Source organism: Carcharodon carcharias, chromosome 23 (assembly GCF_017639515.1).
Source record: "Carcharodon carcharias isolate sCarCar2 chromosome 23, sCarCar2.pri, whole genome shotgun sequence".
NCBI classification, from domain to species: Eukaryota; Metazoa; Chordata; class Chondrichthyes; order Lamniformes; family Lamnidae; genus Carcharodon; species Carcharodon carcharias.
In genome coordinates this window covers 6,512,116-6,584,204 of record NC_054489.1, presented here as the reverse complement: position 1 = coordinate 6,584,204, position 72,089 = coordinate 6,512,116, and the positions used below count along the sequence as shown (strand labels likewise).

Here is a 72,089-nt window from a genome sequence, read left to right as displayed (position 1 = left end):
TGGCCTACATGTGACTTCAGACCCACAGCAATGTGGTTGACTCTTAAATGCCCTCTGAAATGGCCTAGCAAGCCACTCCGTTCTCAAGGGAAATTGGGGATGGGCAATAAATACTGGCCTAGCCAGCGACTTCCCCATCCCATGAACGAATAAAAAACACAAATAATAAAATAAAAATAGAGGAACTCTGTTAAAGGTTAGAAGTAAATGGTTCAAGGGAAAAAGAAAGATGGTGGAGTCCTTGAAATTATACGGTTGGTCTCTCAGCGCTGATCTGTGAAACAATCAATGACTCTTGCACCGATTCTCAGGTGGACTCAAAGAACACTTGTAGGTATTCTATTCCAGCAAGTAGCTACTTAGGAGCAACTTATATTTACTTCTGGTTGTGCACTGGCTCTGGACTCCAAAAAAGCTGCTGTCTTCCTTTCACAAGCAGTTGGTCCTTTCTCTTCTTAAAGCAAAACCAAAACCAACTTTTAAACAGTTTTTCCAGGCAAAGTTTTTTTCAGAGCCACTAACTACCATGTGATGCCTCTTGTAAACAGCCCACCAGGGTCAAGAGGTTTCCAGCTTCTTTAAAATTGCGTAATTATCTTTTCTTGTAAAAGGATGTTTCTTCCAGGATTAGCAATCCAAGTCCTGCACTAACCCTTTAAGGGACAGTGCCTTTTAAAACACAAATTCTTCCAGAGTGCTCTTAGTCCTTGATGATGAACCATTTTCTGTGATGAAAGTGTGCATGTCAATAGTAATTGGGTCAGGGATAATGGAGGGAGGTTGACGGGTGACAGGGGGAGGACTGAAGGTGATGGAACATGTTCAAAAAGTCATGTGCACGATTTTTCCTATCGTTAGCTCAGAACGTAGTCCATGAGCCTAGAAGAGTGTTTGAAAGGAGGACCTAGAGGCAGTAAACACCACCTAGAATAGCAGGCAAAAAGAGGACTGAGTCCAATCCAGTCCAGTCTATGGCTCCAGAGCAGAGCAATCACATTCTGAGAGAACTCAAAGTGTGACAATGCAGGAAAACAGGTAAGTGATTGGTTGGTAAATATTTTGCTTATTTACCAGCAAAACTTGTGTAATTTATTAGTAATTGTAATGTTTTATTAGTTGTAGAAAGGTTTACCAGCAATAGTAAAGGTTATTGGGAGTAGCAGCGTTTATTAATTATAAATTAATTAATACTAAATTAATTAACACATAATAAAGATGGCTGGGCAGGTGATGTGTTGCAATTGCAGACAGTGGATGTTCTTGGAACACCAGGGTGATCCAGGGCAAATATGTCTTCAGGAAGTGTCTGTGGCTTGAGCTTCAGTTCAGAGTCATTGAGCTGGAGGCTGAGTTGCAGACATTGCGATACAACAGGGAAGGGGAAAGTTACCTGGACACTTTGTACACATCCCTTAGGATAGGGTCTTCTGATTTGGTCAGTGGTCAGGGACAGGAGTGTGTGACTGAGAGTCAAGTAGGTTTGGGGACTCAGAAGGGAGAGGTGGAGGAGTCTCAGCCTTTGCAATTGTCCAACAGGTTTGAGGTTCTTGCAGCCTGTATGGATGAACGTGATGGTTGCAGGGTGACCATGACACTATTGTACAGGAAGCCATTCAAGCAGGTGGAGTTAATAGGAATGGAGTGGTACTTGGGGACAGTATTGTAAGGTATTTTGATATCTTACGCTATAAGGCATTTTTAATATCCCTTTTTGTAAGTAAAATGTAACATAGTTATGGTGTGGACCAGCGTGTGAAGCTCACGGAATGGTAGGGACATGGAGTAACGAGGACATCAGGACAAAGGAAGAAGAATTCTGATCAAAGACGTCATCACTGAGGCTCATTTTGGATTTTTAAAACAATGAAGACAATTTAACTGAGCAGGACACACACGCACACATAGACATGTCAGGACATGTTATTATGTTGGTGGCCTAGACTAATTGCATCCAGACTCCAGACACTCTGTCTACAACAACTCTCATAGACAATGGCCTCTCTGTAAAAGCTTTCTTCATGCCTTATCAAGATGCAGATAGCTGGAATGTACCTGGAGACACCCCCTGTTGAGAGCAGGAAATGACCAATGCAGAGCCATAGCAGGATTGAAATCTAATTAAATGACCCAATTTGAGGTATTACCTCAAGGGATCAGGGTCAGAAAGGGGTATAAAGCCACGGCCCACAAAGACATTGTTGCTGCAGCCAGGGAACAGGACTTGATCAGTCACGAGAAGTAATGCGAAAGAATTCGTTCAGTGGACTGACCACCCAGGAACACGTTCCTGCCGGGTCTTACTAAGCAACTGATGTTGTAAGTGTACGCTACTGCTTAGTTGGTTAGTAAAGGCTTTCCAAATGAAGTGAAAATGGTATCCAAAGTTGTTTCGTGTCGTTGATACTTAGTACGGGGTCTGAACCTTAGAGGAAAGTGGGACGCCTGCTTAAGAGTCTTACAGTATAATCAGGGGGATAGACGCGGTTTTCTACAGCCGAGAGTGGGAGTCCAGGCAACTGTGTTGCCTGTCCGGTGCCAGGATTCGGGACATCAGCTCTTGGCTGGAGAGGAACTTGCAGTGCCTGAGGGAGGATCCAGTGGTCGTGGCCCACGCAGGTACCAACAACATGGGTAGAACTAGGAAAGAGGTTCTGCTGAGGGAGTATGTGCAGATAGGGGCTAAATTAAAAAGCAGAACCTCAAAGGTAATAATCTCTGGATTACTGCCTGATCCACAAGCAAATTGGCGTGGGGTAAATCAGATTAGAGAGTTAAGATTTGTGTGGGAGAAATGGGTTTCAATTCATGGGACACTGGCATCAGTACTGGAGAAAATGGCAACTGTACTGTTGGGACCGTCGGCACCTGAATCATGCTGAGACGAGTGTTCCTGAGAGTCATAGAAACAGAAAATAGAAGCAGTAGTAGCTCATTCAACCCTTCAAGCCTGCTCCACCATTCAATATGATTATGGCTGATCCTCTATCTCAACACCGTACTCCCACTCTCTCCCCATTCCCCTTGACATTTTTAGAGTCTAGAAATGTTTCTATTTCCTTCTTAAATATATTGAGTGACTTGGCCTCCACAGCCCTCTGTGGTATAGAATTCACCCTCTGAGTGAAGAAATTTCTCCTCATCTCAGTCCTAAATGGCCTATCCCGTATCCTGAGACTGTGACCCCTTGTTTTAGACCCCCCCAGCCAGAGGAAACATTATCACTGCATCCAGTCTGTTCAGCCCTATCATAATTTTATATGTTTCAATGAGATCTTCTCTCATTCTTCTAAACTCCAGTGAATACAGGCCTAGTCGACCCAATCTCTCCTCATACGATGGTCTGCAATCTCAGGAATCAGTCTGGTGAACCTTTGCTGTAGTCCCTCTGTGGCATCTATATCCATTCTTAGGGAACACACACTCACACACAGACATGTCAGGACATGTTATTATGTTGGTCGCCTAGACTAATTGCATCCAGACACTCTGTCCACAACAACTCTCATAGACAATGGCCTCTCTGTAAAAGCTTTCTTCATGCCTTATCAAGATGCAGATTGCTGGTATGTACAAAACTGTACACAATACTCTAGGTGTGGTCTCACCAAGGCCCTGTAAAGCTGCAGTAAGACATCCTTGCTCCTGTACGCAAGTCCTCTCACAATGAAGACCAACAAACCATTTGCCTTCTTAACTGCTTGCTGCACCTGCACGCTTGCTTTCAGTGATTGGTGTAAAAGGACACCCAGGTCTGTTTCTACATCAATGTTTCCAAATCTATCACCATTTAAATAATACTTTGCCATTCTTTTTTTCCTACCTAAGTAGATAATTTCACACTTATCCACATTATACTGCATCTGCCATGTATTTGCTCACTCACTCAACTTGTCTAAATCAACTTGAAGCCTTTTAACATCTTCCTCAGCACTCACACTCCCACCAAGTTTTATGCTGTCAGCAAATTTGGAAATATTACATTTGGTTCCCTCATCCAAATCATTGATAAATATTGTGAATAGGTGGGGCCCAAGCACTGATCCCTGCAGTACCCCACTTGTCACCACCTGCCAGTCTGAAAAAGACCCATTTATTCCTACTGTCTATTTCCTGTCTGCTAACCAGTTCTCAATCCATGCCAGAATATTATCCCCAATCCCATGTGCTTTAATTTTGCAAATAGCATGCGTAACAAAACAGATGAATTGTCAGCACAAATAGAAATAAATATGTATGATCTCATAGGTTGGAAAGAACTGTGCTAAACTTAAATAAGGGTAATTACAAAGAAATGAGGGCAGAGTTGGCTGGAGTGGACCGGGAAAGGAGTTTAGCAGAACAATGGTAGACGTTTAAGAAAATAGTTCATGATTCACAACAAATATATATCCCAGTGAGGAAGATGGATACTAGGAAGGGGGTAAACCAACCATGGTTAACCAAGGAAGTTGAGGATAGTGTCAAATTGAAAGAAAAAAAGTACAATGTGGCAAAGATTAGTGGTAAACTAGAGGATTGGGAAAGTTTTAAAAACCAACAAAAGTTGACCAGAAAAATAGAGAGAGAAAATAAACTTTGAGGGTAAATTAACAAGTAATATAAAAATGGACAGTAAGAGCTTCTTTAAATATATAAAAAGGAAGAGAGAGGCCAAAGTGAACATAGGCCCCTTAGAGAATGAGGCTGTGGAAATAATAATGAGGAACCAGGAAACAGTAGAGGAGTTGAATAAATACTTTGCATCAGTCTTCACGGTAGAGGACACTAACAGCATTCCAAAAATACTAAGTAATCAAGGGGCATGAGTTGGGGAGGAAATAAATACAATAACTATCACTAGAGAATAAGTATTAGGGAAACTGATGGGGCTAAAAGCCAATAGGTCCCCTGGACCTGATGGATTGCATCCTAGGATATTAAAGGAAGTAGCTACAGAGAAAGTGGATGCACTGGTAGTAATCTTCCAAGAATCCTTAGATTCTGGAAAAGTCCCAGAGGATTGGATAACTGCCAATGTAACACCCTTATTCAAAAAGGGAGGGAGACAAAAACAGGTAACTATAGGCCAGTTAGTTTAACATCCATCATTGGGAAAATGTTAGAGTCTATTATAAAGGATGTAATAGCAGAACACTTAGAAATATATAATATAATTAAACAGAGTCAGCATGGCTTCATGAAGGGGAAATCATGCCTGACAAATTTATTAGAATTCTTTGAGGAGGTAACAAGCAGGATAGATAAAGGGGAACCAGTGTATGTAATATGTTTGGATTTCAAAAAGGTGTTTGATAAGGTACCGCACATAAGCCCACTTAAAAAGATAAGTGCCCATGGTGTTGGGGGTAGTATATTCGCATGGATAGAGGATTGGCTAATTAATAGAAGACAGGGAATTGGGAAAAGGGGGTAATTTTCAGGATGGCAACCTGTAACAAGTGGAGTGCCACAGAGATCAGTGCTGGGGCCACAATTATTTACAATTTATACTAATGACTTGGATGAGGGAAGTGAATGTACTATCACCAAGTTTGCAGTATACACAAAAATAGGTGGAAAGGCAAGTGATGAGGATGACACAAAGAGCCTAAAGAGGGATATAGACAGGTTAAGTGAATGGGCAAAAACTTGGCAAATGGAATATAATGTGGGAAAATGTGAGGTTATGCACTTTGGCAGGAAGAATAGAGGAGCTGAATATTATTTAAATGGAGAAAGAATGCAGAAAGCTGCAGCACAGAGAGATTTGGGAGTCCTTGTGCATGAATCACAAAAAGCTAACATACAAGTTCAGCAGGTAATAGGGAAGGCAAATGGAATGTTGGCCTTTATTTCAAAGGGAAGTAAGTACAAAAATAGGGAAGTCTTGCTGAGACTATACAAGGCACTATTTAGACCACCTAAAATACAGTGAACAGTTTTGGTCCCCATATCTAAGGAAGGATATACAGGCATTGGAGGCAGTCCAAGGAAGACTCACTAGGTTGATCCTGGGTATGGAGGAATTTTTTTATGAGGGGAGATTAGTAGGTTGGGCCTGTACTCATTGGAGTTTAGAAGAAAGAGAGGCGGCCTTATGGAAACATAAAAGTTTCTTAGGGGACTTGACAGGGTGGATGCTGAGAGGCTGTCACCCCTTGTGGGAGAGTCTAGGACTAGAGGGCATAATCTCGGAGTAAGGGGTCGCCTATTTAAGACAGAGATGAGGAAGAATTTCTTCTCTCAGAGGGTGGTGAATCTGTGGAATTCTTTACCACAGAGGGATGTAGAGGCTGGGTCATTAAATATATTCAATGTTGAGATAGACAGATTTTTAATCAGTAATGGAATCAAGGGCTATGAGGAAAAGACAGGTAAGTTGACTGATGGAGCAGGCTTGATAGGCTGAATGGCCTACTTCAACTCCTACATCTTATGGTCAAAACCATGATAGAGACATGGCTGCAGGATGAAAAAGATTAGGACCTGGATATTCAAGGCTACATGAAATTTAGGAAGGACAGGAAGCTAATAAAAGGTGGAGGGGTAGCTCTGTTAATTAAGGATGACATTGGTACAATAGAGAGAGATTACCTCAGTTCTGGAGATCATGATATAGAATCAGTTTGGGTAGGGATGAAAAATAGTAAAGGTAAGAAGGCTCTTGTGGGTGTGGTTTATAGGTCCATTAACAGTAACCATACTGTAGGATGGGGCATAAAGTAAGAAATAATGAGGGCTTGTGAGAAACATACAGCAATAATCATGGGTGATTTTTGTCTACATATAGATTGGATAAATCACATTGGCAAAGGTAGCCTGGATGATGAATTGATAGAGCGTTTTTGGGATAGTTCCTTAGAGCAGCACATTTTAGCACCAACCAGAGAGCAGGCTATACTAGATCTGGTAATATGCAATGAGACAGGATTAATTAATGAGGAGAGACAGTAGTAATGTCACCAGATTAGTAATCCAAGGCTCAGGCTCATGGTCTGGGGACATGGTTTCAGATCTCACCATGGAAACTGGTGGAATTTAAATTCAATTTTCCTCATAGTGAAGGCATTCCTAGGTAGCAGCGATCATAATATGATTGAATTTAACATTCAGCTTGAGGGAGAAAGGAGTGGTCTATAACTAGTGTTTTAAATTTAAATAAGTCCATGTCCAAATGCAGCAAGACCTGGACAATATCCAGGCTTGGGCTGACAAGCAGCAAGTAACATTCATGCCAACAAGTGCCAGGCAATGACCATCTCTAACAAGAGAGAATCCAACCATCGTCCCTTGACATTCAATGGCATTACCGTCACTCAATTCCTCACTATCTACATCCTTGGGATTACCATTGACCATAAGCTGAACTGGACTAGCCACATAAATACTGTGGTTCCAAGAGCAGGTCAGAGGCTAGGAATCATGTGGCAAGTAACTCACCTCCTGACTCCCCAAAGCCTGTCCACCATCTACAAGGCACAAGTCAGGAGTGTGATGGAATATGCCCCACTTGCCTGGATGAGTGCAGATCCAATGACACTCAAGAAGCTCAACACCATCCAGGACAAAGCAACCTGATTGATTGGCACCCCATCCACAAACATTCACTCCCTCCACCACCGATGCACAGTAGGGTGTACCACCTACAAGATGCAGTGCAGGAACTCACCAGGGCTCTTTAGACAGCACCTTCCAAACCCACAACCGGTACCATCTAGAAGGAGAAGGGCAACAGATGCATGGGAACACCACCACCTGGATGCTCCTTTCCAACCACTCACCATCCTGACTTTGAAATATATCACCATTCCTTCACTGTAGCTGGGTCAAAATCCTGGAACTTTTTCCCTAACAGCACTGTGGGTGCACTTACACCACATGGACCACATGGTTCAATAAGGCAGCTCACCACCATCTTCACAAGTGCAATTAGGGCTGGGCAATAAATGCTGGCCTAGCCAGCAACACCCACATCCTGAGAATGAATTAAAAAAGGGTCAATAATGAGAGCTTGCAAACAGCTGGTTAAAGTGAACTGGGTATTGAGGTTAAGGGATAGGTCAGTGGAGGTGCAGTGGCAGACATTTAAGGAGATATTTCAGAATACTCAGAAAAGATACATTCCAGTGAGAAAGAAAGGCTCTGAGGGAAGGATACATCATCCTTGGCTAACTACAGAAGTTAAAGATAGTATCAAGTTGAAAGAAAAAGCATATAATTCCACAAAGATGAGTGACAGGACAGAAGATTGGACAGATTATAAAGAACAGCAAAGAATGGCTAAAAGATTATTTAGGAGGGAGAAAGCTCCCTAGAGAAAGCTAGCTAGAAATATAAAAACAGACAGTAAGAGTTTCCACAGGTATTTTAAAAGGAAAAGAGTAAGTAAAGTGAGCATTGGTCCTCTGGAGAGGGAGAATGGGGAATTACTAATGGAAAATAAGGAAATGGCAAATAAATTGAACAGATATTTTGTAACTGTCTTCACTGTAGAGGGGAATCAGGAGATGAAGGGAGGGAGGAACTTAAAACAATTACAGTCACCAGGGAAAGGGTACTGAAAAAAATATTAGACCTAAAAGCTAACAAGTCCCCAGGTCCTGATGGACTTCATCCTCAGGTCTTAAAAGAAGCGGCTGCTGAGGTAGTAGATACATTGGTTTTAATTTTCCAAAATTCCCTAGATTCTGGAAAGGTCCCATCAAATTGGAAACTAGCCTGAATGACTCCTCTATTCAAGGGGGGAAGGAGACAGAAGGCAGGAAATTACAGGACATTTAGTTTACCAACTGTCATATCAAAATTGATGGAATCTATTATTAAGGAGGTTATAGCGGGGCACTTAGAAAATCTCAATGCAGTCAAGCAGAGTCAATGTGGTTTTGTGAAAGGAAACTCATGTTAGACTAATTTATTGGAGTTCTTTGAGGAATTAACAAGCAATGTGGATAAAAGTTCCTTGGAGGAGGGATACAATGTGGCGCATAGTTTGACAATATCCATGATAGAGCAGACCATTGGCATCCTGAAGATGCACTCCCAATGCTTGGACTGCTCAGGTAGGACTCTGAAGTGCTTTCCAGAGAGGGTGTCCACATCACCGTGTTGTGTTGCGCCCTTCACAACCTGGTGCTTCAAAAAGGGTAGGTCTCTTACCAGAGGGAGATATAGAGGAAGCTGAGAAGTCCTCAAATGATGAAAACCTGGAAGGGCAGGAACCTGAAGAGGACGATGATGGGGAGCTTCTGAGTGAAGATGTGATCAAAGCCACAAAACGTGGAAGACATGCCAAACTCATAGCCAAACGGTTCCAGGAGGAGTAAAGTGCAGGCAAGGGGGCCCAAACTCATTTCTCCTGCCTCTGAGTGACAAGCCAGTGATCTGAAAGGCCTTTACAACCACTGACGTCAAGAGAAAGGTCAGCATTGGGCCTTGGACCTCCAACCCTCATGTTTCACCAGCCCCTAATCTTTGGAAGTGGAAGGCAGAAAGCCAGCACGAAGCCTGTGTCAAGTGGGCTTGATGCAGTCGTGGCCGCCTGAATAGGACACTTCTTGCCACCACAGAGATACACACATGGCTGGAGAGACCATTATGGCTGCAGGTCTTGTGCTTCAGCTCAAACAATGAAAACAGTTATTTGATGATGAGACAACATGAGTGGTAACCCTCCAATGCAATTCAGCACACATAGTCCATGGTGCCTTTCATGAATGTCATTTCCTAATGCAGTCACTTTCAATAAAGAGGTTGGCACATCTCCCTGACATAAGACAAGGAGCAAGTAACTAACATGAATCAGCTTGACATCACATGAATATAAGTCTCATAAAGGGAGGCAACTACAGTATGGGAGTTTGGGTCACTCTCGCAATAAGAAGCCACATAGATGCATATGCACAGCCTATTCAAATGATGCAACCATTGTCACGAACATCAAATATATTTACAAAGGTGCATGATATATATAGTGAGTGAACACCCATAACCCAAAAGTGAAATCAAGGTTCCTTAATCTTTCTAACCCTACCGCTACATCTTGGTGGATCACCGACATCCAGAGTAGAGGTGGATGTAGCCTGCTCATTGCTATGCCCCGTTGTCTTTGATGACTTTGGTGGGCATCTTCTGAAGGACAGTGGCCTGGAGGGCCCTGGCCTACTTTGGGTCTCCTTCTGTAAGACAGGTGCACTCTCCTCGGTGTGTGCAGCTGGAGGTGATGGGGTCACAGGCAGAGGGGATTGAGGTCAACTGAACACTCTCGGAGTCACCTGAGTGGATGGCCCGGGGTGTCCAGTTGATGGTTCTCCTTTCTCTGGGTGCCTGAGGGTGAGGTCAAGGTGCCCAGCTCTCCACTCGCCTAGCCACTGATGGATTCCACCAATGTCTATATCAATCGAATGAATGCCCAAGTGCAAATATGGCAGAACCTGCTGGACCAAGGTCTCCAAGGCGGCCGGCAACCCTTCCATGGAGACTCGAGGTGCTTGCATGTCAGAGCCACAACATCAGACAGAATGGGGATGGACTCCTCCATCCTTCCCCCTCGCCTGTTGACTGCCTCTTGCAACTCTGCCTGAGTTCTCTGTCTGCCTCCACCTATACCACTCGCTCGAATCACTCCCTTGGTAACGAGTTCCACAAGTTCACCATTCTTTGGGTAAAAAAGCTTCTTCTGAATTCCCAATAGATTTCTAGGTGATTATCTTATGTTGATGGCCTCTAGTAATTCTCTTCCCAACAAGAGGAAACATTCTCTTTGTATCTCCAGTTAGTTTGTGACGGCCACTTCCAGAGACTCATCACCTGACTCGGACTCAGCATGTGGCTGATCTCCAGCAGTCCTCTGAATGCCAGACACTGACTGTCACTGCAACCGACTGCTATCGAGACATGTTAGGGAGGTGTTCGCCAGCATATGACCCCAAGCCTAATCTAGATTCATGACCCACCGGGGTGTGTGTCACTGTACTGGTGGAGGGTGCAGGTGGGTGCTGTGATGGGTCTTCTTCAAATGGCTTCTCAGTATCCTTCTCTGAGGTGGATTGGGGGCTGGAGCTTATGTTGCCTGCGCTGGTCCATTTGGATCTGCTGCTGCCTGTAAGAGAGAGAAGATAGATTTAGTTCATGAGCAGGCTGAATGTAATATTGCATGTCACTCACTGTGAATGTCAGAATGCAGTCAACTCATTGACAGCTCATCCATACTGGTTTGCTGGGAGAGGCTGATCTCACCTTTCTCTGTCCTCCCCTGACAACCTGCAGTGGAGAACAAGAAGGATGGTTATGCACAATCCCTTTTCTCAACACTGTTTCAGGAGTTACTCGTGTGTGTTTATTTGTGAACAGTGGCTGCATGCATCCTCACTCGATGTCTGTGAGGCTCAATCCTCTCCAGCCATGCAGGCTAGGTCTCAGTCCTCCCCAGCAAGTTCAGTGGCCTCATCCTCAAAAGAGGTCAGGTTGCCACCTCCTCCATTCTTTGATTGCTCCTGCCGATTATGAGCACTTTTCTCCCACAGACAGACAAACAGAACAATTGAGGGTCATCCCAATGGGTGCATGACATTTTATGAGGAAACACGCCCATTGACAGCTCCTGAATGCTCCCCAGTAAGTATCTGACACACACACACTGTCCGGCAACTGGTATAACATTCACAGCATCAAACAAGTCCCACACATTCAGCGCACATGTCCCATCAGCTGCTAAGACTTCAAACCAAACCCCTGTTTGACATTCCTGTGCAATCGCACACTTATACTGTTTGATGCTCTTATGAACTTCACTCTGCAGTGACTACATGGTGCCGCTTACCCTGGCGGAGTGCAGCAAATCATTCATCCTCTTCCTGCACTGTAGCCGGGTTCTAGAGTGGGCCCCACGGCCAGAAGACATTTTGATATCTCTTGTATTTCTGTTACGCTGTAAGGCATTTTTAATATCCCTTGTATTTCTGTTTGTAAATAAAATGTAACCCAGTTGTGGTGTGGACCAACGTGTGGAGCTCACAAGATGGTAGGGACATGGAATGAAGAAGACATCGGGGTGAAGGGTGAAGAATTCTGATCAAAGACATCATTGCTGAGGGTCATATTGGACTTTTAAAAAATAATGACAGTTTAACTGATCGAGACACACACACATGCACAAGTATTCTGTCTACACCAAAGACATTGGCCTCTCTGGATACATGTAAGTGCCTTTCTTCATGTCTTATCAAGTTGCAGATTGCTGGTATTCACCTGGAACCACCCCCAGCAGAGAGCAGCAAATGACCATATGTAGGTGATCTTGCATTTCTTTTATTCATTCATGTGATGTGGGCTTTGCTGGCTGGGCCAGCATTTATTGCCCATCCCTGTCTGCCCTTGAGAAGGTGGTGGTGAGCTGCCTTCTTGAACCGCTGCAGCCCATGTGGTGTAGGTACACCCACAGTGCTGTTAGGAAGGGAGTTCCAGCATTTTGACCCAGTGTAGCCATGGTGTGATCGATAAGGCACTGAACCCCAATCAGATGAGCCAATTTGGGGTATTACTTTATATGTCAAGGGATCAGGATCAGAAAGGGGTATAAAGCCATAGCCCACAAGGACATTGTCACTGGGGTTTATGCTCCACTCAAGACTCTTCACTTCTGTCCTCATCTAAGCCCATTGATCACCTGGGAACCAGCTCCTGAATGGTCTTTCTAAGCAACTGGTATTGTAAGTATATAACTAAAGAGCAATTATGTAATTTAAGTAATATAAAAGCAATTGACATTTATCAAATTTGTTTTATGCTTCTACATGAAACAATTTAAAATATACAACAGGAAGGTGCCAGGTTCAGTTTACAATCTGCATTAAATTATCTGATATTAGACCAAATAATTACGATGGAGTAAAACATTTCACAGGAGCACATTGCTACAAGAATTGACATAGAGCCAAGGTGACCAAAAGCTTGGCTTCAGGAGGGTACATATTATGTAGTGGTTTAATGGAGGAGAGAGAACAAAAAGGCTGAGAGGGTTAGGGAGGAAATTCCAGAGCCAAAGGTCTAGGTCGAAGGCACAGTCGCCAATGCTATGGCGATAAATTCATAAGGGGTTAGAGTTGGAGGAATGCAGAGGTAAGGGTTGTAAAGGTGGAGTAGGTTACAGAGGTAGGGAGAGGCATGACTATGAAGGGAATTAAGCAGGAGAATTAGAATTTTAGATCAAGCTGTTAGTATACAGGGAGCCAATGTATAAGCCAGTGAGCACTGGGGTGAATGGAGCTTGGCCCTGACATGAAGGTATAGAGTCAGATTCCGGACATATGCAAGCTGTGCCCCAGATCATACCCCAGACTAAGCCCTGATGAAGTACCAGGCTAAACTACAGATGATAATAACTGGAAGGTTCCAGTGCACATCTCCACTTTTAACTAGAATATGTGGCACAGAAACAGGTCACTCGGCCCAATCAATCCATTCTGGCATTTATGCTCCACTCAAGCCTCTTCATTTCTTTACTCATCCAAACCTATCAGTGTATCCTGTATTCCCTTCTCCCTCATATGCTTGTCTAGCTTCCCCTTAAGGGTATCTACGCCATTCGCTTGAACCACTCTGAGTTCCACATGTTCACCATTCTTTGGGTAAAGAAGTTTCTTCTGAATTCCCAATGGATTTCTGGGTGACTATCTTATATTGATGGCCTTGAAAGGTCCGAGGAACACTCTGGTACAAAATTTCAACACTCGGAGTCCAGATGCAACATTCAAGTGGTTCCTTTATTATGCATGGGGGGAGCAAACGCTGGGCACTCCAGGCGCTTCTCTACTGAGGTTTCAAATGAGCAGAGTTTATATATCTTTTACTACCAGTTACAACTTAATGGTATTTGTTAGACAAAGGTCACAGCACAATGATCCCCTGGTGGGATGGTAATTGTGTTCCTGTACAGTACTTGCACTGCAGAGACCGGGCATTGTCTTTTTTGAAGATGGCTATCAGATGGTGCGAAATGGGCTTCCCCATCTCTTGATCGAGTTATCCCGTGTCCCCGCCCGTGTGTCTCCCATTTCCTAATTGCAAATTTACAGCTGAGCCCTTTGTTCAAGTTTATAGTTTTCATGTAAGGCTGCGACTGTTGGTGTATGCTTTGGTGCCTTAGCTGCTGGTCCTGGCTAGTACTTTAAAATAAATCCAAATTTTCTGCATCTCCAGCCTCTAGTTATTCTCTTCCCCACAAAAGGAAACATTCTCTCTGCATCCACTCTATCTAAGCTTTTCTTTTAAAAACCTCTATTAGGTCACCCCTCAACACCCAGTTTGTTCATCCTTTCCTGATATGTGTATCCTCCCATTTCTGGGATCATCCTTGTAAATCTTCTCTGCTTACTCTCCAGTGTCTCTATGTCCTTTTTATAATATTGCGACCAGGTGAGGTCAACCCAAGTTCAAGATTGGTCTAGCATAACTTTGCTACTTTTCAATATTATTCTTCTAGAAATTAAGCCTAGTGCTTGGTTTGTTTTTTTTTATTATGGCTTTGCTAACCTGTGGCACAACCTTTAGTCTTTGGTGCAATTATACTCCAAGATCCCAGTGTTCCTCTATTCCACCTAGACTCTGACCTTCCAAGTAATAACTGACCCCCCTATTCTTCCTAACAAAATGCACTATCTCACATTATCTGTGTTGAACTTCATTTGCCAATTATTTTCCCATTCTGCAAGTTTATTAACATCCTGTAATTCATTGCAGTCCTCCTCAGAATTGACTATACTCTTTAACTGGGTGTCACCTACAATTTTAAAATCTGTGCTTTTTATTCAAAAATTTAAATTGTTAATGTAAATGTGAACTGCAGCTTCTCCGGCACTGATCCTTGCGGAACACTCATACCTTTGGGTCGTACCTAACACAAAGGAAGACGGTTGTGGTTGTTGGAGGTCAGTCATCTCATCTCGGACAGTACTGCAAGTGTTCCTCAGGGTAGTATCCTAGGTCCAACTATCTACAGCTGCTTCATCAATGACCTTCCCTCCATCAGAAGGTCAGAAGTGGGATGTTCACTGACGATTGCACATCATTTGTGAATTCTCAGATACTGAAGCAGTCCATGTCCATATGCTGCAAGACCTGCACAACATTCAGGCTTGGGCTGATAATGGCAAGTAACATTCACACCACACAAGTGTCAGGCAATGACTATCTCCACCAAGAGAGAATCTAACCATCTCCCCTTGTTATTCAATGGCATTACCACCGCTGAATCCCCCAATATCAACATCCTGGGGGTTATCATTGATTTGAAACTGAACTGGACTGGCCATATAAATACTGTGGCTACAAGAGCAGGTCAGAGGCTAGGAATCCTGTGGAGAGCAATTCACCTCCTGACTCCCCAAAGCCTGTCCACCATCTACAAGGCACAAATCAGGAGTGTGATGGAATACTTTCCACTTGCCTGGATGAGTGCAGCTCCAACAACACTCAAGAAGCTCAATGCCATCCATCATAAAGCAGCCTGCTTGACTGGCACCACATCCACCAGCTTAAGCATTCACTCCCTCAGCTGCAAGTGGCAACTCACCAAGGTTCCTTCAACAGTACCTTTCAAACATGTGACCTCACCCATCTAGAAGGACAAGGGCAGCAGACGCATGGGAACACCATCACCTGCAAGTTTATCTCTAAGCCACACACCATCCTGACTTGGAACCTTATCGCCGTTCCTTCACTGTTGCTGGGTCAAAATCGTGGAACTCCCTTCCCAATAGCACTGTGGGTTTATCTACACCACATGGACTGCAGCGGTTCAAGAAAGCAGCTCACCACCACCTTCTCAAGGGCAATTAGGAATGGGCAATTAATGCTGGCCTACCTATATGGATTCTATTTTTTATCTTTGCACCAAATGGCTTAAAATTACTTTATGGTCATATAATGCATTCTTTTGATATATATACAGCATGTTAATTAATTTGAAGCACAGATAATATTGAGATAACAATTGATGGCAGCTGCTGTAAATATCGCAAGACTGGGTGGACAATTAATTATTATATTTAATGCAGAAATTTGGGTGTTAATTGCTAACACATAAAGCAAGTTTACGAGTTCACTGTTCTCATTAGGTGAATGTTAAAACTAATGCGCCTTAAATTACACAGTTGCTTATCTGTAATGGTTTTTAAGAAAGTTGATTATTTCCTTCCAAGGCAGGGTCAGTTACACACAATTACTGTATAAAGGGAGCTGATTTTCACCCTCTGAACACAGACGAGGGACAGGATTCATTCCAAAGAATTGGTGGGAGTCAGGTAAGGAATCTGCAAGGGTAATGAAGTTCCTTTTCCCGCTTCTATATGTATCTCAGGATAAAATTTCTTTGCCCTCATCTGAGATTTGATTTACTGGAGATCTTTTGCATTATGAAGGAGTTCAAAAGGGTAGTCAAGGAGAAGATGGTTTCACTTGTAGGGAACTCGAAACCAGGGGCCGTAACTATTAAGACAGTCACTAATAAATCCAATAGGAGAATCAGGAGAAATTTCTTTACCCAGAAAGTGGTGAGAATGTGAAATTCGCTACCACATGGAGTGGTTCAGGTGCATAGCATAGATACCTTTAAAGGGAAGCTAGATGAGTACATTAAGGGAGAAAGGAATAGATAGAAGGGTACATTGGTAGAGTTAGATATGGAGCATAAGCACCAGCATAGACACATTAGACCAAATGGCCTGTTTCTGTGCTGTGTAATCTCTTCCTGATGGTGGTAGCACAAGATGATGTTTGGTCGTTCCACAGATATTAGATCTCTTGCCCAACTGACCGCTCTTTGTAATTGACCATAGTCAGCAAGAGCTGTGAAGAACAATTACCAACAAGATCAGAGAAAGTATATGTAAGAAGAAAAGGATTGGTGAAGACAAATGTAGGTCATTTACAGTCCGAAACAGGAGAATTTATAATAGAGAACAAGGAAATAGCAGAGAAATTAAACAACTGCATTAGTTTTGTCTTCACAGAAGGAAGAAACAAATAATTTCCCAGAAATGCTAGGGAACCAAAAATCTAGTGAGAAGGAGGAATTGGAGGAACTTAGTATTACTAAAAAAAAAGTGCTAGAAAAATTAATGGGACAGAAAGCTGATAAATCCCCAGGGCCTGATATTTTACATCCCAGGGTACTAAAGGAGTGGCCATGGAAATAATGGATGTCCAAAACAAAAACAAAAACAGAATTACCTGGAAAAACTCAGCAGGTCTGGCAGCATCGGCGGAGAAGAAAAGAGTTGACGTTTCGAGTCCTCATGACCCTTCGACAGAACTTGAGTTCGAGTCCAAGAAAGAGTTGAAATATAAGCTGGTTTAAGGTGTGTGTGTGGGGGGCGGAGAGAGAGAGAGAGAGAGAGAGGTGGGGGGGGGGTGTGTGGTTGTAGGGACAAACAAATAATGGATGTGTTGGTTGTCATCTTCCAAAATTCTGGAACAGTCCCAGCAGATTGGAGGGTGGCAAATGTAACCCCACTATTTAAAAAAGGACGGAGGGAGAAAACAGCAAATTACAGACCAGTTCGCCTAACATCAGTAGTAGAGAAAATGCCACAGTCTATTATAAAGGATGCGATAACAGGACACTTCGAAAATATCAACAGGATTAGAGAAAGTCAACATGGATTTATAAAAGGGAAATCATGTTTGGCAAACCTACTAGAGTTTTTTTGAGGATGTAACTAGCAGGATAGATAAGGGAGAGCCAGTGAATGTGGTGTATTTGGACCTTCAGAAAGCTTTTGTTAAAATCCCACATAAGAGGTTAGTGTGCAAAATTAAAGCACATGGGATTGGCAGTAATATATTGGCATGGATTGAGAATTGGTTAGCAGACAGGGAACAGAGAGTAGGAATAAATGGGTATTTTTTGGAATTGCAGGGGTACTGTAGGAGTCAGTGCTTGGGCCCCAGCTGTTCACAATATATATCAATGATTTGGATGAAGGAATCAAATGTAATATTTCCAAATTTGTTGATCACACAAAATTAGGTGGGAATGTGAGTGGTGAGGATGATGTTAAAAGGCTTCAAGGTGATTTGGACAAGTTGAGTGAGTGGGCAAATACATGGCAGATGCAGTATAATGTGGATAAGTGTGAAGTTATCCACTTTGGTGGGAAAAACAGAATGGCAGAGTATTATTTAAATGGTGATAGATCGGGAAATGTTGATGTACAAAGGGACCTGGGTGTCCTTGTACATCAATCACAGAAAGCAAGCGTGAAGATGCAGCAAGCAGTTAAGAAAGCAAATGGTGTGTTGGCCTTCATTGTGAGAGGACTTGAGTACAGGAGCAAGGATACCTTACTGCAGCTGTACAGGGCCTTGGTGAGACCACATCTGGAGTATTGTGTGCAGTTTTGGTCTCCTTACCTAAGGAAGGATATACTTGCCACGGAAGGAGTGCAATGATGGTTTGCCAGACTGATTCCTGGGATGGCAGGGTTATCATATGAGGAGTGGTTGGGGTTGCCTATATTCACTGGAGTTTAGAAGAATGAGAGGGGATCTCATTGAAACGTATAAAATTCAGACAGGGCTGGACAGACTGGATGCAGGGATGATGTTTCCTCTGGCTGGTGGGGGGGGGGCGGGGTCTAGAACAAGGGGTCACAGTCTCAGGATATGGGGCAGGCCATTTAGGACTGAAATGAGGAGAAACTTCTTCACTGAGAAGGTGGTGAACCTGTGGAATTCTCTGTCACAGAGGCTGTGGAGGCCAAGTCACTGAACATATTTAAGAAGGAAATAGATTTCTGGACTCTAAAGGCATCAAAGGTTATGGGGAAAGAGTGGGAGTACGGCATTGAGATAGAGGATCAGCCATGGTCATATTGAATGGCAGAGCAGACTCGAGGGGCCGAATGGCCTACTCCTGCTTCTATGTTTCTAGGATCAGGGTGGAAACTCCAGCTGACTTGTCTCTTCTTTAGTCCAGGAACACTGAAGACAATTGTTTTGCCTCTGACTGCAGCCTGTAAGAGGGCAGGTAGCTCAAGTTAAACTTAAATTTAAACTGCAGGAGTAGAACAAAGGAGACACAGTTTCAAAATAGTAATAGATCACTTAAGGATTGATATTCAAAAAAAAAATCACACAAAGAATAATCAGTATATAGAATAAGATAGAGCAGTGGAGACAATGGAATCATTTCAAGGCAATGCTACAATGGGGTTCATTAGGATTTCTCTGGATGGATGAATTAAAATGGGCCGAATGGTCTGCCACATGTAAGTATTGTGAAGACAGACTAGAAAATGAACTAGGAACCATCTGGATTAGTGTTGTGTGAGGCAATGCTATTACCCATTTGGTTATGAATATAGTTTTAAATTAAATCAATGTTGGTGGGGGTTGTCTTGTAATAAGAACGTTTTAGATTCAATGTAAATATTGGTGGTATTAAATCTAAGATTTTGAATGTATCAGTCCAATATTTTAGGAATCCAGTATTGGTGTTAAAGAGTAAATACAGGAGAGAAAAAAATATATTTCGATGATATTTAATTCTTCAGCAGTTTTGTGTAAGATGATGCACAGCAAAATTTAAAATAGGTATGCTAGTGCCCTCTAGTGGAGAATAACAATTGCACCAGATTTTATTTCTCATGATATTGGCCCTTTTGGCTTTTGTTCCTGGATTTTAACTGGGATGTTAAGTATAGCATTTCATTATTAGATATGATCATTCAGGTGCCAAAAAATGCAGTAATATTGAAATTGTAAAACTGTATTTGATAATTTGTGGACTTCAGCACAGCTCACAAAATAGACTGAAACACAGGAACTCCAAAATGGCTTTTTAAAAATTAATTCACAGGATGTGGGCTTTGCTGGCTGGGCCAGCATTTATTGCCCATCCCTAGTTGCCCTTGAGAAGGTGGTGGTGAGCTGCCTTCTTGAACCTCTGCAGTCCATGTGGTGTAGGTACACACAGTGCTGTTATGGAGGGAGTTCCAGGATTTTGACCCAGTGAGTGAAGGAACGACGATATATTTCCAAGCCAGGATGGTGAGTGCCTTGGGAGGGAAACTTCCAGGTGGTGGTGTTCCCATCTATCTGCTGCTCTTGGCCTTCTAGATGCGTCACTACCGGTATATTAAGTGATGTTAAATCACATTATTATGTGATATGAAAGAGTGGCAAGATCCCAGGTTTAATATATGGTCTGTGCCAAGTTAGTTAGGGCATTGAGGAGGGTATTACAATTTGTCACACCGTCTCTGGGTTAGGAAGGCAAAAATAAGTCAGTGAGGGTTCCTGCTCCAGATGGATCTCCACTGACTCATGTGTACTAACAGTATTGAGTTTGACTGTGTATGATCACCATGTTGGATTAACTTGCAATATTGCATGGAAAGATACCATTGAGTGACTGGTGCCTGTGGCAACATAAACCACAACAATCAGCACCAGAGGATGGCATACAATTAGGAGCATGAAAGACAAATCTAAACAGCTGATATTGACTATAAATATACCTTCCCTTTGTTATAAAACACAGATCATTGATGTTTATTTGGATTTCATCCAAATTAACACGTGTCTACAACAAAGTGGAATTTCACCATTTCAGATTTTAATCCTTTTAATGTTGCTGGACATTCCTTGACTCTTTTGGTACTAATTTATGCAGCATGGCGCAAGGTGTGTGTGTGTGTGTGTCGGTGGGGGGGGGGGGGGGGGGGCGGGGGGGGGGGAGGTGTTAGTGACACTGGATTGGGGAGAGTGACCTGGGGTGGGGGAGAGTTACACAGTCTGAGGGAGAGTGACAAGGGATAAGAATGAGTGGCTGTGTGGGGGAAGAGTGACAAGATATAGGGCACATAATGTGAGTTTGTCTGAAATTTTTGGTTTGGTTTTTTTTCCCAGGAAGTGGTAAGTGGTGAAGATGCTCACTCCAAGGTTCCTTGTACTTCTGCTCTCCATCATGGGATCAATTTGGGCAAATGAGATTGAAAGCAGGTAATGAGAACATTGAGCTCCCATGGGTGAGCAAAGTATTATACATATAAAAAAGAAGCAGTTTATATGTTCAGGCCCAGTTGGTTTAGTTAGTATGTAGCTGAGGCTTAGGGTGCCCTGGTTCAATCCTTGGTTTGAGCTCAGTTAAGTGCTTTGGGGGCATTACAATTGCCTTCAGAGAAAGAGAGAACTTGCATTTATATAGCTTCTTTCATGAACTCAGGGTGTCCCAAAGCACTCTGCAGCCAGTGATATTTTGAAGTGTGTTTCCTACATTACAACAGTGACTACACTTCAAAAAATGTACTGCATTGTCTGTAAAGTGCTTTGAGATGCCGGGTAATTGTGAAGAGCACTATGTAAATGCAAGTCTGTCTTTCTGCAGTTACCGTTGTAATTTTGGAAATACAGCAGCCAATTTGCACACAGCAAGGTTCCACAGACAGCAATGGGACAAATGAGCAGATAACCTGTTACAGTGATGTTGATTGAAGAATAAATATTGACCAGGATTGACCAGGGAGGACTTCCCTGCTCTTCTTCAAAATAGTGCAATGGGATCTTTACACCCATTAGGAGGGGTTAATGTTTTATTGAAAGATAGCGCCTTTGGCACTGCAGCACTCCATCACTGTGCCATTGAGATTATGCACTTAAGTCTCTGGAATGGGACCTGAACCCACAACTCCGAGACAAGTGTGACACAGGTTAGGAGAGTGAAAACTAGTCAGGGTTCCTATTCCTAATCACTATGGCTTCTTTAGGAACTTTGCATTTTTTGACATTGAGTAGAGAGAGCTTGGGCTTGGTTGTGTGGCCACTACAGTCGATTAGACTGCAGCTACTCACTGCTAAGTTTCACATATGAGGAATGACCACTTAGGTAGTGAAGTACTGACAGACAGATGACTGTATCCCAGAAAAGAGTCAACAACTTCAGGAGAGGAGGGAAGAAAGTTGATGGGAAGAAAATAAAATCCTGTTGATAACCACAATGAAATTGTTCATGTTTCCCTGTTGAACTGCAGCCTTTCAATCCGGGGCGAACCTTTGGAGAAACGGTATTCTGAGGCTATGTTGGCCAGTGACTACAGTAAAATTGCGGAAGCTATAATGAATAAGAAATTTGTTGATATGTTGATTGCAGCCAATAGGTAAGCAGCTTCATGGACTAAAATATTCACACTGTTAGTCACTTCATTATTGAAAATATAAAGGTTGAAGATTTAGTCATAAACTTTATACAAACACATTAAATATAAAAAAAATTTCATCAACATCTGCAATACCCTTGTAGTTCTCTACTTGTCCCTGCCGCATCGATGGTTCATGCAGAACTGGGAGACTTTGCACTACCTAACTCTCTGTTAATCAAAAATACAGTGGCTTTAGGATCAATTAAGGACTTAGTAACCACTTCAGGTATGGAATTGATACTGGTTCCTGTGGTTGCAGCATTGAAATGAAGTAATATTCTGGTGGGTAATGGCTAAATGGACACAAAGAAGATGAATGGTATTATACAGAATATACAGCCATTTGGCCCAACTATTCTGTTCTGGTGTTGATACTCCACACGAATCACCTCCCATTCCACCTACCTTTCAACATATCTTTCTATTCCCTTTTCGCTTATGTACTCATCTTGTTTCCTTTTGAAAGCCTCTGAGCTAATCGCCTCATCCTGTTCCACATTCTAACCACCCCTTGAGCAAAAGAAATGTCCTCATTTCCCTGTTGGATTTGTTAGTAATTATGTTATTTTGTGTCAAAACCTATTCTCCCCTCAAAGAATCTAATATTCCAAATCTATCCAACACTTGAATATATCAGTCCTATATCTGGGCCGCTCTTCCATCACCTCTCTGTGCCTGCACCTGTGCATATGAGGATGATCCCAGGTTAAATTCCTAATCAGCTGAGCTCAACTGAGGCTGCAGGAACTATCTTGTACATACAGCCCCTGGTTTTGGATTCTCCCACAAGTAGAAACATTCTCTCTATATTTACCCTGTCCAACAAATCAATAATTTCAGGTGTCCTCTAAGGCTTCCCTTACAGAGGTCTAGTGGCTCAGTAGCTAGTGTCCTGACCTCTAAGCTAGAAGCTCTGAGTTCAAGCCCTACTCTGGGACTTTTTGGTCACAAAAAGTGTGTTCATGATGTGGTTCAAGCAGGTTGATAATCAGCCAGCTAACGCTTCCACTACTCCCCAAAGTGGGGAAAAAATGTGTATGCAAAAATACAAAACAAATAAATCTTTCCTTTTTTTCCAAAGAATACTGGCGCATATTGTGGTACAGGACTGGCACTTGGAGTGGCATCACAACAGAGCATGGTGCTGTCCCTATCAGGTGTCCACGAAGTTGCACTTTCCAGCAAGGGGTCACTGTGTAGCGATTAGGAGTAGAAAATATATCTGAATCCTCATCTCTTAGCTTCCTCCCTAAAGAAAGCGATTGTAGTTTCTTCAATTAGGGCCTCAGTTGAGCTCAGCTAACTAGTAATTGAACTTAGGCTCTTCCTCATCTGTATCATTGCACACAGAGCCTGGTGGAGAGGTTCTGGAAGAGGTCCCCAGATACAAGATTGACATTCAAGTGTTGGATGATTTGGAGTGTTTTGAGGGGGGAACAGTTTTTGACACAGAATGAGAAAACCAGCTTCTCTAGCAGCTTCAGTCATTGTGACTTCCACTTGGGATCTGAGGGGTTGATAAGGCCAAGAATGTTAATATCAGAGGGGGTTGGGGTGGAGCCATCGAGGGTCAGTGTTGGAAGCTGCTGATTAGACTTGTGGGAGTGATTTACATCATTACTGCCTAACAAGCAGCAGTTGCTTGTGTAGTTAGAATCCCCGGGTCAGTCACTCCCCACCCCACTAAATCACTGGTAGTTGACTTGAGATTTTAGAGAGGAGATGATAAGGATACTTACCCAGCATCTATTAATTATATCCATGTTTAACTTACTGTTCTTGGGTTTGTTTACTTTCTAGTGCAACTACTGAGAGTGTGGAGAGAGAGCTAAATATGGACCTCAATACAGCTAACCCTGCCCGCTCAGTTCATCAGTTTGTTAAAAGGTGAGTTGTAGCTTCTGAGGCTATGTAAAATGAAGAAAGTAGGCAAATAACCATGAATAAACCCAATGGTCTGGCAATAATAACTCCCAAGGGACAACAGTGAATATCTAATGACTTTGTTTTTTTTTGTTTTCATCTTTGAAAGGCCTGCATTTATATAGCTTCCTTCCCAACCTGAAATGGTCTTTCAAATTATTGATTTGTTGGACAGGGTAAATATAGAGAGAATGTTTCTACTTGTGGGAGAATCCTCAGATATACCAAAGGCCTGAGTGTAGTCACTGTTTTAAGGTAGGAAAAATGACAGCCAATTTACACACAGCAAGCTCCTACAAACAGCAGTGCAATAATAACCAGATAATTTGTACTAGTGATGTTAGTTGAGGGATAAATATTGACCAGTACACCAAGAAGAACAGCTCTGCTTGTTTTCTGATAGTGCTGTGGGAAATTTTGTCTCCCTCAGAGTGCAGGTGAGGCCTGGATTTAACGCTTGATCTAAAAGGTGGTAACTCTGACAGTGCAGCATTCTCTCAGTAGTCAGCCTGGATTATGCACTCAACTCACTGAGTGGGACTTGAACTCACAATCATCTGACTCAGAGCAAGCGTGCTACCCAGTGAACCAAGGTTGATATTTACAAGCACAAGGAGCAGAAACGTTAACCTACTTGTAATTCTGCAGGATGTTACCAAATGCATGTCTAGATGTCAGTGGCAGTACCAGAGGTTTCTAATCCTTCAGGATTGTCCTGGAATCTCCAGGAATTAAAGATAATATTGGTTTATAATGTTCCTGTGAAGCGCCTGAGGACATTTTATTATGTACATGTGTTACATAAGCCATAAGACCATAAGACCATAAGACATAAGAGCAGAAATTAGGCCTGATAAGTTTCTCAGCCCCATTCTCCCGCCTTCTCCTCGTAACCTTTGATCCCCTTACCAATCAAGAACCTATCTATCTCGGTCTTAAATACACTCAATGACCTGGCTTCCACAGCCTTCAGTGGCAATGAATTTAGTGGCTAAAGAAGTTTCTCCTCATCTCTGTTCTAAAAGGTCTTCCCTTTACTCTGAGGCTGTGCCCTCGGGTCCTGGTCTCTCCTACTAATGGAAACATCTTCCCCACATCCACTCTATCCAGGCCTTTCAGTATTCTGTAAGTTTCAATCAGATCCCCCCTCATCCTTCTAAACTCCATCGAGTATAGACCCAGACCCTCAAACGTTCCTCATATGTTAAGCCTTTTATTCCTGGGATCGTTCTCTTGAACCTCCTCTGGATTCTCTCCAGGGCCAGCACATCCTTCCTGAGATACGGGGCCCAAAATTGCTCACAATATTCTAAATGGGGTCTGACCAGAGCCTTATAAAGCCTCAGCAGCACATCCCTGCTTTTATATTCTAGTGCTCTCGAAATAAATGCCAACATTGCATTTGCCTTCCTAACTACTGACTCAACCTGCAAGTTGACCTTAAGAGAATCCTGGACTAGGACTCCTAAATCCCTTTGCACTCAAGATTTCTGAATTCTCTCCCCATTTAGAAAATAGTCTATGCCTCTATTCTTCCTACCAAAGTGCATGACCTCACACTTCCGTTGTATTCCATTCTTTTTTTTATCAAAGTTGTTGCTGTTATTAATCTCCTGGGCGTTACTGTAAGGAACTCATAATAGAAAAATCATAGAAAGCATTAAAAAGATGAGTGTTTTATTCATTTTCTGTAAACTCTCTTGTTATTAGTTATAAAAATATTGGAGATGGGAAAGTAGGGAAAGATGGTGCGGCAGTTAGAGGCATTATGGTCACATGTTGAAACCTCCAGGAATGTATCCACCTAGAGTTGGCGACCTTGGGTAGCACAGACTATCTTGAAGGAATAAGGGAGTTGGGATTTGCCTATGTTAGTGATCTAAAAGTCAGAGGTGGGAAATTCTGGAAAAAGTTAGCATTTAAAAAAAAAGGCAACAAAATTAGAGCAAATCCTTTCAGGACAGGGAGAAAACTGAAAAAAAAAACATGTTCTTAATGAGTTTGAGGCAAAATTGGATGAATTTCTGACTAGATGCACCACTGCACTTCAACACCAGGGGTCATGTGTCACTTACTGGTCAGGAACCAGAAGTGGGGAGTCCAGGAAGTGTTCTAGTTAGTGCCAATAGATAGAAAGGTAAAACTTTCATTTATATAATGCCTTTCATGACCTGAGAATGCCACAAAACTCTTTACAATAATGTATTAATAGAATGTAAAATCTAAGACAGTTAAAGGTACACTCTCTTTACAAAATAGTGTTTGACAAAATCTTTTTCCTGCAATTATATAAATAATGTAATGGTATTGATTCACTTTTGTACACTGCCATTACAATAAGTGAACTAGCATTTATACATCACCTTTCACATAGTCAAAGGTTACATGAATCAGAAAGGAAAGTGGAGTTGAGGCCACAATCAGATCAGTCATGATCTTACTGAATAGTGCAGCTGGCTCGATGGGTCGAATGTCCCACTCCGGCTCCTCATTCTTGTGTTGTGGTCTGGTACTCGGGATGACCGAAAGCGTTTTACAGTCGGTCCCGTACTTCTGAAGAGTGGTCACTGTTACAATGTAGAAAATGCAGCAACCAATTTGCACACAGAAAACATTAAGAACATTGCTAACAGCGATATGATCCTGAGCAGATAATCTGCTTTTCGTGATGTTCATTAAGGGATAGATATTGGCTAAGGATACGAGGAAGAATTCCCCTGCTCTTCTTGTAATAATTTCACACGCTGGAAGTAATAAACAGGGCCTCCGTTTAAGATTTCATCTGGAAAACGGCACCTTTGACTGCACAACACTGAAGTAATGTAGAAACATAGAAACTAGGAGAAGGAGTAGGCCATTCGGCCCCTCGAGCCTGCTCCGCCATTCAATATGATCATGGCTCATCCTCTTTCTCAACGCTGTACTCCTGTGCTCTCCCCATACCCCTTGACGCCTTTAGATCCAGAAATCTATTTATTTCCTTCTTAAATATATTAAGTGACTTGGCCTCCACAGCCTTCTGTGGTAGACAATTCCCCAGGTTCATCACCCTGAGTGAAGACGTTTCTCCTCATCTCAGTCCTAAATGGCCTACCCCATATCCTGAGACTGTGACCCCTTCTTCCAGAACCCCCAGCCAGAGGAAACATCATCCCTGCATCCAGTCTGTCCAGCCCTGTCAGAATTTTATACGTTTCAATGAGATCTCCTCTCGCCCTTCTAAACTCTGGTGAATACAGGCCTAGTCGGCCCAACCTCTCTTCATACAACAATCCTGCCATCCTAGGGAATCAGTCTGGTGAACCTTCGCTGCACTCTCTCTATGGCAAGTATATCATTTCTTGGGTATGGAGACCAAAACTGCACACAATACTCCAGATGTGGTCTTACCAAGGCCCTGTACAGCTGCAGTAAGACATCCTTGTTCCTGTACCCAAATCCTCTTGCAATGAAGGCCAACATACTATTTGCCTTCTTAACTGCTTGCTGCACCTGCATGCTTGCTTTCAGTGATTGGTGTACAAGGGCACCCAGGTCCCTTTGTACATCAACATTTCCCAATCTATCAGCATTTAAATAATCCAAAACAAAAACAGAATTACCTGGAAAAACTCAGCTCATGAGGACTCGAAACGTCAACTTTGCTCTTCTCCGCCGATGCTGCCAGACCTGCTGAGTTTTTCCAGATAATTCTGTTTTTGTTTTGGATTTCCAGCATCTGCAGTTTTTTTGTTTTTACCATTTAACTAATACTCTGCCATTCTGTTTTTCTGACCAAAGTGGATAACTTCACACTTATCCACATTTATTGTATCTGCCATGTATTTGCCCACTCACTCAACCTGTCTAAATCACCTTGAAGCCCCCTAACACCCTCCTCATTGCTCACATTCCCAACAAGTTTCGTGCTACCAAGTAAGATCCTAAATAAAGATGACATGACTGATTCTTCTCCCTCCTCACTCACCCTGCCCCTTTATGTTGGCAGAGATAAATTCATGCCTAAAGACATTTTGTGGGGAAGGTAGTGGTGTAGTTGTCATGTCACTAGACTAGTAATCTAGAGGCCCAGGATAACGCTCTAAGGGTATGGATTCAAATACCATTACAGCAGCCGGTGGAGTTTAAATTAAATTAATAACATCTGCAAATTTTTGAGGGTTTAGCTGTAGCATAGTGGTTATGTTACTGGGCTAGTAATTAAGTGACTTATGATTGGAGATAGAAGTTCAAATCTCACCACAGCAGCTGGTGAAACTTAAATTTAATTTATTAAATAAACTGGAATAGATAACTGGTGATGGTCATGGAATCCATTGGATTGCTGCAAAAACCCATCTGGTTCACTAATCTCCTTCAGAGAAGGAAATCTGCTGACTTTAGGTCTTATAAGTATATTCAAGGCTGAGGTAGACAGATTTTTAATCAGTAAGGGAATTGAGGGTTATGGGAAAAAGGCAGGAAAGTGGAGTTGAGGATTATCAGATCAGTCATGATCTCATTGAATGGAGAAGCAGACTTGATGAGCTGAATAGCCTATTTCTGCTCCTACGTCTTATGGTCTTATGGTTTCTTCTATTTTCACTGAGTTCTCCCATTCAGTGATTTCCACTATGTTTTATATTTCAGTAGTACTCGATCTGCAGATCCTGCTTATTCTCTCCTGAGAGATCAGCTTATCCAGGACTTGCTGGACAGACTTAGAATTACCATTAAGGCCACCAACCAAAAGCAAGCTGCTCACATGTCTGCCCTGAAAGGACATGAAATGGGGAGGGGGGAGAGGCCGGTACCATAAAACAGTGATGGACAATGATCACTTAATGAACATTTTCTAACATGAAGCTCAACTCAAGCCCATATCCTAACCCCATCACTCTTGGGCTCACTCAGAATTCCCAGACTGGGCAACATCCTGATTTTTGAATACAATCCTTGTCTTCCATTCTCTCCTTGGCCTTGCACTATGTCAAAAATGCTATATAAATGCAAGTCGTTGATGCTCTTGTTGAGGAACAGCACCATATCTTTCTACTAGGCACATTACAGCCTTCCAGCCTCAACCTTGAGTTAAACAACTCCAGCTCGTAAGCACCCCTTTCCTTATACAACTGGTGTGGGAATGGAACTTCTGGGAGTGGAGGAGGCGTGGGCTGATTCTTGGGGTGGGGACCACCAATGGTACATGGCTGGTGGTGATCTCCCCACCACCACATTCTGCGAGTCTTTTCCTCTTTGCCAAATTTTCCATATTTCCCTCTCCCTCTGCTAGTCTGCCAGTCACCATTCACCATTCACACTTTTTGTTCACATCTTTTGTGTCATTGTTATAATGGAAGAAACATAGCAGCCAAGATGCACACAGCAAGCTCCCACAAACAATAGTCTGGTAATGACCAGATAATCTGTTGTTAGGATATTTATTAGCTAGGACACTGTAGTACATCCACTGTGCTGTTTGGGAAGGAGTTCCAGGATTTTGATCCAGTGACAGTGATGGAATGGTGATGTGTGATTCTATGACGCTCCCAGTGCAGTACTCTTACTCCTACTCTTCTTCAAAATAATTCCATGGGATCTTCCAAATCTACCAAAGAGAACAAGGCAGGGCCTCAGTTTAACTTCTCACCTGAAAGACACCACCTCTGACAATGCAGCATTCCCTCAGTACTGAAATAGAAGCAGTAAGTGCTGGAAAAGCTCAGCAGGTCTGGCAGCATCTGTGGAGAGAGAAGCAGAGTTATGTTTTGAGACCATTATGACTTCTTCTGAACTGAACAGATGGTTTTATGCTGTTGTAAAAGGGGGGAGGGGCAGGTGAAGCAAAAGGGAAGGTCAAGGGTAGCTTAGAGGGTGGGGGAGATTAAATGACAAATATGTCATGGATCAAAAAGCAAAGAGAGTGGTAAAGGAACAAAGATTGGTCCAGAGATGGTGTTAATAGCAGAGTAAAGGTCAGCGCTATCTGAAAGCAAAACATGAGAACAAGATACACAAGAGGCACAAGGGGAAAAAAATTCCAAATGGAGGACAGAGTTCATGGTCTCAAGTTGTTGAACTCAATGTTGGGTTCAGAAAGTTGTAAAGTGCCTAATTGGAAGATGCTGTGCTGTTCCTCCAGTTTGCTCTAGGCTTCATTGGAATATTATAGCAGGCTGAGGACAGAAATGTGAGCGTGAGAGCAAGATGGTGAATTAAATGGCAAGGGACCAGAAGGTCAGGGTCATGCCTGCAGACTGAACAGAGGAGCTCCGCAAGGCAGTCAGCCAGTCTGAGGTCTCCCATAGTACTGCACTGGAAGCGTCATAGAATCATACATCACCATTCCCATCACTGTCACTGGATCAAAATCCTGGAACTCCTTCCCAAACAGCACAGTGGATGTACCACATGGACTGCAGCAGTTCAAGCAGGTGGCTCACCATCATCTTCTCAAGGACAATTAAGGATGGGTAATAAACGTTGGCCTTGCCAGCGATGCCCACATTCCATGTAAATACTTTAAAAGTGTAGGATGAGGCCATTCAGTCTATTATGCCCATGCTGGCTCTTTGATAGAGCCATCTAATTAGTCCCATTCCACTTCCCTTTCCCCACAACCCTTCCTTTTTTTCCCATTCAGTATTTTTATCCAATTCCCTTTTGAAAATTATTATTGAATCTGTTTCCATCATTCTTTCAGGCAGTTCATTGCAGGTCACAGCAAATCAATGTGCAAAAAAAGTCTCCTCATCTCATCTCTGGTTCTTTTGCCAATTATCTTACATCTGTGTCTTCTCGTTACTGACCCTTCTGCCACGGAAACAGTTTCTCCTTATCTATTGAAACCCTGACAGAAAAAGGCCATTCAGCCCAACCAGGCTATGCTGGCATTTATGCTTTGCTCGAGCCTCCTCCAATCCGTCATCCTTGAACGTTGTCAATATAACCCTCTATTCCCTTCTCCCTCATTGCTTGTCTAGCTTCACCTTAAACTACTCCCTGTGGTAGTGAGTTCAACATTCTCACCACTATCTAGGTAAAGAAGATTTCTTTGAATTCACTATTTGATTTATTGGCGACTATCTTGTATTGATGGCCTTGTTTTGCTCTCACACAAGCGGAAACAAGTGTCTACTCTACCAAAACCTTTCATAATCTTAAAGACCTTTATTGGTGGCTTGTGCTCAGTGACTCCCTCTGCAGTTAAGGTATGAAGGGATTAAAGATGTGAATCTGTGCATGGAGGCTTTGTTGAACAGAGAATATAATTGGTTCCTCCTCTCACCCATGTGTGTTTCTTATAGGATCCAGGGAGCTGAGTGATATGATCACCAACTTGAAACTTGCCAATCACAAGAATGGCTTTACGGATACAAGTTAATCTTTGTCTTAGCAAATTTGTAAAGATTTAGAAAAATGTAAATGTGATCAGTTAAACAATAAAAATCTACTCATTCCAAAACCTTGCAATCACTTGTCTTCTTCCATTTCCTCAGTTCTTATGAGTCTCCAGGTAATCCATTCACCACTTTAAACATTCCCTCTGCTAATGGCGCACTGTAGATTCTGTGTGTACTATTGATAAAAAGCACTGTAACAACTGCCAAGGCTTCTTTGTTAGCACCTCCCATCTAGTCTGCAAGCTCTACCACCTTGAAGGACAGAGGCAGCAGATGCAGGGGAACACCACCACCTGTAAGTTCCCCTCCATCCTGACTTGGAAATGCCTGTCTCTTTACGAGGTATGTGGAACATTCCTTGTTCCAGTCCTACTCCGGTCCCCTTCCCCAACTCTTTCTCCGGTACATCGATGATTACTTCGGTGCTGCTTCATGCTCTCGTCGGGACTTGGAAAAATTTGTTAATTTTACTTCCAATCTCCACACCTCCATCATTTTCACATGGTCTCTGACACTTCCCTTCCCTTCCTTGACCTCGCTGTCTCAATCTCTGGTGATAGACTGTCCACCAATATCCGTTACAAGCCTACCGACTCCTACAGCTACCTTGACTACAGCTCCTCACACCCCGCTTCCTGTAAGGACTCCATCCCATTCTCTCAGTTCCTTCGCCTCCGTCGCATCTGTTCCGATGATGCTACCTTCAAAAACAGTTCCTCTGACATGTTCTTCTTCTTCCTTAACTGAGGTTTTCCACCCACAATCGTTGACAGGGCCCTCAACCGTGTCCGGCCCATCTCCCGCGCATCCGCCCTCACGCCTTCTCCTCCCTCCCAGAAACATGATACAGTCCCCCTTGTCCTCACTTATCACCCCACCAGCCTCCGCATTCAAAGGATCATCCTCCGCCATTTCCGCCAACTCCAGCATGATGCCACCACCAAACACATCTTCCCTTCACCCCCCACTGTCGGCATTCCGTAGGGATTGTTCCCTCCAGGACACCCTGGTCCACTCCTCCATCACCCCCTACTCCTCAACCCCCTCCTATGGCACCACCCCATGCCCACGCAAAAGATGTAACACCTGCCCCTTCACTTCCTCTCTCCTCACCGTCCAAAGGCCCAAACACTCCTTTCAATTGAAGCAACATTTCACTTGCATTTCCCCCAACTTAGTCTACTGCATTCGTTGTTCCCAATGCGGTCTCCTCTACATTGGAGAGACCAAACGTAAACTGGGCAACTGCTTTGCAGAACACCTGCGGTCTGTCCGCAAGAATGACCCAAACCTCCCTGTCGCTTGCCATTTCAACACTCCACCCTGCTCTCTTGCCCACATGTCTGTCCTTGGCTTGCTGCACTGTTCCAGTGAAGCCCAACGCAAACTGGAGGAACAACACCTCATCTTCCGACTAGGCATTTTACAGCCTTCTGGACTGAATATTGAATTCAACAACTTTAGGTCTTGACCTCCCTCCTCCATCCCCACCTCCTTTCTGTTTCTTCCCCCTTCCTTTTGTTTTTTTTCCAATAAATTATATAGATTTTTCTTTTCCCACCTATTTCCATTTTTTTAAAATATTTTTAAAACTTTTATGCTCCCCCCACCCCCACTAGAGCTATACCTTGAGTGCCCTACCATCCATTCTTAATTAGCACATTAGTTTAGATAATATCACCAACCTTAACACCTATGTGTTCTTTTGTTCTGTTGTCTGTGACATCTTTTGATGACCTGCTTCTATCACTGCTTGTTTGTCCCTACAACCACGCCAACCCCCTCCACTTCTCTCCCCCCACCCAACCCACCCACCCACACCTTAAACCAGCTTATATTTCACCCCTTCCTTGGATTCACCTAGTTCTGTCGAAGGGTCGTGAGGACTCGAAACGTCAACTATTTTCTTCTCCGCCAATGCTGCCAGACCTGCCGAGTTTTTCCAGGTAATTCTGTTTTTGTTTTGGATTTCCAGCATCCGCAGTTTTTTGTTTTTATTGGAAATATATCGCTGTTCCTTCATTGTCGCTGGGTCAAAATCCTGGAACTCCCTCCCTATCAGCACTGTGGGTGCACCTACACCACATGGACTGCAGTGGCTCAAGAAGGCAGCTCATCACCACCTTCTCAAGGGCAGAAGTAGGCAATAAATGCACATCCTGAGAAATCTTAAAATTGCGATTCTAAATCATGAAATTAAGTTTGCCTATTTTAGCTTTTCACTTGTTAAGATTAATTTAGTTAAATCTAAATAGGAAAAACACAACTGTTACAGATCCCTGGGCTCATCTATTAAGAGGCTAAATAAACACGTGGGAGAAGGAAATAGAATGCTGTCTGCTGATGGACTAAGATGAAATAGGCTGGAGGAGCCTCGTATGGAGCAAACATCAACATTGGCCACTGTGGAAACACAGTGATGGTGGTTATGAAGGCAGAGGATGAGAGAAAGTTGGAAGTACGATGGGAAATGTAGTTTAAGATACAGCGGAAATGCTGCTGTTTAAGGGCACAAGATTAAATAATGGTTGAAGAGGTTAGAGTTAAGAGGGTTGGAATGTGTTTACAATATAACTAGAAATAGCAACAAGGAAACTGTAATATCCAGCAACATAAGGAGTTACTACAGGGGGAGGGAGAGAGGGAGAATCGCTGATATTGGGGTTGCTACTTTATCCGCTGGTGTTGCCATTAAATTCGCTGCGGGTTTTGTTGCCGCCTCCGTGTCGCAGGCGGATGGAGTCAGTGCGGAACCGGCAACAAGGCGGAGCCGGAGACAGAGATAGGGAAGCGGGGCAGGGCTGGCAAGCGGAGCTGGTGAATCGGGTTCCCGGTTTCTGATTATTGTCTTTCAGCAAAAAAAACCAGACCCAAAGTTCTGCAAAGATGCACAGAAGGGGAGTTGGAGCCGGTGCCATCGCCAAGAAGAAACTCGCAGAAGTAAGTTACAATTTATTGCCCTTTTCCTCAGTTGGTACAATCTATTGCCCCTTATCCCCAGACAGAATCAATTGCTCCATTTCTCCATTTACAATCTATTGCCCCTTTCCCACCGGTGTTGTGTGCCTGTTTTGTGAAAGGAGCTGTATAAATCTTAGTCTTTCATGAGGGGAGTTCCAATTTAAAAGACGAAGTGTGTAGTCTTGTGTATTTCACACACCGGAGTGTCTTGCACAGTATTATATACTGTTTCTGTCGTGGATATTGCTGAAAAGAGAGACGCTGCCAAAGCTGTTCCCCTCGCAATCACCAGGAAAAACACAAGAAGGCCAAATTTAAAAGGATCACAATTATACTACAGGACAAGAGGGTGTTGCAGTATAAATTGCGATCCTTTGATCTTTGGCATTCTTGCATTTGACCTGAGGAATGCAAGAGGAAAAGCTTTGGCAAATATGTCTCTCTTTTCAGCAACATTCAAGTCCTGTTCTGCCAGGTGACTGTTTCTATCTTGTTAGTTGTATCAGAGATAAATATTTATTTAAAAAGACGGGCAATGTTTAGTGTCACTTATAAAAGTGAGCGTACTATACGTATAAAGGATTTGGTTTTGGGGAGGAGGAGCATATTAAAGCATAGCCTGTCAGGAGGAGAGGGATTGTTGCCTTGTCACACTAATATTAGAGGATCAGTGAATGGAGGACATGCATCTTGCAGAGAGAATCAGTGCTGCTGGACCTGCCTCCATGGGTAGTATTCTTCCACCACCCCCCCCACCCCCACCCCCAAACACACCACCCGAGTAAAAAGGTGGGAGGTGCGAGCCCCGTTCTAGAGATTTGAGCACAAAACCTAGCTTCACATTCCAGTGCAGCACTGCCACTCAAAACAAATCCTGTGTAAAAATCGCTAGAACTTTCCAACAAGCACCAAGATGCAGCTTGGCTGGCGGTGAGAAAGGCCCTCCCCGTCAGATCCTTCCAACATGCCAGGAGTCTCACCCCCTCTGCACGTTGCCCTCGAGGTGGCTGTGGTGGGGAAGAGACCGTTGTTCACCTCCTTGTAGATTGTGCCTTTGCAAAGAAAGTCTGGAGAGAGATGCAGTGGTTTCTGTCGAGGTTCATCCCGAGCAGTTCTGTGACACAGGACTCTGTGCTCTACGGGCTGTTCCCAGGGACACACACCGAGACAAACATCAACTACAGCTGGAGGATCATCAACTTGGTGAAAGACATTCTTTGGTCTGCCCGGAACTTGTTGGTCTTCCAGTGCAAAGAGTTGTCCCCGACCGAGTGTTGCAGACTGGCACATTCCAAGGTCCAGGACTACGTGCTGAGGGACGCACTGAAGCTTGGGGCAGCCGCCGCAAAGGCGCAATGGGGAAAGGTCACTGTCTAAGACTGTTCTGCCATAGTGCACCGAGGGACTGGGAAAGGTATAGACCCCTCGTTCTGTAAGGTTCACAGTGAATGTATACATTGAATACTAAATGTATTATAATTGTATTGAAGCATCTCAGAGTGCAACACGATGTATGTTGATAACTCCAATACCATTGCACCTCGTGATCCATGTGTAAAAGTTGAATATGATTGCACTTTTTGTGATGGCAATTTAGAAATGTTTTGTATTGTACTTTCAGATATTTTATGAATAAAGTATATTTTATGAATTTAAAAAGTCCTATGTAAAAATATTGAAATATAACTTCTGACTTCCATTCTTTAAAATTAGAACTGTCCTTAAAAAAACAATTATTTGCATTTATATAGTGCCTTTCACAGCCTCAGGATGTCACAAAGGGCTTTAAAGCTGATGAAGTATTTTTGAAGTGTAGTTACTGTTGTAAACTATGAAAAGTGACAGCCAGTTTGGTGCAGAGCAAGCTCCACAAATCATAACCAACATCACAAAAACAGATTATTTGGTCAAGGGAGAAATATTGTGCATGACACCAGGGATAACACTCCCCTAATATTCTTTGAAATAGTGACATGGAATCTTCTACACCCACCTGAAAGGGCAGATGGCCTTCAGTTTAATCCGAAAGACAGTGCCTCATACAGTGCAGCACTCCCACAGTACTGCACTGGGAGCGTAGGCCTGGATTATTTGCTCATGTGTGGTATGGGACTTGAGGTAAATGTTATTGAGTCACAAGACACCCAGGACATCTTTGTCTGCATGCACTGTTAGGATGATTTCAGTGGCCTGGGAGATGGGGGGGTTGAGGGGGTTAAATCAGCCAGAGTCTTTGCTCTGTTCACAATTTGGTGATACCTGCTGAATGGTTGATGAGAACGGGATCAATCTTTGCAGTGATCAGCCTGACCACTCCTGTGTGAATTGCCCTCCAATCCAGGACCAGGTGTAAAGAGTTCTGACTTGGGCATACTGAGCTACAGGAGGGTGCGAAAAAGGAACATGAGAACTAGTGATGGGGAGTTGATGGAAAGGGATTTTGCAGATCTCTGTAATACTGTTGTTAATTGGTACACTATAGTATAAAGTACCATAGAGCGACCTTGAGGTTAAAATCTAGGCTGACACAACCAATGCAGGATTGAGGGAACATAGCACTGTCAGGGGTGTCATCTTTTGGATGAGACATTAAACCAAAGACATCCTGCCTGCACTCTTGGGTCACAATGGCACTATTTTGAAGCAGAGTAGGGAAGTTAGTCTTGGTGTTATAAGTCCAATATTTGTCCCTCAACCAACATCACAAAAAACAGTTTATCTGGTCATTATCACCTTACTGTTTGTGGCATCTTGCTATGTGCAAACTGGTTTTTGTGTTCCCTACATTCCAACACTGGCTTCATTTCAAAAGTTCTTCTTTGGTTGTGAAGTGCTTTGGGATGTTCTCAGATCGTGAAAGGTGCTATAGAAAAGCAAGTCTGCCTATGTTTGCTTTCTTAATCTGTCAATGTTATTTTGCTGCCTAACATTTTCTAACTGGATTTGCTTTAGGCCAAATATAAAGAGCGAGGAACAGTGATGGCTGAAGATCAGCTGGTTCAGGTGAGTGGATATACTTTTAAACTCAATCAATTCATTGATCTTTTTATTGTCTGATGCTGAGACTTTTAGTTTCAGCACCTTCTTGTACTGAGGGATCAGTGGTCCTTGTGATCCAAATCTTACTGAATTTTTCTCACTGTGCAGATGTCAAAGCAGCTGGAAATGTTCAAGACACATCTGGAGGAATTTGCCAGCAAGCACAAGCAGGAGATTCGGAAAAGCTCACAGTTTCGTGTTCAGTTTCAGGACATGTGTGCAACAATTGGAGTGGACCCCCTCGCTTGTAATCTTGTTTACTCATATCTCCCCAATTTCCTTTTGACTTCCCACCTCCCCTGATCTCAGAGTGTTTGGGTCATTCTAGAGAGAGCTTTACTCTGTATCTAACCCTGTGCTGTATCTGTCCTGGGAGTGTTTGATGAGGACAGTGTAGAGGGAGCTTTACTCTGTGTCTAACCCCGTGCTGTATCTGTCCTGGGAGTGTTTGATGGGGACAGTGTAGAGGAAGCTTTACTCTGTATCTAACTCCGTGCTGTACCTGTCCTGGGAGTGTTTGATGGGGACAGTGTAGAGGGAGCTTTACTCTGTGTCTAACCCCGTGCTGTACCTGTCCTGGGAGTGTTTGATGGGGACGGTGTAGAGGGAGCTTTACTCTGTATCTAACCCTGTGCTGTATCTGTCCTGGGAGTGTTTGATGGGGACGGTGTAGAGGGAGCTTTTCTCTGTATCTAACCCTATGCTGTACCTGTCCTGGGAGTGTTTGATGGGCACAGTGTAGAGGGAGCTTTACTCTGTATCTAACCCTATGCTGTACCTGTCCTGGGAGTGTTTGATGGGCACAGTGTAGAGGAAGCTTTACTCTGTATCTAACCCCGCGCTGTACCTGTCCTGGGAGTGTTTGATGGGGACAGTGTAGAGGGAGCTTTACTCTGCATCTAACCCCTTGCTGTATCTGCCCTGGGAGTGTTTGATAGGATGGTGTAAGGGGAACTTTATTCTGTAACTAAACCAATGCTGTACCTGTCCTGGGAGTGATGATGCAATTTGGGAGGAGTTTTTAAGAGCTCTGTTTCTCTGCTTTAGTGAACAAAGAAAATTCACTCAAAAATGTCATTTTTACAAGTTTATTTTTTAATTTCCTAAATGCAGCTGGCAAAGGATTCTGGTCAGAGATGCTGGGCGTTGGAGATTTTTACTATGAACTGGGAGTGCAGATTATTGAAGTGTGTCTGGCTCTGAAACACAGAAATGGAGGTGAATCTCTCATTATCAGTTGTATGTCAGTTCGGTGATTTGCTTGAGGCTGTGGCCATGAGCAGAGATATCATTGTACTTTAACCCAGGTTGAACTCTTGTTTTCTGAATGCAGGGTGTTGCAGGGTTCTAAAGTGCAGAACTTTAGTTTAAAATGTGTGGGAGTCTGTTGTGCAACTACAACTTGCATTTATATAGCGCTGTTAATGTAATAAAGCACTTTTCTAAATCTGATAGTCACATAAGGAGATATTGGTACAGGGGACTGAAAACTTGGTTAAAGAGGTAGGTTCTAAGGAGTGACTTGTAGGAAGAGAGAGCTAGAAATATGGAGGGGTTTAGGGAGGAAATTCCAGAGGTTAGGACCCAGGCGTATGAAGGTACAGCCACAATGGTGGAGCAATGAAAATTGGAAATGCGCGTGAGGCAGATTTTGGAGGTTGGTGGGGCTGGATGTTATAGAGATAGGGAAGGGGCGAGACCATGGAGGGATTTGAACACAATGTTAAGACTTTTAAAACTGTAGCAATGCTGGACTGGGACCTAGTAGTAGGTCTGCAAGCATGCAGGTGATGCGTGAGCGGGACTTAGGCGAAGATGATTGGGAAAAGTTTCTCATGCTGTATCCTTAACTTTGCCAGGTCTGATCACACTGGATGAGCTGCACCAGCGTGTGCTGAAAGGGAGAGGCAAGTTTGCTCAAGACGTCAGTCAGTGAGTACAACTGTGAACCCTGAATGAAGTGGATTGATTCATTGACTAAGTCTGCTCCTGCCCTCATTACCATGGGACTAACTGTTATTGTTCAGTAACCAAGATCAGCTGAGATTACATTTCAGACTCAAAAGAAATTTAGAGCACAGCAGGAAGCCATTTGGCCCATCATATTTGTGCTGGTTCTTTGAAAGGGCACTGATAGAATGTTGATAGGAGCTTGGAGCTCTCTTCTCCAAACGGCAATTGATTCCTGATCAGCTGATAATTATAAATCTGAAATTGATTGATTTTTGTTAGCCAAAGGTAGTTTGGGATATCAGGAAAAGGCGGGCATATGGAGTTAGGTTGCAGATCAACCATGATCTTATGGAATGGTGGAACAAGCTTGAGGGACTAGATGGCCTCTTGTTCTGTTCTGTTGTTGACATTGACTGATTTTATTTATTCTGACCCCCACCTACCCTTTGAGCAATGACTTTGGCCCAACTTCTTCCTCTCTTACCTTCCCTATCCAGGGACGATCTCATTCGGGCCATAAAGAAATTGAAATCCTTGGGTAATGGCTTCAGTATAATCCCAGTGGGAGGCAGGTACCTGGTGCAGTCTGTCCCTGCAGAGCTTAACATGGATCACACGGTGGTGCTGCAGATTGCTGAGGTAAGTGACCTCATTTGTTTTGTGAGGCTGCTGTTGGACTAAGAGATTATTCAGTAACAACCTGCACCTTTTTATGTAGTAAAACGTCCCAAGGCACTTCACAGGAGCAATTGTCAAATGAAATTCAACACATAAGGAGATATTAGGACAGGTGATCAAAAGCGTGGTCAATGAGGTTAGTTTGAAGGAGCGGCTTAAAGGAGGAGAAGGAGGAAGAGACTTGGAGAGGCGTAGGGAGGGAATTCCAGAGTTTAGAGCTTAGGCGGCTAAAGGTATGGCCACCTATGGTAGAACAACTAAAATTGGGGATGTCTAAGAAGGTACGTGTGCGAGAGAGATGCCGTGTTCAGGTTTTGTAGGGTGACCTAAGGTGACAGAGCTGTCCCTGCAACCCCCTTTTTTTTTTTGCCTTCGCATCATTCACACACTTCAGATCAAGCTTGTGTGTAGGCTCCCTTTCTTATTGTTCTGGATTGGGTACTGTAGCCAAGAAAATGCATTTTAAGCACGCAATGGAGGGGATGTTTCTCCTCAAGGCCTTAATGGTAAAGAAAGATTTGCATTTATATAATGCCTTTCATAACGTCAGGACACTCCAAAATGCTTTTTTTATTCTTTCATGGGATGTAGGGGTGACTGGCTAGGCCATAATTTATTGCCCATCCCTAATTTCCCTTGAGGAGGTGGTGGTGAGCTGCCTTGAACCGCTGCAGCCCACGTGGTGTATGTACACCCACAGTGCTGTTAGGGAGGATGTTCCAGGATTTTGACCCAGTGACAGTTAAGGAATGGTGACCTAGTACCATGTAGGGATGGTGTGTGGCTTGGAGGGGAACTTGCAAGTGGTGGTGTTCCCATGTGTCTGCTGCCCTTGCCTTTCTAGGTGGTAGAGGTCACAGGTTTGGAAGGTACTGTTGAAGGAGCCTTGGTGAGTTGCTGTCGTGCACCTTGTAGATGGTACACATTGCTGCCACTGTGCATCAGTGGTGGAGGAAGTGGATGTTAAAGGTGGTGTCAATCAAACAGGCTTTTTTGTCCAGAACAGTGTTGAGCTTAGTGTTGTTGGTGCTGCACTTCTCCAGGCAAGTGGAGAGTCTTTCATCACACTCCAGACTTATGTCTTGTAGATGGTGGATAAGCTTTGGAGAGTCAGCTTAATGTTCTCATCCATAAGATAGTGTCTCTGGTGCAGCACTCCCTCAGTACTCCACTGGGAATGTCAGCTTAGATTCTTGAGCTCAAGTTTCTGAAGTGGGACTTGAACATGTGACCCTCAGACTCAGGGGAGGTGTTACCCACTGAGCCCATCAAACTGTACTTGATCACAGTGATGAGATAACAAGACAACGGGCATGAATGAGAAACTGGGGGTAAAACTATCCTCCATCTATTGTTTCACAGCATTTTTGTTATGAGGTGGAGATAAATCAAACTCATCCACTTCATGTCTTACAGAAGAATGGATATGTGACAATCAGTGAAATTAAATCCAGCCTGAAGTGGGATACTGAACGCACTAACCAGGTGTTGGTAGGTATAATCTATACACTTGATGCAGTATTCACTCTCTCATAGTGTCCTATTCTGTTATGGTCAGGATTAGACTGTCTGCTGATAACTGCATTCCACCTTCCATAACCTGATAGAACGAGGGGGAATGGTATCACTGGAGTGAGCCGGAGTCACAATGTTGATTCTATTTCTCTATCAAAACGTGGATCTGCTTCTATTTGCAAAGCTGTTTTCTTTCAAATAAGAGACACTGCTAATAAAGAATGAATGGCCCTCTAAATTAACAATGCCTGTCAGCAAGTTTAAACTACAGTTTCAAAATTCCTGCCTATAAAACATTGAATATCTCATGGTGTCCGTTGGCAATGGAATGCTTCCAACAAATTGTTGGACCTTACTTGATCATACATTGGATTCGGTTGGAATACCATAGATTGAAACAAAGATGAAAGGGTGGAGAAATCTTCCCTTGTGATCTTGGTCCACAGTGATTAATCAAAATAGCCCCTTTCAATATGAATGATAAATATTAAGCATATTAATAAAAGCACTGGTCATTGTACTTCGTGCAGACTTGGATCTGTAGGAAAACTTCAGTACAATACCTTCCTTTAGTTCCTGGTTAAAAGTTGCTGTTCATGTTCAACACTTTCATATTTTAGATTCTTCATGACTTTGCCACTTTAGCAAGTTACCCAGAATTATAGTATTTAAAGCACAATCACAGGTCCATGCCAGTATTTATGCTCCCACCCTATTTTATCCCACGCCATCAACATATCCTTTCTCCCTCATGATTAACTAGTTTCCCATCTGTGCTAGTCACTTCAAACACTCCTTATGGTGTTGAGTTCCATTATCTCACCACTCTTTATTTTAATTACAGCTTGGGAGAATGGGAAATTAGCTGATTCCCATGAATAAGCAGTCAATAAGTTAGTTGAGAACTGTGTCATAAACCCTAGAGTTATAACCTCTTTCAGGAACATTTGTTGAAGGAAGGCTTGGCGTGGATTGACAAACAAGCTCCTGAAGAACCTCAGTACTGGTTGCCTGCACTCTTCTCTGATCTATACTCCCAAGATGTCACTCCAGAAGAAGCTGATGAAAGTTTGCCGTGAGAAAAATGAAAACTGAATTCAATCTGGGGAGTCAAAAAAGTCTGCAACTTTACAGTTCTGGTAACGGCATGAAAGATTAGTGTAAAACTGTGGCTGTTCAAATTCTGGGATTGTTAAGGGTCTTTTTGTAGGTGGCAACTTCCAGTATTGCTGTATATGATACTTGCACAGTCAAACAGTAGACCTTTCTCTGTCTTTCCATCTCAGCTAATTGAGTTTGTGTCCAGAAGTGACAGTACTTTAAAGTGCTGGTGTCAGGGTTTTGATTTTTTGAGAGGCGGGGGGGGGGGGGGGAGAAGTCCTTTGACACAGTTGTGGTTAAAAAGCATATTTCAGAGAACTGAAGGTAAGGCAATGTTGCTAAAGCAAGAGTCAGGAGCAACACAGTTTGACCTGCAGAACATCTGGATAAGTCAACTGAACCATTAAACCTCTTTAAAACTTTTAATTTTGTTAGCAATACAATGGGCAGGAAAAGACCAGCTGGGCTGTCATAAACATTGAGACTAAACGTTTCCTACTCTTTCACACACCACCCCCCTCAACCCCACCGGCTGAGGGAGGAGTCACCGCCTGAGGAGGAAGAACCCTGTCACCAGCAGCTGGCCTTTGTAATTCAAATCTTTCAATTAAATTTTGTGAAAACAAACCAGCTAATGAAGAGGGGTTTTTTTTGCACTGTTTAAAAAGTAATAAACAGTTTCCAGCAGCGCACACATCATTTCCCTGTGATTCATTAACAGCAGCTTGCTGAAAGCTAGCTCTTATGATTGAATCCAAATGCAGATCAATACTGACCGAGGATCGAGTTTTTTTCCTTTCCTTCTGCTAATCAGGATGGCCCTATGCCCTGAAGCAGTTGGCAATCATATAACTGGCTTTTGATCACTCAAAGTGTCATTCTAAACAGTTGAACTAACCGAGTTAGGTCACCCTCTGAATATCTCCTTCCTGCCTCCAGGGCAGTTCGTGTCTTGACTTAGTCTCTCCCGTCGTCACAAACTACCCAGTGTAGTGGTTCATTGTGCAAACTGCAAACCAACAGCTGCTAGAAACTAAGCTTTGCTTATATGTTGCTGTCAGGGGAGGGAACAGGCAGCTTGCGATTGCAAGCCTCAATTTTAAAATTCTCGTTCAAATCACTCCATAGTGTCATCTCGCTCTGTGAGCTTTACTGGGGGAGGGGGATATTAAAATCAGTCAGGATTCCTTTTGCTAAGCATTATTCCATGATTCATGCTGTGCCAAATGAAGACAGGACATTCTGCTCTCAGCTGAATAGTCTGTGTGACACTTGCCAGCTCATCTCCACTACCACTTGCTGGTGTTATTAACTGAAATCGGAGCAGAAAAAAATCTCTAATAGGGCAATCTCTTAACCTGGAGAGGGTGCAGAGGAGATTTAATAGAAGTACACAAGGGTTTTGATAAAGTAAATAGGATTAGATTTAAGGTAATGGCAAAAGAATTGGGGGGTGGAGGGGGGAAAATGAGAAGTTTATTTACACAAATTGTTACAATCTAAAATGCACTGCCGGAAAAGTGGGGTGGAAACAGATTCAATAATAATTTTCAGAAGGGAATTTGGATAAATGCTTAAAAGAAATCCTTGCAGACCTACAGGAAAGAACAGGGGGAATTGGATTGCTCTTTCAAAGAGCTGGCACAGGCACGATTGGCCAAATGGCTCTCTTCTGTGCTGGGATGTAAGCTTGTTGCTTTAAACAACCAATAACCGTGACAAACCCATTGGCCCCTCTATGGTGATGCATTATAAACAGAATGAAGCAAAGTATGCGAATCACGCAATTTAGTAAATTTTCTGTCATCAGCAAATTTTATTGCACCAAAAATTTGAATTGTCACTTATATACAATATGAAACAATATAAACATCAGTGCTTTTTCCTAGTTTGCATATTAGTTGTTAACCACGATTAGAGAGTCTTTAACCAGCTGCACCTGTTAAATTGGTGTCGTAGCCCAGTCTAACCAACATTACTGCATTGGCAAATTCACTGGTGCTTTACCTTCCCCTCCCTGTTACCTTGAATGAAGTACCAGCTCAATAACGTGTGCATAACCCACTGTACATAAACCAGTAGGAAAATTACACCCAGCACCCACTTCAGGGGTGCTACGACAAGCTGCTGAATGAATTACCACCAACCAAGTATGGGAGTTCTTCACGAGAAGAGGGGAGACAAGTAGAGACAAACTAGCACAGCAATGCATCTGGTACTTAAAATACCCAGACACTCTCCAGTGCCCATCTGGCCCAGGTGGTTTATTTTATAAGGCATCATAACAGTGAGATGTAGGTAACATGAGAAACCATGGTAATAAAAAAACTTTTAAAATCTAAAAGAGCTATGCTTTATATAAAACTCATCCTCAGGTGCTATTGTCTTTTCCTCACTGCTGAAGTGCAGCTCATAGACACTAGTGGCCTATTCAGGACCTCCGGCAAATAGTCATTGCTCACTGCTTAAGCTTCTGCAGTAACTGTTGGCAGTGTGTTTGGCCAAGAGCATAGTGAGTCACTGGTGGCAGAGTGCTTCTTTTTGCCTGACGCACAAGCACTTTTCCAACAGGTGCCATAGCGTGTGGCTGGGGATGTCAAGGCTGGCTGAGTACTGAGGCCAATTGCTAGCAACTCCAAACTAGGGGATGAATCAGGGAATATCCTGCTCTGGATGGTCCAGTATCACTCCACATTCACCCATCCAAGATTACACCAGATATCAAATGTTGGATAATATTACAATTCAGTCCCTGCAACTGAGTTTAACAGAAAAGAAGTGAAAGGTAACGTTAGCGCAGAGAAGGAATTGGAGGGGGGAATCAAAGTACACCAGTGGAAGTCTGTGAATTCTGTCCGGGGGGGGGGGGGGGGGGGGGGGCGGGCAGGGGCAGAACCCTTGGAAAATCTGACCGAAAGTAATTTCATGTCCATCCTGGTTCATAGAGGTCTACAGCATTGAAAAAGACTCTTCGGCCCATCGAGTCTGTGCCGGTCAAACAAGTACCTAGCTTGCTGTGGAAGGAACTCTGGTTACTAAGCGTTTAAAAGAGGGGCCTCCCTTTTAAGCAAGAAAAATTTCTTACATTAACTATACCTCGTAGCTCCATACACATGGCACTCCCTTAACATAGTGCTTTAAGCAGCTTTAACTCTGATTGCACTCCATCCTTGGGAACTCCCCTTTGTGGCTGTCAAAGGGTCACAGGTGGTGACTATTTGCTGTCTTGCCCGGTATGGGAATCGGAAACACTTGTGTGCCACAGTTTAACGTAAGGCCCAAAACTAAAACAAACTTCTGTCACCAGTAAGCATATTGAATGCATCACTCAATTAAACAGAACAAGCAGCAGCAGCAGGGATGACTGAAATACAATATGTGTCTCCTTGGTGAATTTTGGCAATTCAATAATAGTTTTAAAAAGGAGGGACAGCATGCTATAAGCACTCGATTAAATCCCAACCAGTATGTTTCAATATTATCCTGATGAATACACCATAGGCCAATGCTTTGGCGTGAATTTTTCAACTTTCTCTTCCCACCCCAACCCCCATCTTTCACATTCTACTGGAGATCATGTTCCAAGCCCATTAATGCAATGTTGGTTATTCTGTTTGGAGATGTTACATTTCTGTAGCAGACAAAACTCATACAAACCTTTTAGTTACAAATATAACTTACCTATCCTGGATGTTAACAGAGCTACTCCCTTCAATATGTTTATTGTACAATAAAATTCCAGTTTGACAAACTACAGCTCAATCCTCAAATGACCAGAATTCCATGCGACTAGTCAAACACTATGTTAATTTGTAACTGACCAATCGTATTAAAATATATGAATTGAAAGCATTTGTTCCATTCTAGTGACAGGATTGAGTCGAGAGGACACTTGCTTTAATACATAGTTGGTTTCTGGTCAGAAGGACAAACCTGCTTGAAAGCAGAAAGAAATGCAGCACCAGTTCTGGATTAAAGTCAGTAACTGCACTGATCGGTCAACCGCTCTGGGTGCAGTGAAACATTTCCATTGCAAATGAGATTTAACGGTGAAAGGGGTTCTGCTTCTTGTAACAAGCTAGGATTTGAATATGTGCAGCGTAAACTAGGCTATGAACTGAAAGTGGTATCACATCCCTGCCTTCCTTTATTGGACTATTGTTCTGTTTTGTTATGCATTTGGTAGGAGCCTGAATGGTAACAGTACATTATGACATAGATTATAAAATACACACAAACTGCAATGCAGGTCTTCGGATCTCTTTTGTGATGTGATTTTGCAGCAAAATAGTGGGTACAGGATCCCTGGCCAACATCCTAACAGAAATCACAAGGCTGCCATAGTGTTCTGACACCAGCTCAAACCCTTGGGAAACTAGGTGAAATTCATTATGACTGGGAACATTAACCATGTGGGTCTTAACACTCAACCAGAAAGAGATTTGTTGTTCTATGTGTATCAAACCTTTACACAAGTCTTTGCCATTAATTGGAGTGTATCTCTTAACATGAGAAGGACAACAGGAATGATCATCTCACTGGATATCATCTTCAATGTGGTTTAATTTTAGGGAATTTAGAAATATTTTACCAGACAAGGTATTTCCACAAAACAATCCCCCATCTAACTTTACCCTCTCCCCCCACCCCCGAATTCCCCATCTTTCCTGAAAATACCAAACTCTAGCCAGGCATGTTTGCCAAGCAGCTGAGGCTCTATTGGTACCTTGTCCAAGACGCCATTCTTAATAGGCAAATTGCAGGCTGTTTGACTGTGCCTCATCACACCTTAACCTGATCGAAACTCAACAAATGAGCACTTTCCAGCAGTGTTTCTGAACACTGATCAGGAACTGAAATAGTGGCTGGATTGTTTCCTACATCCCTCACCCATGGATGCTGAGGTGAATGATAACAGCCCAAAGACTTGGACCTTGGTGAGCTCTGGTCTGTATGGCTTAGTTCCACAGTGGCAGGCATATTTACAAACTCAACTGGACAGGAGAGCTCATCAAACCATTTTAGCTTAATTGAAGACATCAGTTAGAGAGATAAGAAAATTGAGATGTAAAGTCTCTATGTCAAGTTTCAAATCATCTGCCTCAAACTTTAGACAAATCAGGATTCTTTTCCTTTATTACCCAAGGACATTATACATTTATGGGTTTCTGGAGGCCTGTAGAACATAAAAAATACTTTGTATTATTTTGAGAAAAGAGTTCAGGATACTGTCCATTAAGCAGTACACTACAATTAATGGCTGGAGTTCAGTGTAATACTGTCTCCTGGGTAAACCTCAAAGGATTCATATCAAATTCATTATGACCAAGTGGTCCTTGGTGCTAAACAAAGAAATTGTCTCCCTTTTGGACCGCCTGAAAAGGTAATCATGGTTGGGTGTCCAGGGACAAGCCTGATCTGTATGATGCCATATGGTAACTGATATTCTTCAATTAGAACCAACCAACAGGGCTGACTCATTTTCTGCTGCGATCAGTCATAACACCCTAAGCCCCACTCACCATGGATCACCCAACCACGCGATCAGTATTAAAGGCTACAAATTTCAGAAAACCACTGACTCCTAAACAGTCCCAAGCCCCTCACTCGAACTAGGTCCATGGCACTGTAACCAGCCACAGTTCACAGGATAAACAGCAATAGTTTAGCACACTGCCATCATGTAGAGATTTGTAGTGGCTGCACTCCAGCCAATATTTGGAGATAATAAATCATTGTAGATTTTAACCATAACAGTAGGGCATCAAATATCGCTGGGAGCAGTTCCACTCTTGTCTGCCTCTTGCAACTTTCCCACCTGCAATTCCTAGTTAAACCCTCCTGTTTCATTTGTCTGGGGCACTGTAGCTGTATCCAATCCATGTGCTCATGTGACGCTCATGTTCTGTAGGAGTCAAGGGCATTGATCTAGGATTAGAACTGCTGCCCTGCTGTTTGCAATTCCCAGGCATGGGGTGTTGAGAACAATTGTAGCACTGAGATCAGCTCAATCAACACCAGCCGGGGACCATCCTAGTACTGTGCCACACACAGTATGGCCGGTGGAGTGACTAAGTTGCAAACACCTGCAAGAGTAATTTTGCAGTAAGCTCCCAGCAATGTTGTCACAAATTCTTCCTTGTAGCATACTGTGCTGAGATTTAACTTCAAAGAAGCTCTGTTGGTCACTTTTGCAGAGTGATCATAAGATGTGAAGAGGTGGTTTATAATATCAACGTACAGATCAGGCGCTAAACAGCCAGCACTAAATCATACTCTCTATTCTGCCCCATGACCTGAGGTTTCTTTGCAGCTAACTGTGCTGAAATACTGAAACTAAATGTTTATCTGATTCCATGAAAGTGAATCAAATGCTTAGATTATTTACAGACGGGAAAACTTTATGGTTTGTCTCTTCGCAGTCTAACTTTCACCAGCACAAACCACAGTGCATAGAATTGCACAATCATCCCTGTTTTCACATGGCTTGTGTGTGAATGGTGGAATCACTTCAACATGGCAACAAATGGGTTAATCATTATTAATAGAATCTGACATTATAAAGCAGCAAATTATTTAGAGAAGGCTAACAATCCTATTGCTCTAACTTATGTAACAATGGGTTAGATATTTTTAGTTAATGACAATAATGTGATTAAGCTGGCTCCAGAAATGGGAATAAGGAGTAATAGTTATTTAAAGCATAAAAGAACATGAGATTTTAAGCTATTACTCCTTAGTCAATGGTTTGGGTTGAATCATTTGAAAATTCATTTTAGATTACTTGACTGACTGTAATATTGGACCTTAGATTATCAGTTGTGAGAATTGGGAGCTGCTTTACTCCTGACATGTTCTGAGCAGCTGAGGAAACAAAAGCAGTGTCTTTTTTCCTGAGGTTCAAATATGCTATTGTCTCCAACAGTGTGTTTCAGCTGAAAGGCGCAGGTCTAGTAACATGGAGGGGAAGGTGTCAGCTGCAGTGAGCTATCCCTGAACTTGCTGTAAAATTGGATCAATGGAAACAAAGTGATGGGGTGAATTCAACTGTACTTGTGATATTGTGCAGCCACATGGCTGTACAAGCTTCTCAAACTCTGGACTTGCAATGTGGCCCCATCTGTCTGATGGGGAAAAGTCTGGTCTCCAAAAGATTCATTGTAGTCTGGTTAACTAGTCACTTTGCACATGTCAAATCTTGGCATCAAAATGCTTCTTTAAACATTGTATGACTATGGAATACAGCAATGATTGCCGTGTTTCAGGAGTGATATAAAGTGTGGCATCATAGCACTGGGGCATCAGGTACAATGCTCCAGGTATTCTATATTTCTAGTGACTAGTTCACAGAACCAAGACCAGAGGAACTGGGAGCAAGGTTTGGGAGACTCCCTTGTAATGATAGAGGACACAGGAACTCTCATTACTTCCAAAAGAGGGTGGGCATATGTTTCATTGATGTCAGTGACCCCACCACTTTCTGAACTTTTCACCTAATAAACCCAGTAATGCACCTGTTCTGGTCTGACAAAAATTATTCCCATCCACAAACCTTGGTTGAACTTTTCACCTTTCAGTCAGACACTCACAAAGCAAAATCGGGTTTGTCCTGCCAGGAGTCATGAATGGGAGACATACAGAAATTAATAAATGTACTCAGTAAAAAAAACCTACTCTGCTTTGTAAAGGAAGGAAGTCAGTGGGAGCTGGGGGATGGGGAGAATGAAATTGTTATGAGCAATGCTGAGAATTATTCGATTGGGCGTGACAATTATTTATGGTGACGTCAGGTTTGTTCAAATAGAAACTAGAACCTCATTTTAAAAGTTTCCTGTGTTTGCAGACATAAGTTTATAGTTGTTTGGTAGTACAGAACTTGAGTATTGCTGAAAAAAGACATGTCCTTTTTTCAGCAATACGTAAGTTTATATCATTCACCCAACCAGTAAATCCTGGATGGACAACAGTGAGTCAAAGAGGTTAGAAAGACGCTGACTGGATCAGACTGAGATGATAAAATTTTGGCTTCAGTCTCTTTTCTTGGACTCTATTTGAACCTGCATTTGAGAGAATGAGGGGGTAACACTGGGAACTCAGCGAATTGGTTGGAGTTGAGGGGGGTCCAATCTCAATGGTATAGTACGTAGGCCAAACTATGTGAAAAAAGATTTATATTTACCTCAAGATTTAAGTCACTTAAACAAAATTGAACAACACATTGCCGAACCAGGACTGCATTTGTTATGACCACAAATCATCCCCAAATCTGACCTAGAGAGATGTGAAAGGAGGTCACCTACCTATAGATACACAATGTAGGACTTTGAGACAACTGGTCAATAGGATGTTTTAGCAGATTTTTCTAAAATAGTAATCTAAATTGCTCCTGGTTGATTTTTTATCATGGTTTCCACTTGATTCTCCACAGCCCTTCTCCTCATGCAAGCCTGCTATTAAACATGGATAACAGATCATAGAATAAGTTACCAGCCCACATAATTTGCAGCCACCATACAACCTGTGTGATTAGAACACAGACTGAAATAAATTCATTTAGATTTGCCAATGTGTGGAATAAAGATGTCAAACTGCACTGAATGTCACATCAAGTCTCTCTCAATTGGGTGATCAGTTATATACCAAAGCAGACATCTCCCTTTAAATAATATGCATGATTGGGAAGCCCAATAAAACACATTATGATAAATCAGAGTCGTTTTTCCTTTAAAGTTTGTACTCTGCCAGGAGAGGGGACCAGAAACACAAACTATACAGTACCATAGGTCAGTGAGGGGTGTGTTTTGTGAGTTTTATAGAAATCCTCCATTAAAGAGAAACACAAATAATGCAGGTTTTATCTAAGTGAGTTAAATGTGAGGAGCTATTGTTCATTACGGGAACATTTAAACTTTTACAATCAAATGTCATTAATGTGGACGCTTATAAAAAGCAACCCTTTAGTAAACAGTTTTTCTTTCAAGTTGTATCACTTGCTGTGCACTTAACAAAAGAGTGTTGGACTGTGTTAGCAAGATCAAAGGGTCTTTTAAAACAGGTACATGTGCTCATTTGCAACAGATCTGACAACATACTCAAGAAAAGTTTTCTTTGGAGTAAATTAATTCTGTAGCTTTTGAGGTTAACATTTAAACACAGTTGACAGAAACCAGCCTCAGGGCACTCCTCTACATGGTGCTGTTGCAAGATGACTAAACTTGTAACCTGTGAATACTTGGACGTTTCTCACGTGTATCTCAGTATAAAAAAAACTCAATTGTCCACACTGTCTCCTACAGGTGGTTATACTGATGTGGATGAGGCACAAGGCTAAATCTTGTGGGGTACACTGGAGATTACAGAGCAACACTTTACAGTGAAACCAGTGCCCTGCAAAAAAAGAGTATGGATTGGAGAGCTAAAATATTTTTTAAAATTATAATCATGTGATTCTTACCCAAGCCAATTCTCTCCTTTCTAGCATTACAAAGCGAAAGCTGAGTAAAACAGGCTGCCCTCAAAGATGCCAGATCTTTGGTCTATGTACAAAACCATGCGAGAGGTCTCGCTCCTGGACACCTGAGCTTCAGCTCAGCTTCCCTTGGATCCTCACTATCACAAACATGGTCTGCTCCAGTGTTCGTATTCTAGGGGTGGGTAGTGCCTTGACTGTCTTGCTCAGTTCCTGAAGAGCTGCTGTCAGAGTCTGGCTCCATTGCTTCCTCTTCATTTTTCTTTTTCAATCGCTGTCTTATGGCCTGCAGGCGATTCAGTAAGGTCTGGTAATCAAAATGACCTCGCCTCTCCCCAAAAGGATCCTGTGAAAGGAAGAAAAACGTGCTCAAGCATTTTACAGTGAACTTTTTAAACAAATACCATCTAATACATTGAACAAAAAGTGCCCCTGACATTTTCTTTTCTCTTTAACAATATACATCTCAATTTGAAACCACGCCAGAAAAGACAGTTCTATTATATCAAAACAGAATTTGACTAGTTTCAGCTTTCAGTAGTTTTATGCTCCTGATCCATATAAACACAATTGTTTAGTTTTATTGATGCGCTTTACAGGCACTCAAGCGATAATCACTGTAAAAAAAAACACACACACACAATTACTGACTGTTGTTAACATTTCAAAGTATACAGGTCAGAATGGGCAGAACAGTGCGAGTGAGCTGGGACATGGGACAGGAGGACATTGAAGAACTAGGAAGATGGGGGCGAAAATGCCTTAAGGATCGGCAAACAAAGGCAAGGATTTGAATGTTTTGGGGAATGTAATTTTAAAAGAGGACCAAGGTAGCTGCTGAGAAGGAGTAAATAAGCAAAAATCAACAGGACTGCTAGAACTAAACGAACAGAGGAAAGGCTGGAATTACACAGGTACAGTCTGTTTGTGGAGAGGTGCCTCCACAAGTGCTGCCCAACTTGTTGATATTTCCAGCATTTGTTGTTTTTATGGTGGTAACGGGGCAGCTATCGACAGTGGTGTTTTGAATGATTTGTAGGTTCTTCAGAGCCAGTGAGAAGAACATTGGCAAATCTGAGGCTGAAGATAATGAAGGGGTTTTGGTGACAATGGGGTTTGGATGGAGGTGGGTGTCATTAGCTGTGGTGGAGGAAAATGGAAGTCTTTGGAATGGATAAGATACGGGGATCTAACGCACGGATCAAACTGGACATGAAGATCATGTTGGTTTCAGAGTCAATCAGCAGCCAGTAACAGAGATGGATTTGGGGAAATGGGATGCAGTTTCCAGCAGAACTCAAACAGAATGGCTTTTATTAACCTTGTTAATGTTAAGCAGCAGATAACACTGCCTTGCCCAAAATTTCAAGGTGAAATAGCAATCAGACAGCAGAATATAACAGATATAGGTGTCAGGGAAGTGAATCTGGTGTTGTCAGTGGGCACATAGAAGCTGACCCTCTGCTTTTGAAAAGATTGCAAACGAACAGCATGCAGATGTGGAATGGAAGAAGACCAAGGAAGGAACCTCTAAATGAAGAAGCAGCCATTAGGAGTATCCATTGTAGGAGACACATTGGCTACCCTACGACAGGTAAGATGGTGGTGTTGGAGGATGGAGTAGTTGATCATATCCAAAGTCACAGAACAGTCAAGGAGGGATAATGCATTGCAGTCTCCCTGACAAAAGGAAGCAGCTGCTAACTTTCACCATAGCTATGTGAGCTGTGGCTCAGTTGATAGCACTCTTGCCTCTGAATCACAAAGTTCTATGTTCAAGTTCCACTCCAGGGCTTGAGTAGAAAAATATCAAGGCTGACACTCCAGGCAGTACTTGAGGGAGTGCTGCACTGTCAGAGCTGCCGTCCTTCAGGTAAGGTGTTATACTGAGGCCCCTTCTATCTGTTCAGGTGGATGTAAAAGATCCCATGGCACTATTTCAAGGAGTAGGGGAGCTATTCCACAGTGTCCTGGATAATATTTATCCCTCAACCAACATCACAAAAATAGATTATATGGTCATCATCACATTGTTGTTTGTGGGAATTTGTGTACAAATTGGCTGCTGCATTTCCTGCACTGCAACAGTGGCTACACTTCAAAAAGTACTTAATTGGCTATAACGTGCTTTGAGACATCCAATATTCATGAAAGGCACAATACAAATGCAAGTCTTCTTTTTTAAAATGCTTGTTGTGCCATAAGCAAGACAGAAATCAGAGTGGCGGATTTTGAACGGCAGCAATGTGAGACGAGCACAAAGCTGGGTGATGATACATATCCGCAAGGAAAGGGTTAAGCCAGTTGTATTGAAATCTGCTGTTATATTGCTAATGATCTCATTATATTGTAATGATGTGACCATCTGAGGAAGTATAAATTAATTTAGATGCAGTGACCACCAAACCGATGAATTCTGACCGAGAAGCAATGGTCAGTTTAAACAATAAACCTAATTCAAAGACATTCCAGTAATTAGTTGGTAAGTTCTGAAGGGATGACATTAACCTTTTCAAAGCAGGAGATTGATACACAGGAAGAGGCAGAAAAGGCTCCTTTGTTAGGAAGGCCTAAAGATAAGAACCTGCCTGAGAAAGTTAAGTAGTGTAAAGAAGCTGAGGAGTTGTTCCGGACTATGGAAAAAGTTAAAACTCTTCCCCTTATCTTCTGTCTTGTTGTCCTTCGAGGTGAAGTTGACCACATTAATCATCTGGAATGTTTGGTAGGGTTTCAATGGGTACATAGATGACTGTTAAGGCTGATCTGCACCTGGAAGGTCATGTTGCAAACAGGCCAGGGTACTGAAGAAGATTGCATTTTGGGCATGCTGCTGGTTCAGGATTTCTTCTCCAAGCTACCAATAAGGGACAAGAGGCTAATTTGCATTAGGTAACGCAGAAATGTGTGGTTTGTTACACCAAAGGATTAGAAAATAAAAGCACAAAAAAATTGGGTGTTAGAACAGATATTCCAGAATTTGAAGGGCTAACCAAACACATACAGAGAGTAGAGAACTGGAACGTGAGAAAGTTTTGTCGTAAGTGCAAAATTAAGAGCTCGTTTAATTGTCAATTATTACTGCACGCTTAATAGATCTGTGAACATCTAACATGTAATACTGCAAACCCTATTGTTTTGAGGAATAAATTTTAAGTAAACATACTCCTTATCTATTAATGTTAGAAGGTGATAAGAATTAGGAATGGGGCAGTTAAAGTTTGGCTTGTTATAAAAGTTAGGGGCTGTTGGAAGTCTTAAAGGGGCAGCAGGAATGATGTACATGAAAAGGGAGCTATTTACAAAGTCAGTGATCATTTAGCTGAGGACAGAAGTGGTCAAGCACTAAGTTGGGAGGGGTTTGAGGAGATACATCTGATTAAGGACAACTTTTGATAAGCAAGAGCAAGTGGAGAAGGAGATGATGATACCTGCATGGTCTGTCCCTGCAGATGAAGCCGGTCCTTACAAGACAGTTCATAGAAATCATAGAACTCCATGAAAGATTTCTCCATCACACTTCTGAGTGAACGGAAAACATCACAATAATTATCATTCAGTAGTTTAAGTGGCGAATATTTCAGCTTGGTGCATCCATATTGAAATAAAATTTAACTTACTCCAGTAAAAATGCGTCTTTCAGGTCCTGTATTTACAGACTTTTAACTAATTTGCAAACCTAACCATGTGAAAAAACTATTAACAGAAATGTTCAGTAATTGATTAATGGCCTTGTAGCAAGTCTTTTGAGTAAACAGGGCAGAATCTTAGCTGTTTTGATCCATTCAATGCAAAATCATGGACTCGAAATCTCCAATATACTTTTTCCAGTTATCAGCCAGAAGCTTGAGTGAGCCTTTCTAATACAGAATTTTATTTTTAATAATTGCCAAAATGTTGCTATTGGGCCAAATTTAGGCACACTATCAGGCAATGTCTTTGAGCAACTTTGTGATTTTCCTGTGTACTAAGCACAGTCTAAAAATAGAAAGTTACAGTGGTGCTGTCTTTTTTGTTACTTAATAAATGGTTAGTGCCTGTTTTCTATATAACTATTCACTATTAACTGAAAGAAATCACTTCCAAATTGCGTACTGTCCATTGCTCCTAAATTGAAGCACTCACCAGATAGGTGGTTGAAAGGGATAAAGGGATCAGTCTGCGAAGAAGCACTGTTTTCCTGTGCAACTCTCAACCTCTGTGATATTTGAGAACCCCATATTTGTCAGTTCATAAAATATATCTAGTCATTGGACAACTGAGTTGCCTATAGAATTGGCTAAATGCTCAGTGCCTCTAACAGTTGCTACCAAGATTGCTAGGTTTAACTATGATCACAGTATTATGAACTTTATGAGTCTTCAAAGAAGCTGAATTTAAAAAAAGACATTTTAAAATAAACCTAGGTAACCAACAAATCGTTGTGCAAAATAGTAATAAGATAGTACAGAATAGAGAAAGAGGGGGCACAGATTTACAGTAATTGGCAAAAGTGATATGAGAAAAAACTTTTTCATGCAGCAAGTGGTTAGGGTTTGGAATGCACTGCCTGAGGGTGTGGTGGAAGCAGAATCAATCGAAGCATCAAATGGGAATTAGACTGTTATCTGAAATGAAAGAATGTGGAGGGTTATTGGGAGAAGGCAGGAGAATGGCAATAAGGGAACTGTTCATTTGGACAGCCGCTGCAGGCATAATGGGCCCAATGGCCTCCAGCGCTCTTACAATTCAGTGATTCTGTGAATACCAACTACCTCCTGCCCAGCATAAATCAACCACAAAACCCAAGAAAGATTAAATTCAACGTGCTTTTGACTTCATTCCCATGCCAAGTGTAATGCTATGCCACACGTGAGCCAAGAATCTGGATTATCCATCAACTTTCATTATTCACCATGGGCCCTACAATATGCCAGATGCAGTTATGATGGCTGAACAATTATATATGGCTTTGCTTACTTGATGTGATTGGCAGGTGCCTGGGTGAGAAACACAACAATAAAAGATCTATTTACATTTGTAAAATGCTTTTAATCTACCAAAGTGCTTCACAATTGAGTTTCAGATCTGAGCAAGAGCAGGAAAGATGGGTCATGGAGGTCACCAAGACACTGTTGAAAAGGTATTCTTTTGAAGAAACCTTTGAAGTTGGGGAAGAACGTAGCAAGTTGGAGAGAAGGGATTGCATAATGTAGGAGCTTCATGGTTGATTAAAGCTACCAATGGTAGATTGGGAGGGGTGGGGGAAGAACTTGTAGTTCGTTTAAGTTGGAAGAGCGGAGTGATGCAGAACTGGAGAAGGTTGCAAGCAACTAAGGGCAAGGCCAAAAGAATGAGGTTGAAACTTTTGAAACTGATGTGTGAAGAATGGAGACGGTCAATGGAGGTCGCCAAGGAGAAGCAAGATAGATAAGGGGAACATGCTGCAGTATAGGAAGTGGGTGGCAGGATCTGGAAGAATTAGGAGCTTAAGTGGAGTCTATGCTGGAGATTATCGAGAAGTGTATTGGCAAAGCAGGGACTGAAGATGGCAAAGGAAATTATGAATTTTCAGGTGGTAGAGTGAGATAGGGATGGAAATGGGTGATGTTTGAGGAACTGCAAATAGGCGGTATAGTGTTGACTGATATGTAGTTTGCAGCTCAGCTGGTGGTCAGGATGGATATGGAGCTATGCTTCAGCCTTCTAGTGTTAAATGCTAAGCACTACGCCACTTTTAAAAGGCAAAATTTGAGAATAGGTGTTTTGTCTGTTCTGTTCAGCTGTCTACAATATCCCTCTGAGGTCCAAAATGGAAGGGCAAAGATGATGAAAGCTTGCTTTACTTGGTGTAGGATTTAAAGATACTGCAGAAATTTCCAGTGCAGCCAGAAGATGCCAGCAGAAAGATACTGAACTGAAAAATACCTGCTAGAGTAATTGCCAGTCTGCTCAGGGACAGAGGTGGGTTGCAAAAGTCAGGCAATAAGGCTCTACATTTTTTTTAAAAATCAGAGATTAAAACTTTCTTCACGGACCACAGAATTCTAGAATGCATTCTAGTCTTATGCCAACAGCTAAAACTTGCTCAGAGTCCTGTTCCCTGTGTACTGAATGCAAACATAGCTGACTACTTCACAAATTAGACATGTGCTGTCCTCTGCAACATGTTTGAACAGGCAGGAGGTGGCTTTATGAAAAAGTTGCGTAATTTACTGGAAGTCATGTATTATGTATAGTAATCTGCTTTCTGATCACAACATCAGTTATGCTCAGTGGGTACTCAGCCCTGAACCAAAAGGTTGTGGGTTCAATCCGACGCCAGAGACTTGAGCACAAAATCTAAGCTGACAACAAAATATAGTATTGAGAGAGAGTGTACTACATTGTTGGATGAGTCACCTTTCAGGCAAGATGTTAAGTGAGGCCCCACTTATATATTTGGGTAAATGTAAAGGATCCACTGGCACTGGTCAATTAAGAGTGGGAACTTTTCCCCAGTGGTCTAGCCAAAATTGATTCGTTCAAGCAAAATCACCAAAGATCAACTCAAAGCAGTTTACAGATTCTTGCTGTGTGCAAATTGGCTGCCGTATTGGCCCACATGACATCACTTCAAATGTAATTAACTACAAAGCCTTTTGAGATACAAAGGCTCTGACACAGCACTATATAAAAGCAAGTTCTTCTTCCTTTACAAACTTTTCCACCTATTGTCTGTCAAAAACATCTATAATGTTAGTTAAAAATCAAAGATTTAAAGCTTTGCTTTGGGTTTCGACAATTTCCCACATAACTGATTGTCTGCTACATCTGCATCTGGTTTGAATGCAGCAATCTGTACACAGTTCACTGGAAAAGCATCTTTTTGTTGATTCAATTATTTTGTACACCCTCCTTCGCCTCCACCAACAAAGCAAGCATCTATAAACAATTTCTTTAGAAAGCAATACAGAATTCTGAAATATTTCAGTGGGTAAGTGTCAATATACCACAATAGTGAACTAGTAATTTGAAATAATAGAATGATACAACACAGAAGCCATTCAGCCCACTGTACCAGTGCTGGCTCTTTGAAAGATAAGTCCTACTCAACCCCCAAATCTTTTCTCACAGCCCTGCAAATTTCTCCTTTTAAAGTATATATCTAATTCCCTTTGGAAAAAATACTATAGAATCTGCTTCCACAATGCTTTAGGGCAGTGCATTCCAGGTCACAACTATTTGCTGCATAAAAAATCCTCATTTCCTCTCTTCTTTTTGCTAATTATCTTAAATGTGTCATCCTGCTAGTAAAAACCATTTCTCCTCATCTGCTCTAATTAAAAGTCTCAATTTTGAACATCAATTTCCAAACCAATTCAATTTTACACAGAATTAAACAGACCTATTATGCACGATAAGTCTAGCTCCAATACAACAGTGGATGGTAGGTTACTAATTATACCTCTTAATGCAATATGTGATTTACCTTAGTGCGTCTGGACACAGACACTTGCCATCTAACATGTCGCAGACAGCTACTCTGAGAGATTCATGCCGTATGCATTCATTGTAGTTTTTACTATCGCCGGGATGTCTCTCCTAAACAGTAAATAGGTAAAAGTTTTATTTTGCAATTTACAGATAATGTGCAAATACATGTCTTAAATATTTATTACACAGAACATTCCCTTTCCCTCCAATTTACCCTAATTTTAAGGTGCTGACGCCAAAGGTAGAATTTCAATGGGCTGGCGGTCTCTCTGTACTCAGCCTCACAACCAATCTTCTGGTCAGTGAGTGCTGGCAGACTATTCGACCATGGGGGCCACCATAGTGCGTTCAATCCTGGCCACACAAAGGTTCACGCAAACTCACTGAAGGGGGAGTTGATGGGGGAACATTCAGGATTGCAACCTCTGGCACCTCGTTCTGAATCTAGGCAAACTGATAGCAACATGTTTCTTCAGAGAAAGACTGGATAGTGATCAAGGGAGTGGGTGTGGGGACATAAGCATGCAGTTCAAAAGAAAAAGATCAAACGTGTACCTGGATTTGAGAGTGTGATACCATATACCAACATTGGCAAGATGTTCTTGTTAAGGAAACATTAGGAATACCTCATGTTGTGAATTATACATGTAAAACTAAGCCCATCAATGATAAACAGTATTTTTTTTACTTCTCTTGTGAAGATCTTAAGAATTTGGAGGAGTTTTCATGCAACAACCCTGAATTCCTCATCCACATCCACATGTGAGCTTTGATAGTGGATAGTGATAGGTATTTAACAAAGACACCACTCAAAATCGTTCCTTTAACCCATGCATGCTTCCAGCAGAGGTCAATATATGGTGAGTGGAGTAACTAGATGCTTTTCCTCTTCCCAATACAGGATATCAAGGCCACCAGTCCTGTTAGGGTCAGCAAACTCGACACCAGTGCTGACTGGAACCCAGAACTGTCCCATCCTCTACGGTTCAACATCACATTGGGTAGACTTACAGATACGAGGGAAAGAATTGGACTTTTTGAAACTGCAGATTAGTACTGAAGGTTGGATTGACAGGAATTTTTAACTTGAAGATCGTCAAGTATATAGCCCTGATCCCAGCACGTTTTACACACCCCAGCTCTCTGGAGATCATCAAGAATCTCTCAAGACATAATATCAGTGTTCCTACAGTATTGGAACAAGCCATTCAGCCCAAATGATTTACGCTCCATAGGCACTTGCCTTCACCCTACTTCATTTAGCTTCCAATGGATCCTTCTATCCCTTTCTTCCTCATGTACTTATCCAACTATGCCTTAAAAGCTTTTATTTTTAAATCAAAGTTACAAATGTAAAAGCAAATCTCAAAATTTTACCAAGATTAAAAGGTACTTCAGCTCACCTGTTCAAAACCTGGCTCATTGTGATATGGATTCTCAGTCATAAGGGACTGAATGGATATGAGTACAGAAGAGATGCTCTGGGCCGGGCTCCAGGCAGGCCCTGTCCATGTGCTTTAAAAGAAAAGAGTGTCTTAAGATACAGCAGAAAGTTCTTAGTAGCGGACTAGTGATGACTCAAAACCATCCCAACATTTTATGAACTATCACTTCAATTTCCGTTTCATGTGCAAAACATAGGGATACTTAAAGTAGTCACTCTTTAAAACGATCAACATCACTGGTTTGAATGGGTGTTCCAGACAGATTAAGCCTAGACTTCATATCCTAGATAAACAGACATCACGACACCGCTGTAAAATTCCTGAAAAGGACTAAACTGTAATTGCACATTCGCACATTAAAATGCACAAATGTTTTGCATCTCTGATGTGAAGGGCTGACTGTTGCTCTGTGCTTGTGAATTTGTATAGCTTCAACATCAGGGTCTCTTTATACGTGATCCAGCTTCCTGACACATTTCTTAGAAATTTCAAAAAGCTATTTGCAAATATGAGACAAAATAAGGGATGGTTTAAGATGGGGGAGGAGGAGGGTTAGTGGGGGGAATGTGAATCTAATTGATTTTTGTCTTTGGATTTAGCCCTAAATTTACTCAGTAGTTTACAGGCCAGGCCTGTCATTTATCCAGAGCCCATTATTTTATATGCATGATCCACTCTTAGCTGTTATTTAATCTGAGCATACCCAAGTATGCTGAGGCACACTTTGCCATTCCGGTAGAAGTTTGGGTTAAACCGCACAGTGCTGTTTCCAGTTGTCATGAGCTTGACTCTCGGTGGGTGGATAGGATAGTCAGGAGGGCAGCGAAAGAGGAAAAGAAAAAAGCCTCCTTCATAAGGTGTGTCGAAAGGTCCTGTAATTAGTGCGTGAATCTGCAGGGAAAAGAAAAAGAACAGCAATCCCAGTAAAGTAAATGCCCAGTAAAGTCAGCAGGGGGGAAAATTTCCAGTGTAAAATGGTGGAATACATTAAACTGGTACCAAAACACTTTCTTATTGCATCCAATAGAGCATTACAATTACCACTACATCAACATCTCCCCATTATGGAAATGCTACTGGACTAGTAATCCAGAGGCCCAGGTGAATGCTCTGGGGACACGGGTTCAAATCCCATCACAGCAGCTGGTGGAATTTAAATTCAATTAATTAATTATTCTGGAATTGAAAGCTAGTCTGAGTAATGGTGCTCATGAAACTATCAATTGTTGCAAAAACCCATTTGGTTCACTAATTTTTAAAAAATTCATTAACGGGGTGTGGACGTCACTGGCTAGGCCAGCATTTATTGCCCATCCCTAATTGCCCTTGAGGAGGTGGTGGGGAGCTGCCTCCTTGAACTGCTGAAGTACCTGTGGTGTAGGTATACCCACAGTGCAGTTAGCGAGGGAGTTCCAGCATTTTGACACAGCGATAGTGAAGGAACGGCGATATATTTCCAAGTCAGGATGGTGAGTGACTTGGAGGGGAACTTCCAGGTGGTGGTGTTCCATGTATCTGCTGCCCTTTTCCTTCTAGATGCAAGTGGCCCTCTAGAGAAGGAAATCTGCCATCCTTGGCTGGTCTGACCTACAGGTGACTCCAGACCCACAGCAATGTGACTCTTAACTGCCATCTGAAATGACCTAGCAAGCCACTCAGTTCAACAGCAATTAGTGATGAGCAACAAATGCTGGCCTTGTCAGCGACACCCACATCACCTGAAAGAATAAAGAAAAAAAATCTTGATTGTCATCCTCCCTGTGCACTTTACAACTAATGGGAAATTTACAGGTTCAATTCCCACCATATACTGAGTAAGCTGATCTCAATTAGGGAAGAGTAAGACCCGTTTCAGGGTTCGGTGCTACTGGGTTAGAGGTGGGGGAGACAGGGCAGGTGGTGCTGGCTATCAGCTGGAATTCCAGCTATAATTCATATTTGTCTGATCATTTTCTTGCTGGGGGGATTGTAATGGAGTACAGTTTATGCACATTCCTGCAAGGGGTTCAGTGGACTACTGTGGCAAGAGCCCTAGCTAATATCCTCATCCTGATAAGTCTCCCTGTCTTCCGAACCCAGGGCTCCCACAGCCAATTGCAACACAACTACCACCCTGATATTCACCCATTAGGCCAGTACATATCAATGATTTCTGGGTTTGTAAGTTTGAGTACCACACGAAGCGGTATGTACAAATCGACCCTTCAGGGCAGCTGCAGTAAATTACATTCCCTAAACACAATCTGGCTGATGTTTCTCTTTATACAACATTGTGTTGTAATGATGTAAAAAAAAATCTTCCAAATGCACACTTCCTGTGAACTTTTACCACTCTAAATTCACATGTTCACTTTTGTAATAGAAAAGGTGTATGTAAACTTCTTACACTCTAAGTGAAGTGCAATCCACTTCCTGTGCTGTAATGTCACTGAAAGAAGGGTGCGATTATCTGGTAATAAGTTCACACAAGCAGCTTCCATTATAAATATTGTTCCAGGAATTTGTAATGGAATATAAAAAAATCTGACTGTAAAATGGGGAGCGAATTACATCTGCACACATGATCCGCAACCTTCAAACTTTGTTTCGCCTGATCACCACACTTTTCCATGATTTAGTGGATGCAACACCACATTGTGTAGTTTTAATTTTATCTATACAAATGGAATCATAGGATGATACAGCACAGAAGGCCACTCTGCCCATCATGCCTGTGCCAGCACTTTGAAAGAGTTATCCAATTAGACCTATTCATGTGCCCTTTCCCCAAAGCTTTGCAACTTTTACCTTTTCAAGTATTTATCCAATTCCCTTCAGAAAGTTACTACTGAATCTGCCCTTTCAGATAATGCATTCCGGATCGTAACAACTCACTACTTAAAATATTCTAATATTATCTCTGGTTTTTGCTAATTAATTTAAAATAAATATATTCTGGAGTAATGAATCCAAAGCTTTAATATTGTTCAGATAATGCTGGAAACACTCAGCATTGGTTAATGTTTCAATTTCTGATGTAAGATTACAAAACTAAAGCATTAACTTTATTTCTCTTCACAGATGCTGCCTGATGGGCTGAGTACAGCATTTTCTGTTCATATTTCAGGTTTCCAGCATCCGCAGTTATTTTGTCTTTTAACGTTCTAACTGTTTGGATGCTACATTAAATACTGCACCGTGCACCAGGTAACACGTCTCCATCGCACCTTAGTCATATCTTGCGGGTCTGGGACAACAAACATCCCTGGTGGTGGTTCTTTGTAAATAGACATGATATCCCTGCAGCACAAAATAAAGCAAAATATTAAAACATATTCAATGTTAAATTTGCAAAAGAATGGAAGAAAACGATAACCCAAACAATCATTCCAATAGAGGTCTTTAGAATTATGAAGGGGTAGGAAAAGGGTAGATATGGAGATAGTGTTTCTATTTGTTGGGGAATCTAAAACCAAGGGTCATAAATACAGCGATTTCTGCTCTCTTAACCCCATTTACTCCATCTCTCCTGAAGGTCTTGATTAGGCACTGCAGTTTGATTTCGCAGCTGCTGGAGTCCTCCTGCGCCATGGCCTTGTGACCATTCTTCATATAGCATATACAACACCGCTAACATCGTAAGATATCCCATAGAGCATTATCAAACAAAATCTACACTGAGCCACGTAGAGATGTTCGCTCCATTGTGCATGCGCCAGCTCCGTGAAAGCCCCTGTTCCCCTTTAGAGAAATGACAGAGATGAGTTACTTGACCTGATGATACAAGGTGAGCTGACATTCTACTGAAACATGAGAATTTAAAGCAATTGTTTTCAGCACCCATAGTAAACTCTGCTCCCTCAAAACTGACACCTAGTCATGCTCTCGGTCTGACTCATCTTGCCGTCCTATTTGCCCTAAAGCTGAGCTTCAAATCTACATCCTCAATCAGAAAAATTGTTCAGCTCCAGATTCACACCATCAGCTTCTGTACTGCAGCTGATAAGTCTTTATCCAATTTTTTAAGCCAGTTCTACACTTGATTTTCCCAACCCTCTCCTCCCAGCCTTCAATCCTCCAAAATTTATAAACTCCAAACCATTCAAAATTCAGATACCCATCTGTCCCACACTAATGTCTGCTCAGATACTGCTGCCTGTCCCTAGTTGGTTCCGTTGCCAATGCAATGAATTTAAAATCTCCACCCTCACACCTTCATCTTCAAATCTCTCCATGGCTTTACCCCATCTCACTTCTTTCACCTCCTCCAGCCTTATTTACTTTCAGCACCCTTTATCCCTCTATCTCTCCATAAGCAGTAAGCCTTCAGTAGCCTTAGTGCTATTTTCTGGACCTTTCTTATTCACATCTCTTGAAACCAAACCAAGCGTCTAACACTCCCATTATGGTTCAATATCCATTTTATTTTATATTTCCTCCTGTTAATCCCTTGGGGCATTCTTTCACATGAAAAGGTGTGGTAACAAAGCAAGTTGTTAATTGAGCGATCTTGCTCTGTCAGGTTTAGCAATCCCTTCAAGTGAGCTCCAGAGTGGAGGTGGGCACTTAGCTTAAAAAGACATGACAATCCATAACCATTCACCAACTATTGGTAGGATGGGGCAGTCCTGGAACTGTGTCAATTGACAAAAATCACGATTTCACTTATGCATGAAGTTAGCACAATCAAAATGAAGAATGCCTATCCCTGTTCATCTTCCTGCTCAAGGACAGATTACACCTTTAAAGACAGACTTCACTGGAAATGGGAAAAGAAAACAAGAGAGAAGAGAAGGATGTGTATGCTGCTGAACATAGCAAACTTCACGGGTAGATGCAGATGAAAGTTAAGCAAATGCTTCAGCATCCAGACACCTCAGAGGTTCTTGACCTGCTGGTCAGAATATAATCCTATGACATACTTAATTAAAGTAAATTTCAATGGACGATGGTTATGGAACCTTCAGGGGCCATTTACAGAGCTAACTGTTTTGAATTTGCAATGTAAAGAGGTTACCATTGGATTACAGCCAGGAATCAGAAAGTCCTACTTTCAGAGTGGACTATCACAGGTGGCGCCAGTCCAAATGGAGCTGCGTCTGCCACAAGCAAAGCAAGAGAAGTTAAACAATGGTTTGAGTTATCTTGGGCTTCTCTCACTCATCACCCAGGGACTGATAGCTCAGCAAATATCGCAAGTTGCTGCTGTTGAAGGTTAGTAAACCAGAGTTTGGGAGTGCAGTGCAGTTTAGGGCTGCTTTATAAAGACAGGGTTCAAGTGGCTGATCACGTTAAATTCCATTTTTTATTGCTTAGGATTCAGCAACTTTTCCCAGCATTATAGGATAGAATTCCACAATGCATTCTATTTCTCAAAGAAATGAAAACTATGAGTCTCATAGAGATATAACTTGTGAGCTGAGAAAGAGAGAGATTCCAGATTTAAGCAACTCAGCTTATTTCACCTTATTCCGCATTAATCACTGGAACTCGGCAGTCTGAAGCCAGGTGACTGATTCATTGCAGCCCATAAGGCAGAACAATGGCAGCCGAACACCGGACCTGGGGTTTGCATCTACAGGAATCCTCACAATAAGGTGCCTTAGAAGCTTGAAGGCAAATTCCAGAGCCAACAGCTGAATGGATAAAAGGTCCTTTATTAATGCTCAAAAGTCTAGCTCCCCAGAATGTGGGCATCGCTGGCATTTGTTGCCCATCCCTAATTGCCCTTGAACTGACCTTGCCAAGTCATTTCAGAGTCAACTACATTGCTGTGTGTCTGGTGTCACATGTAGGCCAGACTGAGTAAGGCTGGCAGATTTCCTTCCCTAAAGAACATAACTGAACCAGACAGGTTTTTATAGCAATCAATGATAGTTTCATGGTCATCATCACTGAGACTAGTGAAATTTGAACCCATGTCCCCAGAGCATTAATCTGGGTGTCTCAATTACTAGTCCAGCGACATTATCACTATGCCACCATCTTCCCTTGATCTTGGCGATGCTCCCTTTAAGAATTTTATACATTTCAATGAGATCACCTCTCATTCTGTGAGAACATAGGTTCATTCTACTCAATCTCTCCGCCTAGGACAGTCCTTTCATCTTTAAAGGAGATCAGAACTGTACACAGAACTCCAGGTGTGGTTTCACCAAGGCCCTATATAATTGCAACAAGACTCCCTTACCATTATACTGCAGCACCCGCAACACCACCCCCAAACCTCCCCCATACCAACCCTTGCAATAAAGGCTAACACATACAATTTACCTTCCTAACTGCTTGCTGTAAATACATGCTAACTTCTTGTAATGTGTACAAGAACATTAAATCTCCTGAAACTCCTGTATTTAAACGTCTCGTTGTTTAAAAAATATTCTGCTTTTCCATTCTTCTGACCAAAGTGGCCACGCATTATTCTCTATTTTGCTCAGTTAACTGGCATATATCTCTTTGCAGCTTCTTTGTGCGCTCCTCAGTTTACTTCCTCATTTATGTTAGGTATTAGCAATGGCTCAGTTGGTAGCACATTTGTCTCTGATTCAGCAGGTTGTGGGTTGAAGCCCCATTCCAGGAGTTGATCACAAATATCACGGGCTGACAGTACAGTACTGAAGGAGTGCTGCACTGCCGGAGCTGCTGTCTTTCAGATGAAACCAACGTTTCATCTGCCCCCTCAGTGGGCGTTAAAGATCCTATGGCACTATTTCAGAGAACAGCAGGATAGTTATTCTCAGCATCCTGGGCATTATCAACGAACATCACAAAAACCAGATTGTCTGGCCGTTACCACATTGCTGTTTGGGGGAGTTTGCAGGTTGTCTTTTTTTTTATATATCAGTGATTACAATTCAAAAAGTACTTATTTGGCTGTAAAATGCTTTGAAATGTCTGGGGGTCATGAAAGGTGCTATATAAATGCCAGTTTTTTTTTAAATCATCAACAAACTTGGGTGTATTTATTCATTTATCTCTCTGTTTCCTATCATACTGGGTCCTCTCATCTAATTCACTAATATAGATTGTAAATAGCTGAGGTCCAAACACTCATCCTTATGGCACTCCTCCAGCTACACACTGCCCTCCCAAAAATAACTCATTTATTCTGCTTTCTGTCCTAAAACCAAGCTGTTACCCCCTATCTCATGAACCCTAATCTTGGTGTGCTGCCCAATTGTATTCATTGCAAAGATCCCACAGTGATCATTTAAACACGACCGTTCGAGAGACTAATATGCCTCTGGGGCCAGTTGGATAGAACACATGAACAGTATTCACCAGGTAGGCCTACAGTAACATCAGATTTCAGCAAGATATTTCAGTTATCCTATGAATACAGAGAGGAAGCTTTAGTTGATACTTAACCAAAAACTGCATTTCCTCATGGCCTTGTGTGAATAAGAAGGTTTGCTGCGATTTTTTTCTTAGAATGTAACCTATGAGTCATTTTGGGAGTAGCAACAGTAATCGCACAGAATTGCCAATCAATTCTACGCCTCTATTTGAAAATTCTTATTCTGGTATTCAAATCTATTTATGGCCTCACTCTTTCCTATCTCTGTAACCTCCTCCAGCCCTACAACCAGTGAGATCTCTGTACTCCTTCAGTCCTGCGGGGTTTCCTTCAGTCCTGGGGGGGGTTTCCATCAGTCTGCCATTACTGCCCATTCAGCTACGGAGCTGAAGAGTTGCATGGGCTAGAAGCCCTGGAAGTCCCTTCAAAACTATTCCGTCTCTCTCCCCTCCTATAAGGCACTCCTAAAAATCCACCTCTTTGACCAAGCTTTTGGACACCTGTCCTGAGGTGGCTTGCTGCAAAATTTTGTTTGATAGTGTTCCTGTGAAGTGTCTAGGGATATTTCACTGCATTAAAGATGTAAACTGTTATTGTTGAAAAAAATGGTTATTCCCAATATGGTTCGAATCTACTTATTTCCTTAATTCAAATAATATTCTCCCATCAGGATGTTTCACTGTGCTATCAACATTGATGCCCCTCTCCAGCAGCTGACTGAACAGAATTCTTTGTCCAGAACAGCAGCATTGGCAGTTAAAAGTGAACCATAAACAAATTCTAAAACAGAACTTTGATCACATTCTAGCATTTAAAGTGCATTTGATTATGAAGATGAACAAATTGGCTGCTGTGTTTCCTACATTACGATGGTGACTACATTTCAAAAGTAGTTTGACTGCGAAGTGCTTTGGGATATTCTGAGGGCATGAAAGGCGCTATGTAAATGCAGGCTTTTTTCTTTTTTAAGGCTCTCACTGGTACTTTTTTAAGAGATGAAACTAGCTACCCAGCCTCCAGCTCCACACTGCTCTTATTCTATAAAGGTCTACGCTTGCTTGCAAATAATGATTAAGCCTCACCATTCAAGATTCCTAACAGGGCATTTAAAACTAGAGAAGACAAATGATGTACAAAACGTTCAGCAGAACATCTGCAAACCATTGAAGTGTTGACATGGTCTTGGTCAGCAATCAACTCATATGAAGCCCAACATCTGGGAGTTTAGACAGCGAAGGAGGAGAAAAGACCCCAAGCCCGCAGCAGAGAGCGGCCCAAGACCAGAGCCCCACGCCATCAACACATAATGAAAGCAAAGGTCAGAGATCCGGCCAAAGCACAATCCCCGATCTCAGAGGAAAGGGCAAGGGTAGGTGGTTGGTTATTTACTGGGCTCAGAGGATAAAAAAATTTAACTGGATATTTTGAAAGTGGTTGGGGAATTTTTAAGAATGAAAGAGGAACACTGGTTGGGGAGCATTGGGCTTGGAAGAGGTGTGACTGGAGTTGCGGCTCAGCTGAGGGGACTACTGAACCACACCCACGGTCTCAGACTCCACCTGTTTCTTCTCCTTCAGTCACCTGCACCGTCTCTCCCCTTCTCCCAGTTTCTCCCTCACCTGTCAACTTCATCTTCCCCCACAACCACCGTCTCACCCACCTCCCACCCTCAATTAGCCTTTATGATTGGAGTATAAAAGCAAAAAAGTTTTGCTGCAATTGTATAGGGATTTGTTGAGACCATACCTGGAGTAATGTGAACCAGTTTGAGTCTTCGTACTGAAGGGAAACTATACCTGCCTTAGAGGGAGTGCTATGAAAGTTCACTAGACTGGTTCCTGGGAGGAGTGGATTGTCCTTTAAGAGGTTGAGACTAGGTCTCTGTTCCCCAGAATAATAAAAAAAATCTCATTGAAACATAAAATGCTAAGGGGTTTGACAGGGAAGATGCTGAGTATCTTGTTTTCCCCTGGCTGGACAGCCTAGAGCTAAGGGGCACAGTCTCAGGATAAGGGGTGGGACCAGCCATTTAGGACCAAGGAGGAGAAATATCTTACCGCAGAGGGTTGGAAATCTTGAAAAGTCTCAACCTCAGAGTTGTGAATGCTCAGTCATTGAGAATATTCAGGCTCAGATCAGAAAATGTTTGGGCACCAAGACTCCCAAATCATCCCTTCCCTCACCCCCCACCTCTCTTCCTCACCCACTGCCCTTTTCCCCCACCCTGCTTCCCTCCACTCTCCCTGCCATCTCCCCTCCCCTTACCCTCCTCTATCCTCTGTTCCTCCCCAACCCTTTCCCTCACCCTTCTCTCCCACCCTTGTCCTCCTGACCCTCCTCTTCCCACCCACCGACTTCTTTTCCCCCAACCCCACACACCCCATCTCCACAGCACTTACCACCCCTTTTCCCCTGTACTCACTGCCCCCTTCTCTCCCCACCCCCTGCTCTACCCATCACCCCCCTCTCCCCCCCGTCATACAGCACCTCCTCTCCCCCCCTCACTCACCCACTACCCTGCTCTCCCCACACCCTTCCCCTCTTCCCCACACTCCTTCCCCCCCCCACACCCTCTCCTCCAACCCCTACTCACCCTCCCCCCTCCATCCCCCCCCCCCCCCGCACCCTCTCCTCCTTCCTGTCCCTTTTCCCACAACCCCTCCTCGCCTCTCCCCTCCCTACTCCTTTAACCAGCCCTCCGTCCCCGCCGCCCCCTCCCCCCTCCCCCCCTCCCCCGGGTTGTCCGGCTGTCTCTTGCTCTGTGTCCCTCCCCCGGATGGTTATTACCTTTTGATCCGGAGCAGGCAGGGCTGTGAAGGCTTCTCGCTGTCCCAGTCGGTGCTGAGTGTCGGATCCCAGGAAGTTGCGTGCAGCTGGCTCAGGAGGCCGGTTGCTACCGAGCCGGTGCCTGGTAACAGGATCGGGCTCACGCTCTCCTCCACTGGAGCTTCCGCCATATTCCCCAACTCCAGCCCACACCGCGCATGCGCGGAAAACCACCCACAACAGCGCCACCCGCCGGTAACTCCGGGAATCACCGCCCCCGCAAACATCGCCGCCAGCTGTTAACTCCGGGAATCACATCCCTGCAAACAGCGCCGCCAGCTGGTAACTCCGGGAATCACAGCCCTCGCAAACATCGCCGCCAGCTGGTAACTCCGGGAATCACAGCCCTCGCAAACATCGCCGCCAGCTGGTAACTCCGGGAATCACACCCCCGCAAACATCGCCGCCAGCTGGTAACTCCGGGAATCACACCCCCGCAAACATCGCCGCCAGCTGGTAACTCCGGGAATCACACCCCCGCAAACATCGCCGCCAGCTGGTAACTCCGGGAATCACACACCCGCAAACATCGCCGCCAGCTGGTAAATCCGGGAATCACACCCCCCCCCCCCCCCGCATATAGCGCCACCCGTCCGGTTACTCCGGGAAAACATACGCCCGCAAACAGCGCCGCCCGCTGGCTACTTCGGGAATCACATGCCGCAAACATCGCCACCCGCAGGTAACTCCGGGAATTACATCCCGCCAACAGCGCCAACTTCTGATCCTCTTCATTGAGAGGGAAAGGCGCCACCTGATGGTAGCCCCGAATCGGGCTAGCCCTCCACACAGGCGCCAAGGTGCGATTCTATGTAAGTGCGACGATAATTTTTGTTTATTCATTCATGGGATGTGGGCTTTGCTGGTGTTTATTCCCCATCCCTAATTACCCCT

At 42.8% G+C, this 72,089-nt stretch overlaps 2 protein-coding genes across 3 annotated transcripts; one reads left to right on the top strand and one right to left on the bottom strand.

Moving 5' to 3' along the window:
- Nucleotides 1-34,027: 34,027 nt before the first annotated feature.
- snf8 (SNF8 subunit of ESCRT-II) lies at nucleotides 34,028-43,354 on the top strand. 2 transcript variants are annotated; one of them, XM_041217584.1, is made up of 8 exons: nucleotides 34,028-34,420; nucleotides 37,394-37,444; nucleotides 37,589-37,727; nucleotides 38,594-38,698; nucleotides 39,340-39,412; nucleotides 39,931-40,072; nucleotides 41,474-41,602; nucleotides 42,568-43,354. In XM_041217584.1, exons 1-8 carry the CDS (start codon nucleotides 34,367-34,369, stop codon nucleotides 42,703-42,705), a joined length of 831 nt encoding a protein of 276 aa, XP_041073518.1. In that variant the 5' UTR covers nucleotides 34,028-34,366; the 3' UTR covers nucleotides 42,706-43,354. The 2 variants fall into 2 exon arrangements, with proteins under 2 accessions (XP_041073518.1, XP_041073519.1); XM_041217585.1 differs by having other exon boundaries at nucleotides 34,046-34,420; nucleotides 41,528-41,602.
- A 4,024-nt stretch (nucleotides 43,355-47,378) lies between these two features.
- Nucleotides 47,379-71,332, bottom strand: ube2z (ubiquitin-conjugating enzyme E2Z). Its single transcript, XM_041217583.1, has 7 exons — nucleotides 71,157-71,332; nucleotides 64,300-64,372; nucleotides 61,797-61,984; nucleotides 61,052-61,163; nucleotides 59,644-59,756; nucleotides 55,625-55,715; nucleotides 47,379-52,542 (listed from the first exon to the last, which is right to left on the bottom strand). Exons 1-7 carry the CDS (start codon nucleotides 71,324-71,326, stop codon nucleotides 52,372-52,374), a joined length of 918 nt encoding a protein of 305 aa, XP_041073517.1. The 5' UTR covers nucleotides 71,327-71,332; the 3' UTR covers nucleotides 47,379-52,371.
- Nucleotides 71,333-72,089: the final 757 nt, after the last annotated feature.

Coding starts and splice junctions, on each gene's coding strand:
- snf8 (XM_041217584.1), top strand. CDS start 34,367: ATGCACAGAAGGGGAGTTGGAGCCGGTGCCATCGCCAAGAAGAAACTC. Junction 34,421..37,393: donor CCAAGAAGAAACTCGCAGAA/GTAAGTTACAAT, acceptor GATTTGCTTTAG/GCCAAATATAAAGAGCGAGG. Junction 39,413..39,930: donor TTTGCTCAAGACGTCAGTCA/GTGAGTACAACT, acceptor TTCCCTATCCAG/GGACGATCTCATTCGGGCCA.
- ube2z (XM_041217583.1), bottom strand. CDS start 71,326: ATGGCGGAAGCTCCAGTGGAGGAGAGCGTGAGCCCGATCCTGTTACCA. Junction 61,164..61,796: donor GTGTGCCTCAGCATACTTGG/GTATGCTCAGAT, acceptor TTTCTTTTAAAG/CACATGGACAGGGCCTGCCT. Junction 52,543..55,624: donor TGCAGGGACAGACCATGCAG/GTATCATCATCT, acceptor TTCCTTTCACAG/GATCCTTTTGGGGAGAGGCG.